The sequence below is a fragment of the Mangifera indica genome, chromosome 16, assembly GCF_011075055.1.
Source record: "Mangifera indica cultivar Alphonso chromosome 16, CATAS_Mindica_2.1, whole genome shotgun sequence".
Lineage (NCBI taxonomy): Eukaryota > Viridiplantae > Streptophyta > Magnoliopsida > Sapindales > Anacardiaceae > Mangifera > Mangifera indica.
In genome coordinates this window covers 11001596-11062543 of record NC_058152.1, presented here as the reverse complement: position 1 = coordinate 11062543, position 60948 = coordinate 11001596, and the positions used below count along the sequence as shown (strand labels likewise).

Here is a 60948-nt window from a genome sequence, read left to right as displayed (position 1 = left end):
ACGGTTGTGTATCTTGATTATTGTTTTCCGACAAAACACTTCCTTTTTTTTTGGATTACCATTAAATAAAATTTGTATATCAAAGTTAGTTAAATATTTAAAGAAGATTATCATTAAAAATGGTTGATGGCTACAACAAAAATCAAGTTCATCATGAATCTTTATGATCAAAAATTACATTAGACTATGATCTTTTTAGGGTGCATGTGTATTTATCCTTTGTGTTTAACTATGCTTTTAATAAATACTTCCTTTTATTTTGGATTATCAATCAATAAATTTTACCCATCAAAGTTAGTTCAATAAATAAATAATATTATCATTAAAAACGGTTTGATGGTTACAACAAAAATCAAGTTCATCATGAATATTTATGATTAAGAATTACACTGGACTATGATCTTTTAAGGGTGCATGTGTATTTGTCGTTTGTGTTTAAATAAGCTTTTAATAAACATTTCTTTTTATTTTGGATTATCAATAAATAAAATTTATCCATCAAAGTTAGTTAAATAAATAAAGAATATTATCTTTAAAAACGGTTGATGGTTACAACAACAATTAAGTTAATCATTACTCTTTATGATCAAATATTACATTGGACTAGGATCTTATGAGAATGCACGTGTAGGGTAAGCGAGCTCGAGCTCGGCTCGGTTCACATAAAGCTGGCTCGAGTTCGAGCTTGAGCTTGGCTAAGGCCGGCTCGGTTTGCGTTTGACCGAGCTGAGCTCGAGTTTGATTCGTTTTTTGTTATCAAAACGATATCGTTTTAACACATATTGATCAAAACGACGTTATTTTGTATTAAAAATTTTAATTAGAAAATCTAAAAAGTAGCTCGAGCTCGAGCTGGCTCAGTTCGAACCAACCCTATGCACGTGTATCACTTGTGTATAACTCTTCTTTGATAGATACTTTCTTTTATTTTGAATTGTCAATAAATTACGTTTATGGCTTAAAGTTGTTTCGAGCTATTTTCAATCGAGACTATTCATTGGTGACTAGTTTAATCTTATGGGAGGTCAATGAAATTTACCTAATTTTGGTAACAAAATAATATCATGAAAATGATAATATAAGTGTATAAGTTTATAGAATAGTGATAGGATTAGATTCAAATCGAATCAAACCCAAACATGGATTTGCTTAAGTTCGACTTAAATATATTATAGTCAACTTAAATCAAAGTTGAGTTCGCCTAAGATATAAGAAAAACAAGATAAATAGTATTATCGATAGAATATATAGTATTACCAATGAGATAAACAATATTATTGGAGAATTTGAGCCAAACTGTTAAAATTTTGAACTTAAATAAAGTTAAACACTAATTTAAATCTTCGGTTGAATCTAGCCTTAGAAAGTGATGGTTACAATGACAATCAAACCAATTTGAAATATTTAAGAACCATTTGAACTAGAGTCTTCTAGATTGCACATGTGTGTTGTCACTTGCATATAAATCTTTTGATGGTGAATATATTCTTTTACTTTGGATTATCATTAATTAAATTTTATGTATCAAAGTTAGTTAAATAAATTAAGAAGATTATCGTTAAAAACAATTTACGATTGTAAAATCAAACCAAGTTAATCATGAATCTTTATAAAAAAAAATTACTTTGGACTACTATCTTTTAAGGATGCACGTGTGTTTGTCATTTAACTGTAAATCTTCTTTAAATGAACATATTTATTTTGGATTATCTATAATTAACTTTTATGCATCAAATTTAGTTTAAAATATCTAGCCGTAACTCTTCTTTAAACAAATATCTCATTAATTTGAAATCTCATGAAACCGATACTATAAGTGAAAGAAGTTTATCATTGGCAAAGTGGAGATTACAGTAATGGTCAAGTCAATCAAAAATTTTAAGAATTATATTGGATTAGGATTTTCTAAGATACACGTGTTTGTCGTTTTTGTGTAAATCTTCTTTTGATGAACATTTCCTTTAATTTTTTATTGTCAAAAAATAAATTTTACACATCAAAATTAGTTAAATAAATAAATAAGATCACTGTTAAAAACAGGTGACAGTTACAACAAAAATCAAGTTCATCATGAATCTTTATGATCAGTAAGTACATTGGATTAGGGTTTTCTAAGGTGCACATGTGTTTGTTGCTTGTGCATAGATCTTCTTTTAATAAACCCTTTCTTTTATTTTAGATTATCAATAAATATATTCTATGCATCAAAGTTAGTTAATTAAATAGACAAGATTATTGTTACGTTGATCGTTACAATAACAATCAAGGTAAACAAGAACCTTTATGATCTAGAATTACATTGGACTATCAATCTTTTGAGAGTGCACGTGTGTTTGTTGTTTGTATACCGATCTTCTTTTTAATAAACACTTCCTTTTATTTTGGATTATCAATAAATAAATTTTACACGTCAAAGTTAGTTAAATAAACAATTGACGGTTATAACAAAAATCAAGTTAATTATGAACCTTTATAATCAAGAATTATAATGGACTAGTATCTTTAGAGGGTGCACGTGTGTTTGTCGCTTGTATATAAATCTTCTTTTTAAAGAATACTTATTTTTTATTTTGTTTTTAAATAAATAAGTAAATTTTACATATTGAAGTTAGTCAAATAAATAAAAAAGATTATCGTTAAAAGTGAATTACAACAAAAAACAAGTTAATCATAAATCTTTATGAATATTAATTATATTGGAGTATCATTTGACGGTGTATGTATATTTGTCGCTTATGTATAGATCTCTTTTTTTAATGATTATTTCCTTTTATCTTGGAGTATTAATAAATAGCGTTTATGCATTAAATTTAGTTAAGAATATTAATTATCGTAATTTATTTATAAATTGTTAATGTAAATTGTATGATATAAAAGGTTTCTATTTGCGATCGAGAACATTATTGGTGACTAGATTAATCATATTGGAGATCAATGAAATTTATCTAGTTTTGATAACAAAAAAACTCATGAAAATGATACCATAAGTGAAGATATTTATCATTAGGAGAGTGATAGGGTTAGATTCGAACTAAACACTAAACGTTGGTCTGCTTGGGTTCATCCCAAATTCATTATGGTTAACTCGAACCAAATTCAAGTTGAAGTCAAGTTGGCTTAAGATGAAAGAAATAAATAGAGTTATTGATAAGATAAATAATGTTACTGATAGATGAATAGTATTACCAATAAGATGAACAATATTCTCTAAAGAACATTCAAGTCAAACTATTAAACTAAAATTGCAACTTAAATTCTACTTGAATAAAGTCGAACACTAATTTGAATCAAACTAACTTGATTTGAGTCCACCCTTAGAGAGTGATGGTTACAATGACAATCAAGCCAATTGAAATCTTTAAGAATTATATTAAACTAAGGTTTTCTAAGGTGCATGTGTGTGTTGTCGCTTGTGTATAAATTTTCTGTTGGTGAACATATGTTTTTATTTTGGATTATCATTATATAAATTTTACATATCGAAATTAGTTAAAAAAATTATCCTTAAAAACCGATGATGGTTACATCACTAATTTAATTAATCACTAATCTTTATGATAAAAAATTATGATGGATAGCATCTTTTAAAGATGTATTACCTTTGTCGTTTACGTATATATATATTTTTAATGAATATATTTATTTTGGATTATTACTAAGTAACTTTTATGCATTAAAATTTGTTTAAAACCGATCAATAAACCTTCTTTACAAAAATATCTCATTAATTTTTTTTTTATTATTGTAAGTAAAAATTTAGCCATTTATGGATTACAATTAGTAAATATATCTATCAAAAGTACCTAAAAAATAATATATGATCTTCCATAACATCAATGATGGATAAATAAACCGATCTAGATAATATAAAAATGCATCAAGATTTGAATTGACCATGAAATCTAACACTCAAAATTATCATGATTAGGGGAGGAAATTTATAATTTAATAAATGAAATTGGGGGTGTAATTGATGAATTCTAATATCTTTTGGGTCTCTCAATAATTCTTTAAACCTTAGAAAAGGTCATAGATAATGAGCCCTGATTTGAAATGGATGAAATCTTGTTATTTAAAGGCTGAAAAAGAGAAGACCCATTTTTCAATCTTAGCCCAAGCCCAATAATTTTTTTTTATTTTTGATTTTTTCCCATTTACATCATAAAAGATTATTTCTAGATAATTTCTGATCTTCTAAACAATGCTATCTTAATTGAGTCTTGCCCTAATGAATGATTTGATCTAAGTGTTGAGGATATGATTGGTTGGGCAAACCGATAACATTAGAACGATATAAAAAAATTTTAAAATTTATTTTGATTATATTTATAATATCAACATTTAATCGAATTTAACTTAACGATTAAACCATCATCGGATACAATTATCTCAATCTAAAATTATGATATTCCAATTTTCTCTTTTCAAATGACATACTGCTCTATTTAAAGTTTGTCTTGAATGACTAGAAATCAAGTTTGAGTTCTAATTCAACGATTCAAATTTAGTTTGATTTGTTTGTCTCTTTGACGATGTTTTTTATTACATCAATAATACTATTAATTTTGCCAAAAACATTGTTCATCATTTCACAAATCTTTCTGTAACATTATACAGCGGTTCAAACGAACTCAACTTTGAGTATCTCGTTAAGAATGACAATACTCGGGTTTGGGCTATCTGCTAAGCCCACAATGAAAAATTATACTTAAAATGAAACTATCAACCTCTCAAGTCAAACAATTAGCACCATTGACATGGAGCCACCACAAACGTCCACCCCAGAGCCACTGCAAGAAACCCTAATCCCCGCTTTCCCAAACGATGTCGCATTGAACATCCTAGCTCGAGTCCCCCGCTGTGTCCACCCGATTCTCGCCTCCGTCTCCAAGCCCATACGTTCCCTCATATCTTGCCCTTTCCTCTACGCCACACGCGCCCTCCTAAACTCCTCCCAGCCCTCCCTCTACCTCACCCTCCGCGTCCCGTCCACGCGCTCCCTCCTCTTCTACACCCTCCACCATTCTCCCAACCGACACCGACCCCTCCTCGTCCCCATCCCCCCACTCCCCTCACCACCTCTGGTCGGATCCGCCGTTGCGGTAGTCGGCCACATTTTATACCTTATTGGGGGATCCGTCGATGACGTGCCCTCTTGCCACGTGTGGGCCTTCGACTGCCGTCTCCACACATGGGAAAGAGCCCCCAGTATGCGAGTGGCGCGCGAGTTCCCGGCGGCTGGAGTGGTGGACGGTAAAGTGTATGTAATCGGCGGATGTTTGGTGGACACATGGGCAAAAAATAAAAACTGGGCAGAAGTTTTCGATCCGGAAACAGACACGTGGCAGCCTGTGGTTCACACTGAGTGTGAAGTACGTGAAAAATGGATGCACGCAAGCGTTGTGATAGGGGGCAAAATTTATGCAATGGCCGATAGAGGTGGGGTGAAGTTTGATCCCAAAGAGATGAGTTGGAACATTGTGGAGACTGAATTAGATATCGGCTGGAGAGGGAGGGGGTGTGTGATTGATGGAGTGTTGTATTGCTATGATTATTTGGGGAATATTCGGGGTTTTGACGGTAACATGTGGAGGGACGTGAAGGGGTTGGTGGAAGGGGAGGGGGTGGAGAAGAAGGGTTTGTCATTGCCGAGGTTTTTGTGCGGAGCAACATTGGCGAATGTGGGAGGGAATTTGGTTGTGGTGTGGGAGGGGAAAGGAGCAGGTGAGGTTGAGATTTGGTGCGCGGAAATTGAGGTGGAGAAGGGTGAGGGTAGGGAGTTGTGGGGGAAGATTTTGTGGTCTAATTTGGTGCTTAAGGTTCCTAAGGGTTCGATGATTGTGAATTGTGCAGCGGTCACAGTGTGAATATTTGAGGAATTCGTTGGTTTGGGTATGTTTCTTTTGGTTGATGTTTTTGTTTGAGTATCTTTGCTTGCAATTTTGTGATTTAAGTTTGTGTTTTCATGTTGTTGGCTTGCTTACATGTATGTTTTTGCTTATAAGTTTGAAAATTGTTGAAATTTTCTGTTAAATAGAGAGACAAGAATAAACATTGGATTAGTTAGAAGTGTCCTGGTAAGGTTGCTTACCCATAACTCAAGACAAGACTTTGCGGTTTGCTCTAGCAAAGTCTAGAGTTTGATTCCTTAGGATTTAGGACAAATTACAGTTGTTGAACTAGGTAAGAATGCTTGAAAGATAGCAAATCATAAAATTTGTATTAAAACAAGTGACTATGTTATCGAGTGTCGAATTCATTTGTGTTTTCTTGTTAGAGGTTGCTAATGCAAAATTTGAGTATTTAATCAAAGGATCTGGTTTTTAGTTTGCTTCCATAAAATGTCTTGAATCCGTATACCCAATTTATACTTTTAAAGATTAAAAGTTTTTGTGTTCCATTTTGAATGCGAGTTTGCTGAGTAGGTTTAGGGACTTATTGGGTTGTGCAAGAAAAGTTTGGTAATGCAGATGATTGGGCTTACAGCTTTGTTTCCCTAGTATTTGGTAATGCAGAAATGCAGATGATGAGTTTGCAGTTTCTTTGCTCTAATTTCTGATAAGAAATTCTGCTGGAAGTAGCTGCTTGCCAAGTCTTTTACAGTTTTACCTCAAGCAGTGTTCTATTTTCCTGAGCAATGTTATATGTGCATATTTTTGAAGACACAATTGAGTACACAACTGATCTATCATCATGTAATTGAGTATTATTTTATCTTTAATTAAAAATTACTAGATCACACGATGACATATCATTATGTACTCAAAAGTATGTACACAGAGATTTATTGTATTTTCCTATGCAAATTATGAGTGCTCCAATGGGTGATGGATATGCTTTTCTGGTTTTCTTGCTTGTTCAAGTTCAATACTTTTGATTTAATTTTCCTTACCCAGAAGGCAAAAATGGAGCCGGGCAAGGCCCTCAATGTTCAGTTTCTGGTGCAAACCTTAAAGAAAGCTTTTCCAGTTTCAGGTTGATTGATTTGCACAAGCTCGATACAGTAATAAATTGAAATCAAGATGACTTCCTGAAAATGTATTTCATCTGTTTTGCTTGTGAAAGGTTGTTGTATGTGGTTCATGTAATGACTACTTTCCTGTCAAGTTCAGAACTTCCTATATAGATTCAAATCATTTATCACCACTTTGCTAGTTATGAAAGTAGATTTCAGAAATTAGCCACACTAATTTGTTAGTGTTTGTTTGATTTGTATTTTTTAATTTCAATAAAACTATGTATAATTAATTTCAAGTATGTTATTAAGTACTTATATTTAATTTTATAATCCAACATGCAATTTCATTTTGTTTTCGATTTTTCAATTTTCCCATCAAACTTGAAGAAGTTGGTGGGTTGTGTCAATTCTCCCCATGAAAATGAATGGCTTTGGTGGATGGAGTCGGTGAAGTTTTAAACAATACAGTGATTACAATGTAGGTAGAAGTGGTGGTAGGTTGTGATGGTGATACATTGAAATTTTAATATAATTATAAAGTTCATGGGTGGCTTGATTTATGATGCTAAACGGTACGTTTTGGTGGTTGTAATAGTGAGATATGCAAGTCCATAGCTCATTATTAACATAAATAAATCAAACAAAATACACATCAATGGTAAACTTCATAGATAAAACTAAATACAGCTTACATTATCAGAAGCGAAGGGAAGCAAAATCTTGTGCTCCGTGGAACTAGAACCTTGGTGCTCCGAGAAGCTTCAAACCAGGCATCACGTTTTCAATTTTATGATTCAATGCGATACACGAGAATGTTACGAGTAAAATTATGCCTATCGATATGTGCATTTGCATCTAAATTGACATTAGTTTTACCATGCATCGAACCCCATTAACATTAAGGAAATGCATGAGATGAACAACGTTCCGCTACTAAAATTAGGAACGTCACCCATGCTATGGCCAAAGAAGGAATTATGAAGCACCAGAATTTGGAGCTTTGTCAAAACTAAAATGGCATCTCGCCCTCGTCCTTAAGGAAACATTCAATTTGTTCAAGTACCTGGCAAGATATGATTCCTTGTTAGCTGAGTGATTTTCAGCCAACTAATTGACAAATCTATGCATTTGTTCTTTTGTGTGTGTGTGAGAGAGAGAGAGAGAGAGAGAGCGAGAAAGAAAGAGATACCTCCATTGCAATTACAGCCGGTGTGAGAGTGGATACATCTTTGTGACCAAGTTTGGCAGCAATATCTTCACAATGGCACAAATACAGACTCAGAATTTTCACAAGCAAAAGCCTCAGAAAAGGAAAATTCTGTTGGCCATGTCATTTGTGACACAAAAGAGAAGAAAATAGAACAAGAAAAAATTGATCTGTGCATATGAAAATACTTACGTTCCAAGCAAACCCTAGCATTGGCATTGTTATATGCTGTAGACCTCTCTTCCCAAAGAGTTGTTAAGCGCTTGAAAGCCTGCAAAGAAGTCAAAGAGTGTAAAAAACGATACAGCTTATTGTCCCAGCTAGAATTGATATACATAATATCACGTCTGAAGAATGCTATTGAAATGTTTACCCTTGTGTATGCATCGCCTGATTCATGATGCAAAAGGGGGCGAGAATTGGTTCCCACAGATGCAATTCTTCGTGCCAACGCTTCTAAAGGTACATCCAAAAAGACACTAACGCCCTTATGCATATATTCCCTGAAAAGAGCAAATGTTTTTGCTTCAATATTACTCTGACATAATCAGATATGGATTGGAAATTGCTAAGAAACTTTGTTGTCATTGTATTCATTCATACCAGTTGATGGTACGTGTAACTGCACCTCCACCGGTAGAAACAACAAGTCGATGCATTATAGATAGCTTCTGGAGTACCTCAGTCTAATGGGAAGAAGAATTAAAAAAAAAAAATTTAGAATCAAAGGGAAGAAAAAATGTATATAAATACATAACTAGTAGTAACATAAAAATAGAATGAAGCAAGAAATTCAAATGACAACATTTGTGCATGTTGGTTGGACTTTGACTTCATGGTAAGTGGAAAGAAAGTATAACAAATGCCTGGTTAACATAATGACCATCTCCATCTGAAGATCAAAGTTTTTATCTTGCACTTAGAGCATTAACTCACCACGACAGTGATAAACTGGATCATAAGATACCATGACGAATCTATATATGTAGAGAGAGAGAGAGAGAGAGATTATATTCCTCACCTCTTTATCTCTGAAAAAACCCTCTCCATAGAGTTTAAATATGTCAGCCACAGTAGTTCCACCCACAGCCTGCTCTATCAAGGAGTCACTGAAACAACCACAAGATTTGAATGATGCAGATTATATTTAGTTATAAACAAATGACCCTCATCTAGTCAACCATTTGCAAGGTAACACAAACACAGAGAAAAGTAGTCACTGTACAAACCTGTCAAAAAAAGAATAACCAAGCATTCCAGACAGAGCCTTGCCCACAGTGGTTTTTCCAGAGCCCATCATTCCTGCATTTCATATTTATAAAATTTTAACTACTCCAGTAATATGCCATTTGCCATTTCAATAAGAAAAGGACTTGGACAAAGAAACTAACCAACAAGATATATACAACGACCATCTAAATATGGCTCAATCTCTTGGGACTTATTCTGCAAATTTTATTAACATCTAGTAAGTATATGCACAGAGCTGTCTTATCTGAGCCTGATTCTGATCTCAGTTTAGTCCTTGAGGCTAACTCAAGTATTCAGTATTCAACAAAAATAGACACTAAATATGACACATGCTAAAAAAAAGGGAATCAAATCATCAGACTTCCCGAGTGAAATTTAAAGGCTCAAATGAATATTTTCTGTACCTTCAAAATTAAAGCTTCATCAAGAGGAGCATAAAAATCACCAGGTTCCAATATTGAAGCTGCAAAAAGGAACATTTTAAATGAATTTTAGTGCTCTTCTGGAAAAACTTAAAAGTTACCATCATAAACCAAAGACTGAATGTGAGAAACAACTGATGTACATCCTATCATACATCTAGTTTCAAGTCATCAAGGCGTGGATTATGATACGACATAAATTCAATCAATTCAGCCCAACCCAATTTGATTCCTGAATCCACCCATTTAAAGACAGGATTGAGGTGATCTAATGAGCCACACAACCATTCAACTTAATTGAAAGCATCTTGCTTATAATCCACCCAAGACTCCAAATCCCAACAAAAGTCTACAATAAAATGAAGCTCGACTTAAGGTTTAAGTGGCCACTCAATAGTCTGCATCAGTCACCAGGATCATAAGCTTCCTTTTCCGAAAAACAGAAAACTTAAGTCTGAATACTAATTGGAATAAAGACTCAAGGTCTGTACAGCACCATACTAATTCTTTACCATGCTTATTATAAAAATACATCTGACATTAAGATGCTAAATAACACCCCACTCAGTAGAATCCATCAGTCACTGGGATGATAATTATACTGGGTCTAACATCTTCTTCATTCACAAAACGTGAATACCCAAAAACTTACAATTTGATTTAACTTTCATCAGTCCAACTACTAAACCAAATTCATTCCTAATACATATAAACACACAAGCTGAGCTAATGAATTCACCAGATCTAGGGACTTCCACAACCCCGAAGCCAGCCACAACTTTGTTAGAAAAAAAACTGGGTACACATTACCAAGCCAATAAATCAGTAAGCATAAAACACTTCACAAATTACAAATACATCACTCCTGTATTACTAAAACCTGTCATATAAAGGCACTGCAACCACAATAGTTAACCTTATGAATTCAACAAAGCAAAAACAGATCCAAAGATGAATGCAGTGTCATCCATAAGTTAGTTGCTTCACAACACATTCTAAACTAGAAAAACCAAATAATCTAATACACAAGCATAGATATGATAAAATCCAATTAAACTACCTGGAAAGCTCTTGAAAGTACAGGGAACCTCTAAGGCAACAGATCTCTTCCAGTTTGAGGTTATACCGTGCTGCATATCAGCGGATATAAACACTTGAACCCACTTTGCTTCCCTCATTCTCCGAGAAAACTTCACAGAACCAGTAGGTTTTCTCTGAAACTTATCCAAATCAACCCGTGTGGGATACTGTAACTTTTGCAACACTTTAGCCTCCATTATCTATCTCACAGATAATTTAATCACTTCTTAAATTACTCCAAAGCTCAAATTATTCGCAACCCAATTTGACTGCAAACAAACACAGAGTTAGTCTCACACAAATCAATTTCAGATCCGATAAACTGATTGAAATTTTCAGGGGAACTGTTATACAGATTTAGAACTCTTTGTTCCTCAATTTTCCAGACAGAAAAAATGAAAATAATTGAATCTACTAAATTTTAAATTGAAAAAAAATAAAAAGATGTAGAACAAGTTTTCAGAAAAGAGATGACAGAGACAGCGAACCAGAATGAAAAGAAATTAATTAATAGATTAACTGAAATTCATGCATGAGTACCCAAAGAAATTAATTAAGCCATGAAAATTTAAAAAAAAAAAAAAAAGCCTCTTCTCGCCGCTAAGAAGATGTTTCATGTTCCCTGGTTTTTAAACGGCCAGACAGAAATTAATTAAAGTGTCAAACAAAAAGAGAAAGTGGAATGAGTAAACGAGATTCAAGTAAAAGGAAAATTCACCTAAAATTCGTTTACGAGAAATCATCAGCCACAAAACAAAAAAAAAAAATCTATTTGGATGCCGAGAAAAGATAGAAAACATTCGAACTTCATGTGCCTTGATTTTCTTACCAGCCAAGCAGAAAAAAAAAGTTAGCCTCTAGATCAACCAAATTCCAAAAACATATTGTATATAGAACAATTGGCCATGATTTACAAGTACCTTACACGCAACCTAAATTTATTTTAAAATCGCCGGATGCCAAGAAAATGCAGAAAAAATTTAGAAATTGTTACATTCCGATTTTTTTAACAGCCCAACAGATACACGAAGCATCTGAATCAAAGCTACCCTCTGAGCTACTTATCCAACAAATACTTCATCTGCCTTGATATCCTTACCAGCCAAACAGAAAAAAATTGAAGCTTCTAGATTAACGAATTTAAAATTTTAAAAAAAAAATTTGGCCTTGATCAATGAGAACTTGACACGCTACTTATATTTATATCCTTTTCAATCTCTGAATGCCAAGAAAATGCACCCAAAAAAAAAAAAGAAATTGTAACATGTCGATTTTCTGAACGGCCAAACAGACAAGTAATCAGATTCAACACTCAAGCACACGAAGCCTCAAAATCAAAACGACGTTATAATCTACTAATACAACAAAAAACGCTGCGTTTGAACGCCGAGAAAATGCAGAAAGATTCAAAACTCGTAGCCCCTCGGCTTCCTTCTAGAAACCAAGTGAGAAGGAAATCAGTCAGCAGTTTCCAGGATTCGACGCAAAAGCAAAAGCAGAAGCAGATTTGAAATGTACCTTGCAGAAATTAGAGCGAAAGAAACCAAAAAGGCGTTAAAGGCTACGTTGGAACGGAGGCTCTGATTGATGTTCTGTTTGGCTTTTGATGAAACGCCGAACGTCCTTATAAAGGGGCGGCAGCTGCTTGAGTTGAGGATTTTGGTAGTTTCGTATCTACGGAATGAGCGTTCTCATAAGGTGATTGCGTATTTATGGATTTTCAAAGGTACACCTTTTTAATATATAATTACTAAATAAATATATTATCCACTAATTAAATAATTTTAAATAAATTTATAAGTAATATTATTTTAATGATATCTTAAAATTAAAATTTTTATTAGACCTAAAATTTATTCTGTTTAATATAATTATTTTAACCTTAAAAATAACAATTCAATTTAAATAAAAATTTTTAATTAAAAAAATAATAATAATTATGTTATTTACATTTTAATGCATTTGTTAATGATAATTTGTTATTCATACGATGGGTTTTTCTTATAAGAAAGAACCGGTTCTACTAAAGAGGGTTTTATAATTTCTATTTAAGATTACCCAGAAGATTTGTTCTCATCCAAAGTATAGTGAAATATCAAAATCTTATCTTTCAACTTTCAAAAATTTAAACACTCATCTATGAATAAATTTCTGTTAAAAACTTCAGTTAAAACTAGAGGTAAAACTAAACTTTTATCATATTTTTCCTCTAAAATTTCTTTCAAAGTTTGAAATGGAGGTATTTCCCTCTAGGTTTTTTCTCCTTCATCGACTCACTCTTCTCGATTGTCGGTTGACCTTTCCTCTTTCTTCTCCCTTAGTCAGTCACCCTTTCTTGCTCTGATTTTGTCTTTGTCAGAGATAAAGACTATTGTCTCCATCTTAGATAAAAACTTTTAATATAAATTTATTCATAAGTGAGTGTTTAGATTTTTATAAGTTGAAAGATAAAACTTTGAGATTTCACTGTACCTTAAATGAAAACAAGTCTTTTAACCTTTAAGATTTGATCGACCATGCGTTCGTCATGACATTTGCATTACTACCATACCATTAAGAGGAATAGCTACCAAAAAGATCTCTATTGTAGATCTCTCTATTGTAGATCTCTTAGTCTCAATATCAACTATGCTCCAATCTCAGATTATCGGTGAGGAACATTATCAAATTGCGCAAAGAATTAAGCAAACTTTACCCTTCATCTTTTAGTAACTGAACTAGGGGACAAAAATGAATAAAATCTCTATAATTTTCATCAATCCCTTAATTTTATTATTTCTATTTAATCCCTTATATTTTATTTAATTATCTTGATTTTTATATTTTTATTTTTATTTCACCCTAACCTTGTGGGGTGTATTTTTGGATTCCCCTCTGTCATCCTTGGAATTAGTATTCACAATTAGGAAAATACTGTATTTAAAGTCTGACTTCAACATATTGACTCCTTAAAACAAAAAAACTAACTTATATTTCAAAATTCATGTAGGGGGTATATTAATTAATTAAACACAGAATATTATATCAATTAAAATAAGATTTTTAGAAAATAAAAAAAGACTAAGTATTAATTATTTTTGTGTCAACAACCGATGAAGACTGCACAGATGGTATGAATCACCTACCATCTCAACAAATTCTATGCATGAGGTTTGACCTCAATTATTTACACTGTATCAAAAAATTGATACATGATTTGATAATTTTAAATTAAAAATAAAAAATATTTAATAATATAATAATATATTATCTGAATACCCAGTTATATTTCCAAAACTATATAGACTTAACATAACTTTTACATATAAGATAACATTTGGTGTTATTTTTATTAGTGTAAATTACTTTTCCCACCCAATATTTAATTTAAAAACATTTTTCTACACATTGGTGGTACAAACAACACTTACAAGTCAAAATTAAACTCAAGAAATCTAACACAATGTAAGGATATTAAATTACTATTTTATCTATATTATTTCATTTTTCTAAATTACTATATAACCTCAATTTAACAAAAATTCAAAAAAACAAACTTTCAAATGTCAAATTTCGTTACAACCTTATAATTCTTTTTTCTTTTTATTTTCATCCTCTTTTTCGTTTTCACTTATAACCCTACTTTTGACAACATCTTCGATACTGATTTGACCTTCAAACTCACTCCTGGCATTGGTATCTTAATTTTCAGCCTCTTCCTGCAACAATAATGTTGTTTCTCACCAATGACTTTGATTATTCAACTTGAAGATGACATCATTTTGTGATTTCCCCTTATGATATGGCTCAATCTCTCTCCATTCTCATTTGCACCTCTCTATCTATCACAGATCCTTATTGTTATCAACTATTTTCGAGTTGTGGTTTGATTTATGACAATGTGGAGTATGAGATTCAATGACAACTAGGATTTCAAAAGTATAAATACAAGTTATCAAACTTGTCAAATGGGTTAAATTGTCATTATTAAAAACATCTGGATTTGATAGTAAAAGTGTTTTTATTCTAAATTTATATTTGATAAAATTACTAATTTACCCTACACTATTAGTTTTTTATAAATAGAGTTTAATTTTGAGTAAAAAAATGTCATCATAGGATGAAAAATGTTTTTTTAAGCCAACCATTAGGTGGAAAAAATGTAATTTACCCGTTTTAATTATATTATTATCAATGGTATTTTCCAAAAAATTAAATCACTTATCTAAATGCACTATAAATTATTTATCTAATAATATTAAATCATAGGACATTTCTAGGCCAAAAGACTTATTCCCACCCAAAGATTAGTGTTTTTACAAGTTTTTACTATTAATTTTAAAAAATTCAAACACTCACCCATTTGTTAATTTTTACGGTTAGTATTCAGGGTAAAATCTTTATTTAGCAAAAATATTTTAAAAAACTAAAAATTTAATCACATTTCTCTCATAGTTTTAAAAACTAATAATTCCCCCCTCTACCCAGGGTTTGAAAAATCACTGATCTAATAATTCGATCAACTGCTAAAATATATTTACTTTAAACATATAATCTATTATAGTTTTGTTCATAGTTTTACAACCTAAAACATTTGACAATTTAACTAAAATCATCTTAATATTTTTAAACGATATGAGATATCTATAAGCAAATTTAACATCTCTTCTATAATTTATTGATGTGGAATTTACTTAAGAGTGTTTTACTTTTTTTCTTTTGCAAAAGATTTCTTTCCAAAATATATGTATATATATATATATATATGTCGGAAAATTGACTGCTAAAGTTATACTTTTACAAAATCATGAGTTAAAATATAAATTATATAAAAATATAGACAATAACTTATTACATCAATAGTTATTGGATTTGATACCAGAGTTCCAGGGAAAATGAAATGAGGGGTCATTCTAATAATAATGTCCGTTACCAAAACTCCAAAACAAAAACTTTAAGCCTGGCACGACAACGGCAGCGTCCAAAGAGCCGTACGAGGAGAGGTCCACTGCAACTAAACTGAGAATGAAAGGGTCGAGCAACATGAGCCACATACCCGAATGGGGCCGGCCAGCGTGGCCCGGAACAGATCTGTACAAGCCAGACCCAGCCAGTCCTTTGAGGTTGGTGATGAGCTAGAGTTGCGCTGTACTGGTGGTGGCTCCGCGTCAGCGCCACGTAGCTTTCTACTCCAACACCTATCCCAATTCCACAACCTTAAATATATACACCCTTTCTATAAAACAAGAGGACCCTAACCAACGATGACATCGGCCCCTATTTTTAAGATATTATTTTAAGAATAATATAATATAATTTTATTTTTAATTTAAAATAATTTTATTATATAATTTTATTTTTAATTTAAAATAATTTTATTATATAATAATAAATTTTATGAAGGATAAATGCTATTATTTTAAATATGTACACCATTTTTAATAAATGCTTAAAATTGGTTACAAATGATTTTATTATTATTGGTACTATTAAAGATAACAAAAGTTGAAATTGTCGAATCAAACATTTTTTTTTTTAGGATACTAAATTTTTAAATTTTTTTATTGAAAAAGCTAAACTTTTAAAATATTTTTTATTGATATAACTAAACTAACTCTTATTATATTTGTTTCGTATTTTTAATAGGATATAATATAAGTTTAATCTTTTTAATAGGATTTATTTTTACGTGATTATATATTATTTTATTTTTAATTTTAAATCATTTTATTATATATTAACATATCATCTGTATATCTAAATTATATATAAAATATATATAATTTAATTTTTATATTATATAAATAACAGGTAAAATCACACATGATTTCATAATTCAACCGTGATTAAGGTGACACTTCACTGCACCCATTACATCCACCAACGAATCAAAACAAGATATGAGCAATGCTTTATGTACATACTTTAAGTATATATATGATGTGACATCATATAATTACGTATTATTTTATCTTTAATTCAAAATCACTTAATCATATGATGATATATTATTTGTGTACATATTTTTATATACTCAAAGTGTGTAAATATAGTTTTATTGGTAAAACATATAATATTTGGGTAATACTATGCGTGCCTATTGAGTATACAAATGGATACATACTTATATGTGTCGTAATGTGATTAAGTGTTACTTTATCCTTAATTCAAAATTACTCAATCACATGATAACACACTTATGTGTTTACCCATTTATATACTTAAGGTTGATATCCATAGTTTTATTGTAGTATCTTTGTGGAAATAACTTATACATACCCTATAATTAGGGTTGGATTTGATCCAAACTGATTGAGATCAAATTTGAACTTACATTGAATGAGCCAAGTTCAAGACAATAATTAGACTTGTTTTTATAAAATAAGTCAAGTTTGAGCCACTCCGAACATTTAAGATGAGCATATTGAAGGCTTTCTTTACATAGATTTTATGCATCTAATATGGGATGATATAAGATAAATTGAAGAGTCAATATGAACAATTAAATGAATGAAATGAGAATAAATCAAAAGAATAGTAATATGTCAACTTATCACTAACATCCTATAAAAAACAATCAAATAACCCTCATCTTAGGGTGTTTTTGATAGTTTGTAAATATACAGGGTATCAAAAGAATTATATAAGAAAATGACCGTTGATTATAAATTTAAAATAAAATCATGTATAAATAAATTATTACAAAAATTCATGGTTGTTGATCCATGAATATTGGAATATATATTAATAATTGAACTTAAAAATTAAAAAATATATATATATAAGAAGGGGAAAATCATAGCTAACACTTGGCTTCACCTACCTCATTCAAATTCCACCTAATTCTTCCCCTTTGCGTACAATCAAATTAATTTAAAAGTTTAATAAATTGCTTATATCATACCTATAAATCTCTGCATATGTATTTAAATCAAACTGAGACTAAACAAAGAAATGAATCGAAGTTAATTCAAAATTTTAATAACCAACTTAAGTTGGTATATAGTATTATCAAATGAACTATCGGTGAAATAAACAATACTATCATCAAGATAAATAATATCACTAGATGATAAACACTGTCATTAAAGAGACAAATAATTTAAATTTGAATCGAATGTATTGATTGACGCAACCACAAATTTTGGGCATGCTCTGCAAATTATGCGTCGTGCTAAGGTTCAAGAATGAAGTAGGTTGGTTCAAAGTCTCACAAGAAAATGTACATGCTAACATAACATGAACCACAAAAATTAAAAATTAATAAAAATCTAAAAAATATAAATTTTTGGCGGGTTTACCCATAAAAAATCATGTGGCTGTGTTCATCTTGGTACAACATGACTCGTGACATGGTGGATCACATCAATTTTAGCATAATTAGACCTGATATGACCTATTGTTATTTTAAGTTGAATAGTAATTTCAACTTGAATTTAACTTGTTTAAGTGAAATATAAATTCAAATAAAAGCTAATTCAGATCGAAGTAGGTTGGTTTAGAGCCTCAAAAGAAAATTTATACGCTAACATAACATGAACCACAAAAATTAAAAATTAATAAAAATTTAAAAATTTGAATCGAATGTATTGATTGACGCAACCACAAATTTTGGGCATGCTCTGCAAATTATGCATCGTGCTAAGGTTCAAGAATGAAGTAGGTTGGTTCAAAGTTTCACAAGAAAATGTACATGCTAACATAACATGAACCACAAAAATTAAAAATTAATAAAAATCTAAAAAATACAAATTTTTGGCGGGTTACCCATAAAAAATCATGTGGTTGTCTTCATCTTGGTACAACATGACTCGTGACATGGTGGATTACATCAATTTTGGCACAGTTAGACCTGACATGACCTATTGTTATTTTAAGTTGAATAGTAATTTCAACTTGAATTTAACTTGTTTAAGTGAAATATAAATTCAAATAAAAGCTAATTCAGATCGAAGTAGGTTGGTTTAAAGTCTCACAAGAAAATTTATACGCTAACATAACATGAACCACAAAAATTAAAAATTAATAAAAATTTAAAAAATACAAATTTTTGGTGGGTCTACCCATAAAAGATCATGTAGGTATCTTGGGTTTGGTACAACATAACTCATGACATGATGGATCACATCAGTTTTGACACAATTAGTCTTGACATGACCTATTATTATTTTAAGTTGAATAGTAATTTCAATTTGAATTTAACTTATTTAAGCCAAATATAAATTCAAGTAAGAGCTAATTCAGATCGAATCCATTTCTAAATTTGAACCCATTCAAAATTCAATCCAAATCAAAGTCTAACCCTAAATTAAAGTCTCACCAAATGACTTTCTTCACCAAGATCCACCGTCATTCATTGTGACTTTGCCCACTTGAAAAAAATAAAATACTCTTTGAGAAAATTTTTCTTTTAAAAATTTCAATTATTGTTGACCAATTATTGATGTATACTTTTTCTCCTTTTAAAAAGAAAAAAAAATCCTTGATTTAGTCTTCTTTGAACTCTTTCCTAGGACTTTTGGGATTATTTGAAATCTTGTGACAAGAAAAATAGGGAAAGCTTTTAAGATATGGCTTTGTTTCTTTCTTGCACCAACCAAGTAGGCCATTAATTTAGCGAATGGTTGGCCGGATTATTATACCAATAAAACTATAAGTATATACTTTTTTATATACAATTTGAATATATAGATAATATATCATTGTATAATTAGAAGATTATAAATTAAAAATAAAATAATAATCAATCATACAATGACATATCATCTGTGTATTCAAATTTACTTTCAGAGATTAAATAGTTACAAAGACTCTTGACCTCATTAGGTTTAACGAAATAACAAAATAGTTTTAATTGTGACATCTCTGAAAGTTTTATCAATTAACAAAATTTTCGTTGAGAGTGTAAATTAATATAAATCCCTTTTCAAATGGTGAATAACTCTTAAAAGTCACATCAACACATAATTGACTTAATGTGTAAATAGAAGTTGAATAAAATATCATATCGTATATTAAAAACTTAATTTTTTATTGTATATAATTTCTTTTCTTGTTTACATTTATCCTACTTAACTACCTTTGGATTCTCATTTAAGAATTAACTATGGTTAAATCATTAACTAATGGTGGGTTAGGGTTTCAATCAAGCTCACCTTCAATTTCAAAGTTAAATGCCAGTGGATTGGATTTTTCATGAAGAAGGCAATAAGATACTTCTGAAATTTGAAGAAAATAATTAATGGCCCAACGCTAGTCTCATTAGTAGGTTGTTGTTCTAGGGGGACATAATTGTAGTTGAGCCTCTCACCCAGCCATTAACATGATACAACCAAAATCATCTCTTGGATAGGATTCCAGTTAACTCTAGCTTGAATATAAATGGCTTGAGTTCAATTCAAACTCGTTTGAATTAATTAAAGATCTTATTGGGAGTTAGCTTGAGCTCGTTCGAATAATTGAAGGTATTGGCTTTTCATAAGCCAATTCAAGCTCAATTTGAATTTAGAAAGTTCAATTTAAATTGGTGATAAGTTTATTAAAAAAATTGACCAAAAAAAAAAATAAGAATTATCAAAGAAGAAAAAAAGTCATTAGAGAAACTGAAAAGTCATCATAAAAGCTAACCCTGTTCATAACTTGTTTGATTTGAACTCAAATTGGGGTTATATTAAACAATTGACTTTGTCCAAACTTTGATAACATTGTTTTTATCTTTTTGGGTATAAGTTGATAAGAGTAATATTATGTATATATATTTGTGATACACAATGAATAATATATCATCATGTGATTAGATAATATTTTATCTTTAATTTAAAATAATTTAATCATATGATGATACATCATCTGTGCATTCAAATTGTGTACACATATGATTGAGTGGTTTTAAATTAAAGATAAAGTAATACCCAATCATATGATGACATATTATCTATATATATATAAATTATGTATCAAAAGTATATACAAATAGTATTGCTCTTATTAAAAGAATAAAACTATACGTACACATTTTTAATACATAATTTAGATATATAGATGATATGACATCATATAATTGAATGATTTTGAATTAAAGATAAAATAATACTCAATCATTTATTGGCATATATAAGTGTGTATTCATTTATATATTTAAAATAGATCACATAATATTATTCTTATCATTTGGTTATGATATAAACCTTTAAGAGAATGATTAAGGAAGAGTTAATTGAAACTATTGAGAAGCACATGTTGTGCTTGGTTCATAGACATTAGGCTCATCCAATTATCTAATAGATTGCGACATAATGTTTTGTTTTATATAAGAGGTTGCCCAGATCTTTTTTGCATGTTTACATTGTATATTAGGTCAAGGTTCAAAGAACCTCCCATATCGACAAGTGATATAGATACTGATAGAAAATTTAAGATTTTAAAGGTTTATTTAGAATCAAAAGTTTCAAGAAAGGAATATCAATGAACGATACAATGAATTTAACTTTAATTTTTGTCATAAACTTTTGTTATGACAAACCATGATTGAGGGTGACAAAGGATAAGTTTTTTCCGTAAATTTTGAATAATATTAAAAATACAAGTAAAACCTTCACTACTCCCATTGCAACCACCAACAAATCAAAGGAAGATATAAAATATGTTCGTGCAAACATTTTACACAAACCTTATTATTTAGGGTGTATTTAATTCAAACTAATCAAAATCAAATTTAAGTTTAGTTAGAAAAAATCAAATTCAAGATAATAATTGAACTTATTTCGAGTTAGAAAAAATAGATCGCATAATATTATTCTTGTCATTTGGTTATGATATATACCTTTAAGAGAATGATTAAGGAAAAGTCAATTGAAACTATTGAGGAGCACATGTTGTGCATGTTTACAATGTATATTAGGTCAAGGTTCAAAGAACCTCCCATATTGACAAGTGATGTAGATACTGATAGGAAATTCAAGATTTTAAAGGTTTATTTAGAATCAAAAGTTTCAAGAAAGGAACATCAATAAACGATACAATGAATTTCGCTTTAATTTTTATCATAAACTTTTGCTCTTACAAACTATGATTGAGGGTGACAAAGGATAAGTTTTTTCCGTAAATTTTGAATAATACTAGAAATACAAGTAAAACCTTCACTAGTCCCATTGCAACCACGAACAAATCAAAGCAAGACATAAAATATGTTCGTGCAAACATTTTACACAAACCTTATTATTTAGGGTATATTTAATTCAAACTAATCAAGATCAAATTTAAGTTTAGTTAGAAAAAATCAAGTTCGAGACAATAATTGAACTTATTTCCATAAAATGAGTCAAGTTTAAATAAATGTGAATATTTAAATTCGAAGTGACTCAAATTAAATCCATAATAAATTTTTTTTTTTTGGTGGAGTTTAAATTTCAGGCCATTAATTTCAATCTAGATTGAATAGAACCCTATTTATAATTAGTGGATCCCACAAAAGATAAGCATATTGACGACATTCTTTACCTAGATTTTGTGCATCTAGTATGGGAGGATAGAAAATATATTGAAGGGTGAATATATACAATTAAATTAATAAAATGGAGATAAATCAAAGGAATAATAATATATCAACTAGTCACAAACATCCCATTAAAAAAAAAAATCAAATAACTCATTTTAGGGCCTTTTTGATAGTTTTTGAATATATGGGGTATCAAAATAATTTCATAAAAATTTGACCACTAATAATTAGTTTAGGACAAAGTCTATTTATAAATGTCCATAAAATTACTCTAATCATATAAATAGATTTGTGGTTCATTATTTTATTTTTTTAAATATTCTTATATAAACCTAGATTAACAAAGTGGAGTTAAAGTATTTTGAAAGAATTGAGACTTTTAACTTAAATTTACAACTTAAATTGTTGACACAAATTCATGGTCGTTAATCTATGACTGTTTTTTTTTTAGTATAAGAGAAATCCATTTAAACTGAATTATCATATTGAGATTGAACTAACTACATCGAGTAAAATAAACCCTAGATTTAATGATTAATTCATGATGATTATTGTAATATACATTAATGATAAAATTATAAAAATGAAAAATGAATATTCATAACTAACACTCAGTATCACCCACCTCATTCACATTCCACCTAATTTTTTTCCTTTGTGTACAACTAATTAATTCAAAAGGTCAATAAATTGCTTATATCATACCATTGAATCTATTGTTGAATTTGTATTGAATCGAATATGAAAAAGGACTAGATTGAGATCAATTTCAATCTTTAATATCTAATTCAAGTTGGTATATAATGTCATCAAAGGGATTGTCAATAAGATGACAACATCATCAGTGGGGTAAACAGTATCACTAAACAATGAACAATACCACTAAAGAGACAAATGAATTAAATTCAACCAAATTAGAGGTGCTTGTGGGGTAGCACAACTCAAGCTTGACACAACACTCAAATTGTGTGTCATGATCATGCCAAAGCCTGCAAATGAAGTGAGCTATGTCGGTGCCTCATGATAAGGCTTGCAGATTTTTAGAATATGACTTGCCAAAAAGAGAAAATAACTAAAATTTTAAAAACTATATTTTTTGGATCAACCCACCAAAAAGTCAACATAATGGGTCGTGTCTTGGGCCTTAGCATGCATGACTTATAGCATGACGGGCTATGCCAATTTTCGCACGATTATATTCAACACAATTCGTCACTACTTTAAGCTAAATTAAAATTTTAACTTAAATTTTATTCATTCAAGATAAAAATGGATTTAAACTTGAGCTAGATAGGCTCAAATTCACAACAAAATTTTAACCCATTTATATATAATCATAATCAAAGTCATTCTAACTTGGTGTCTCACTAAGTGGCTTTTTTGACCAAGACCCATTACCCACTCATTGTAACTTTGTCCTCTTGGAATAAAAAATAAAACAAAACAAAGCAGAACAAAAATTGAAAAATCTCTAGAAAATTGTTCTTTTAAATGTTTTAATCATTGATGACCAATTATTCATTTATAATTTTTCTCATTTTTACCCATTAAAAAATTTTTTTTTATTGAATGAGTCTTCTTTGAACCTTTTCCATAGACTTTTGGGATTATTTGTTAATTTGTGACAATAATTTAAGGGAAGCTTCCAAGATATATCTTTGTTTCTTCCTTGCACCAACCAAGTAGGCCATCGATTTTGTGTATGGTTGGTGAAATTCTAATATACACTTTTGGAGATTAAAAATATAGTTAAAAAAATACTTGACCCCCTAAGGTTTAATGGACTAAAATATAGATTTTAATTTCGACCCCCCGAAAGTTTTATCAATTACCAAAATTATTTTTTAGATTGCTAAATGAATATAAATCCCTTTTTCAAATGGTAAATAAATTTTTAAAAATCCCATCAACACATAATTTACTTGCTTAATATGTCAATAAAAGTCGAATCAAGTATTAAATCGTATATTGAAAATTTAATATTTTGTAATATACAATTTTTTATTTAAGAATTAATTATAATTAAATCATGAACTAATGATGGGTTATGGTTTAACCAGAATTAACAAGTTTGTGAGTACTATATTCTTTTCAATCCAGATCACCTTCAATTTCAAGTTAAATGTGAGCAGATTGGGTTATTCATTAAGAAGGCAAGAAGATACTCTTCTCAAATTTGAAGTTAATGTTCCAACACAAATCTTATTGATATGTTGTTAGAATGGGCATAATTGTAGATGTAGCCTCTCACCTAACCATTAACACAATACAAACGCACTCATTTCTAGGACTGGATTCAAGCAAATCAAGCTTGGACATGGGTGGTTCGAGCTCAATTTAAATCCTAAATAGTCAGTTCAAGTTTGTTTAAACTAATCGGAGGGGTTAACTTGAGTTTGTTTAAACTAATTAGAGATGTTGACTTTTTATAGGGCGACTCAAGCTTAATTTAAATCTAAACATCTAGTTTAAATTGATAATGAGTTTGTCAAAAAAACTGATTAGAGAAAAAAATTATCAAAGAAAAAGAAAGATCACTAGAGAAACTCAAAAGTCATAAAAGAAAATAAATTTATTATTAACTTTTTGATGACTCACTCAACCCAAAGTGGAGTTAGGGTTATATTAAGCACTTGACTTTGTCCAAACTTTAGGAACATGAGTATGAAACAAAATTTGCCCGTTCAAGTTAAAAAAATTTTAGTTTAAAGTTGGTTTGTTTCAAACTCTCTTGCCTCTTTGGTATCACTGCACCTAAACCCGTTTTGTCAACAACTCTTGTTTTTCTTCTCCAGTAATCTTTTTTCTTTTCTGACAATATTTATTTTTCTCCGATAATTCTTTAAATTTTGACAATTCTTATTCTTTTAAAGATCCTCTTTTTATGTTTAACAATTCAAACAATCCAATCTTGATCTTGAGCTAATTACTGTTTGGGTTCGATTTAGCTCAATTCAAATTCACCCTTAGCTTAGATATTAACCTTGGTTTACACATAAATATATTAAAAATGAACTTTTTAACACTAACATACAAATTTTATGATTTTTCACGATGTAATTAAGTAGGATTAAATTATGAATCGTCTTCAAACTTACCTAGTTTTTTAGATACATTTTGATTATGAGTTTATATAATCAATAAAACTATGTGCATTCAGTTTTAAGTATTTATTTGAGTATTTAAATAATATATCATTATGTGATTAATACTTAATTATATAATGATACATAATTTAAGTATCAATTGAATACTTAAAACTGTGTACAAATAGATTGCTCTTAAGTAATGTGTTTCCATATAAAACTTGAGTCCTAAAAAATGATAGCCCAAATTACAGTTTGCTTAGATATCTTAACCCAAAAACAGCGACCCAACTTTTAATCTTGGGCGGGACCTAATTTCTCACAGCTTCTTTACAACATCCATGGCTGCGACGCAGTAAACGGCCGTTAAAATTCGCGCCAACATTTGAAAGCGAAGAAGAGATGCGTCACTTAACTCAGCATCTAAAACAACGCTGTAATGCAATTACATTCAAACAATCCTTCAGCTTTTCCAACTTGGCCGAGCAAAACCAACCATCTCTTCTATACCTTAGAAAGCGGCGCGATTTGGCTCACCTCTTACAGCTCCCCTTAACAGAGAATTGTAACCGCAATTTGTGCTGTGAACAGGTTCACGCTCAAGTTTTCGTTAATGGGTTACACTCTGATACGTTTCTTGGGAATCTTATGTTGCATAACTATTCAAAGCGGAAAAAATTGAGTTATGTTTGTAATTTGTTTGATAAAATGTGTGAGAGGAATTTGGTTTCTTGGTCTTCCATGGTTTCTATGTATACCCAGTCAGGGTATCATGAAAAAGCTTTGATGGTATTCATTGGTTTCTTAAAGAATTTTGATGGGCGGCCGAATGAGTATATTTTGGCGAGTGTTGTGCGTGCCTGCACACAGCTGGGTGGAGGCAGAGATTTGGGTGAGCAAATTCATGGTTTTGTTATTAAGAGTGGTTTTGATCAAGATGTTTACGTGGGTACTTCTTTGGTTGATTTTTATGCAAAGAGTGGGTGTATAGATGATGCGAAAATGGTTTTTGATGGTTTAGTGGTGAAAAGTAGTGTTAGTTGGACTACAATCATAAGTGGGTATGTGAAAAGTGGGGGGAGTGACGTGTCATTGAAGTTGTTTAGTGAAATGAGACAGACTGATGTTGTTCCTGATAAATATGTATTGTCGAGTGTGATAAGTGCTTGCTCAATGCTTGAGTTTGTATCGGGTGGGAAGCAAATTCATGCTTATGTGTTGAGGAGAGGAACAGAAATGGATGTTTCAGTGGTTAATGTGCTGATAGATTTTTACACAAAGTGCGGGAGGGTGAAAATTGCTAGGAGGCTTTTTGATGAGATGGTAGTTAAGAATGTTATTTCATGGACCACAATGATTGCCGGGTACATGCAGAATTCATTTGATATGGAAGCCATGAAACTGTTTTCAGAAATGACAAGATCAGGCTGGAAGCCTGATAACTTTGCTTGCACAAGTGTTCTTACATCATGTGGTTCCCTTGTCGCATTAGAGCAGGGAAGACAAGTGCATGCTTACTCCATCAAGACCAATCTTGAGTTTGACAATTTTGTTAAAAATGGTTTGATTGATATGTATGCAAAATGTGATTCCTTGAGTGATGCAAGAGGAGTTTTCAATCTTATGGATGATCACAATGTGGTCTCTTACAATGCAATGATTGAAGGATACTCAAAACAAGAGAAGCTGTCTGAAGCATTGGATCTTTTCCATGAGATGAGGCTTAGTGTTGTGCCCCCTAGCCTTTTGACATTTGTTAGTATCCTTGGTTTATCAGCTGCATTGTCTACCTTGGCATTGAGCAGGCAAATTCATGGTCTCATCATTAAGTATGGAGTCTCTTTCGACCTTTTTACTGGAAGTTCTCTAATAGATGTTTATTCCAAGTGCTCTTGTATTAAAGAGGCAAGAATGATATTTGAGGAGATGAATGAGAAAGATATTGTTGTGTGGAATGCAATGCTTTTTGGTTACACCCAACAGTCAGAAAATGAAGAGGCTCTCAAACTCTACTTAGAACTACAATTATCGAGACAAAGACGTAATGAATTTACTTTTGCTGCTCTAATAACAGCAGCTAGTAACCTAGCAAGTCTCCAACATGGTCAACAGTTCCATAGCCACCTGATTAAGCTGGGTTTGGAGTTTGATCCATTCGTTACAAATGCACTTATTGATATGTATGCTAAGTGTGGAAGCTTTGCAGAGGCTCATAAAACTTTTAGTTCCACAATTTGGAAAGATGTTGCTTGTTGGAATTCCATGATCTCAACATATGCACATCATGGAGAAGCCAAAGAAGCCCTTCTGTTGTTTGAAGAAATGATGAAGTATGGACTAAAACCCAACTATGTTACATTTGTAGGTGTGCTCTCAGCATGTAGCCATGCTGGACTTGTAGACGAAGGACTCTGTCATTTTGAATCAATGGCCGGATTTGGAATTGTACCTGGGACAGAACATTATGCTTGTGTTGTTTCTCTATTGGGCCGTGCTGGTAAACTAAATCAGGCTGTAGAATTTATTGAGAAAATGCCCATAGAACCAGCAGCAGCTGTATGGAGAAGTTTGCTCAGTGCATGTAGAACTTCTGGTAATGTTGAACTGGGAAAATATGCAGCAGGGATGGCAATTTCCATTGATCCAACAGATAGTGGTTCTTATACTTTACTTTCAAATATATTTGCAGATAAAGGTATGTGGGCAGATGCCAAGAGGGTGAGAGAGAGAATGGACTCTGATGGGGTAATGAAAGAACCTGGTCGTAGTTGGATAGGATTGAATAATGAGGTGCATGCATTTATTGCAAGAGACAAAACTCATTGCGAGGCTGATCAAATGTATTCAGTTTTGGACAATTTGATTTTGCAAATTAAGGGAATTGGTTATGTTCCAGATACTACTACACTTCTGTTGAATGACTGAGGACACAATAGCATAAGAAAGCCAAAATTAGCTCGACTTATTCTCTGACAGATATGTGCATGGAACAGCTTTTCTATGTGGTCTTTAGGTTGAATACGTCCACTTTTCTGCACATTCTACTTATTATTCGGTGTAGATTGTGGAAATGATTGCTGGCAAATGAAATTGGTTGATATGTGAAGGTAGTGCATTACCGTAAACAGTTTTTCTGTCATTAGATGTATAATCTTTGGACATGAATCCTTGAACTGGAGACATCATGGAAGGCTTATGCACTAAATTTTTGAGAACCTTTATGCATCTCTTCATTCATGGGGAACACGGACAGAAAATGAAAGTTCAAGTTGGAGAAAACATGAGGGAAGGGAAGAATCTTTGGAAAACACTGTAACCATAGATTATTTATTTTTCTAAGACTAAAAACCTGATTTAATGAAAAATTAATGCGAGGATAGGCAGTAACTAATACTGTCTCACATCTCCGAATATTCGCCAATTTCAATTGGAAGTATCATTTCTTTTGAGCTCTGATCCGATACCTTTAATTTAATTACTCACACCTCTCGCTTCCGATGTTGGTTGAGCAAGCTGAACTTCAGGAATTTACCAAATTCCTTCACCTGGGACCAAGGTTAGCCTCTATGATTCAAAATAAAGGTGTCTTATCTTTCTATGGAATTATTTCCTTCAAATGTTCACATTTCTGTAAATATGTTTCTGCTTAATTTGATAAATTTGCTGATCAAAAGATACATATTTTCATGCGCAGGTGATCCAAGCTTCTGTAGCATGTAAACAATATCCTTTCTTTTCTTCAACACAATTTCTTCAAGGTTTCCTCTTTGATACCTGCCTGCATTACTTCCTGTTTAAATGTTTGTTATAGTTTGCTCAAGAGTTCTAGTAAAATTATACTAACAGAAGCCAAAGCTGAATGCATTTTTACATTTGCAGTTGCATATGCCATGCCTTACAACAAGAAAGCAAGAAGAGGAAAGCATGATTTCAAGGCGGAGGAGCCAGCATCAAATATGGCCTCATGGTTGTGGCTGCAGTTGCATCAGGGTGCTAGATCAAAGCAACCTTCAACATTTCATGGCATAGCAATTGCTTGAGGAGATTCAATATTTTGTATCTTCACCCCTATTGTTTATACAGTTGTATTATGTGATGTTCAAAGGATTACAAGGAAAATGACACTTTCCCCTCTGAGATTTGGCCCAAAGGCAGTTGAGTCCTATAAGAAAACTTTTAATAAGTTTATCTCCCTTTTTATTATAGGTGGATTCAATCCAAATTACTCAATTTTGGGTTATTGTTTAATTAAAATGAATTAAATTTGAGTTAAAAATAATTTCAATATGAATTCAGCTCTACCCAAACTCCATTGCCTTGTTGAGGCCACTGCACTTTGTCCATTTTCTTATTTTTATGATGATTATGATATTTTTCAAATTAAATTGATTTTAAAGTAGAAAAAAAGAAACGATTTTATTTTTTTATTTTTATCTTTGTTTTTATACTCGTTGACCAGTTCATATGGTAACATAAACATAACATAATTAAAATTTAAAATTCATTTTATTAAAATATTTATTGAATAATATTAAACAATAAATATTTATAACCCAATGCCCTCCTTATATTAGTTCATATTTCTAAGATTGTGAGAATAATAATCAAGAGATCTAAATGTATTGCACTTTTAATTTTAAATTTAAAAATAATAATTGAGAAATTTAAATGCATAATTTTACTTTTAAATTTACAAGATTGAAAAAATATATATATGAAGACAAGTTATAATTGTAAAACATAAATTCCATCTCTATTGAATGAAGTAATGTTATAAGCATAATTTTTATATATAATTTTGTACATAAATAACAATATATTATCATATAATTAAATAATTAAAAATTAAAAATAAAATAGCACCCAATCATATAATGACATATCGTTATTTATGTATAAAATTATATACGTAATTTTATTGTTTAGATAATAATATTATAATTCAAATTGTATTATTATTTTTTAAATTAAACCTTAAAAGCTTATTCAACATAAGAGATTTGGATTTTGCCTTTGTGAATGAAGGGGGTGAAATGCAAAGTTGGTTTCATACGGAGTTTGAACAAATTTGACTTTGTTAATAAAGGGGATGAAATATAAAAGTTAATTCAAACCAAGTCTAAACAAAAACCAATTTGAACTTGATTCGAATATAATATCATGAACTTGAATTTGAGTTTAAATTTACTCAAAAGTGTATAATGACATAAAAAAGGACGACAACTCATTAGAGAAGTAGGCACATCACAAGAAAAGAAGCATCATTAAAGAAAAAAAGATTAAGTGAAAAATCGTTGACAAGCCTTTAAACTCAAACCGAGTCAGAAGTTCAATTTGAGTTTAGCTTGTTCAATTCAAATATGGATTCTCCAATAAGTTTGACTCAAATCTATCCCTAATAAAAGAGTTAAATTCCATCTAATTATAATTGGAATTTCAAAATCCAACCAATAACTTGAGACTTACAAAAGAAGCAACGATTAGTCACACAAAGGAGTGAAGAATAGGAAGAAGAGAGTGAACCAAAAAAAAAAAAAAGAACCAAACAAAAATATTCAAAAAATCAAGAGGAGTGGACTGGTTCAACTCTTCATTGCATACTTTAATCAACTCATTACACAAACTTGACAAAACCATCTAAAAAAGGGCATTGCTTTGCTTTCTTTAGGCTTTCACACAACAGTTGAAATAGCTCAGAATGCTCTTCCTTGTCTGTCAAAATACAAAATCAAAATTATAATCACAAATATATAAAAACAATAAAACTATGTGTGCCCACTTTGGGTACACAAATGTGTACACATTTATATGTGTCATCATGTGATTAGATGATTTTGAATTAAGAATAAAATAATAACCAATTATATGATGACACATATGAGTGTGTATACATTTGTGTACCCAAAGTGGGTATATATAGTATTGCTCATATAAAAATAATTATTCTATACAAGATCATTATCTCAAGTTCCAAGTCAAACTGGGCATTACAGACTTGATTCGGCATCGACCCAGCCCCAGACTTGACTCGAATCCACCTTTACTTTTTAGGGGGAATAAAATATGACATCTGCATTGCAAATTTTCATGTATATGCATACAGGATAATATCTCCTTTGGAGATGAAGGACCACATCAATTAAAGAAATTTCATTCATGTGGGCTGAGATTCTCTACAATCTCTTGGCAAATATGCATCAAAGTGAACCTCACCAACTACTTAGAATAATTCAAGAGCTTCATTTCTTTCATTTTCACTCTTCGAATAGTCAAAGATACAAATATCTTCTTATAGACAAGACTATGCAAACAATCGACGTGCATAATATTCGGCTAAGAATAGCTAGGGCATATGCACCATTTGAACTTGTGGTTTGAAAATTCATTGTCAACATCATGTTGTAGGTCTCAAAAATGAATACTTCCAACTTCCCTTTTCCCCTTGGAACACATTTCTATCATAACAAGTGAATGACCGATCTCCTACCTAAATGAAAATGGTTAGTTGACTCTACTCCATATTCTTAAAAACCTACATGCAATGATTTGAAGATTAAATTATATATCAATATGGTGAAAGGGTTAGTCTAAATCAAACAATAAGCGGACCGGTTGATTAATGGTTAGAATAGTGAATTATTTTAATAAATATTACAAATAATATTTAAAATAATTTTACATGATTAATTATTAAAGATATAATCCAAAATATTTTAACACTTAAAAAACTTGGATTGATGGCACAAATATACTATATTGATACATGAGGTTCTTTCCACTTTATGCCTTGAGAGTTGAGTCTGAGCATTGGTAAAAAAATTCAATTTTTTTGTGCTAACGTCAATTCACTCTGATCCAATAACCAGTCCCGGTTTTGGGGCAAGCCTAGACTGAGGCTTGCAATGGCTGACCTAGAACTTTGATTGAGGGGAGGCCTTCCTATTTTGTTATTATTTGTCAATTAATTAGAAAAAAATCTCAAAAAGCCACCAAATCTTAAAAAAATAATACAATATCAATAAATTGAAAGTAAAAAAAACAGCTCTTCACATGAAGAGAGCAACAAAGAAAATCTACCTAAATCCATTATAATAAAATAATATTTACAATAATGCCAATCCACAAAAAATATTTAGAGTTGCATTATCAAAAAAATAGGTAAACATTAAGTTGTATAATTATAAATCTAACTGTAAAAATCAAAACTCAATTATCCAGACTAAAGATCAACACATTCTCGGCATATTGATTAAAATATCAAGTTAGAATGTTATGTCTAAAAATTTAAATATCTGAATACTGATCATTTAAAGATGAAAGTAATTTATAATGATATACTTGAAGTTCTTTAGTATAACACGATTTTGAATTTGATATATTCCGAAAGTGTCTAATGATATTTTTATTGTGACTTGTGTGAAAACTTAGGTAATTTAGTGAAGACTAAAAACCTGATTTAATGAAAAATTAATGCGAGGATAGGCAGTAACTAATATTGTCTCACATCTCCGAATACTCGTCAATTTCAATTGGAAGTATCATTTCTTTTGAGCTCTGATCCGATACCTTTAATTTATTTACTCACCTCTCTCGCTTCTGATGTTGGTCGAGCAAGCTGAACTTAAGGAATTTACCAAACTCCTTCACCTGGGACCAAGGTTAGCCTGTATGATTCAAAATAAAGGTGTCTTATCTTTCTATGGAATTATTTCCTTCAAATGTTCACATTTCTGTAAATATGTTTCTGCATAATCTGACAAATTTGCTGATCAAAAGATACATATTTTCATGCGCAGGTGATCCAAGCTTCTGTAGCATGTAAACAATATCCTTTCTTTTCATCAACACAATCTCTTCAAGGTTTCCTCTTTGACACTTCCCTGCATTACTTCCTGTTTAAATGTTTGTTATAGTTTGCTCAAGAGTTCTAGTAAAATTATACTAACAGAAGCCAAAGCTGAATGCATTTTTACATTTGCAGTTGCATATGCCATGCCTTACGTACAACAAGAACGCGAGAAGAGGAAAGCATGATTTCAAGGCGGAGGAGCCAGCATCAAATATGGCCTCATGGTTGTGGCTGCAGTTGCACCAGGGTGCTAGATCAAAGCAACCTTCGACATTTCATGGCATAGCAATTGCTTGAGGAGATTCAATATTTGTATGTTCACCCCTATTGTTTATACAGTTGTATTATGTGATGTTCAAAGGATTACAAGGAAAATGACAATTTCCTCAATGAGATTTGTCCCAATTGCCGGTGAGTCCTATAAGAAAACTTTTAATAAGTTTATCTCCCTTTTTATTATAGGTGGATTCAATCCAAATTACTCAATTTTGGGTTATTGTTTAATTAAAATGAATTGAATTTGAGTTAAAAATAATTTCAATATGAATTCAGCTCTACCCAAACTCTATTGCCTTGTTGAGGCCACTGCACTCTGTCCATTTTCTTATTTTTATGATGATTATGATATTTTTCAAATTAAATTGATTTTAAAGAAGTACAGAGAAAAAGAAACGATTTTTATTTTTATTTTCACCTTTGTTTTAACATAATTAAAATTTAAAATTCATTTTATTAAAATATTTTATTGAATAATATTAAACAATAAATATTTTTAACCCAATGCCCTCCTTACATTAATTCATACTTCTAAGATTGTGAGAATAATAATCAAGAGATCTAAATGTCTTGTACTTTTAATTTTAAATTTAAAAATAATAATTGAGAAATTTAAATGCATAATCTTACTTTTAAATTGAGGAAATTAAATATATATATATATATATATATATATATATATATATATATATATATGAAGACAAGTTATAATTGTAAAACATAAATTCCATCCCTATTGAAAGAAGTAATGTTTTATGCACAATTTCAGTATACAATTTTATGCGTAAATAATAACGTATCATCGTATAATTAGATAGTTAAAAATTAAAAATAAAACAATACTCAATCATATAATGACACATCGTTTTTTATATATAAAATTATACACATGATTTTATTGTTTAGATAATAACATTATAATTCAAATAGTATTAATTTTTTTTAATTGAACCTTCAAAGCTTATTGAATATAAGGAATTTGGAATTTGACTTTGTGAATGAAGCGGGTGAAATGCAAAGTTGGTTTTAAACATTTGACTTTGTTAATGAAGAAGATGAAAAGTAGGAGTTAATTCAAATCGAGTGTAAACAAAAACCGATTTAAACTTGATTCAAATCTGATATCATGAACTTGAATTTGAGTTTGAATCAACTCAAATAGTGTATAATGACGTAAAAAAAGATGACAACTCATTAGAGAAGCAGGCATATCGTCGAGAAAGAAGCATCATTGAAAAAAAAAAGATTTAGTGAAAGATCATTGATGAACCCTTGAACTCAAGTCATGATAGAAGTACAATTTGAGTTTAGCTTGTTCAATTCAAATATGGATTCGGGCTTGAGCAGATTTGACTCAAATTCATCTCTAGTGAAAGGGTTAAATTCCATCTAATTATAATTGGAATTTCATTAAAAAGAAATCCAACCAACAACTTGAGACTTACAACAAGAAGCAACAATTAGTAACACAAAGAAGGGAAGAAAAGGAAGAAGAGAGTGCTTAAAAAAAAAAAAACCAAACGAAAATATTTAAAAAAAAAAAAAGAGTGGACTGGTTCAACTCTTCATTACATACTTTAATCAACTCATTACACAAACTTGACAAAACCATCAAAAAAACGACATTGCTTTGCTTTCTTTAAGCTTTCACGCAACAGTTGAAATAGCTCAAAATGCTCCTCCTTGTCTGCCAAAATACAAAATCAAAATTATAATCACAAATATATAAAAATAATTATTCTATACAAGATCATCATCTCAAGTTCCAAGTCAAACTGGGTATGATGGACTTGATTCGACATCAAGCCAGCCCCAGACTTCGCTCGAATCCACCTTTACTTTTTAGGGGGAATAAAATATGACATCCACATTGCAAATTTTCATGTATATGCATATAGGATAATATCTCCTTTGGAGATGAAGGACCACATCAATTAAAGAAATTTCATTCATGTGGGCTGAGATTCTCTACAATCTCTTGGCTAATATGCATCAAAGTGAACATCACCAACCACTTAGAATAATTCAAGAGCTTCATTTCTTTCATTTTCGCCATTTGGGTTTGTTTGAATAGTCAAAGATACAAATATCTTCTAATAGACAAGACTATGCAAACAATCCACGTGCATAATATTCAGCTAAGAATAGCTGGGGCATATGCACCATTTGAACTTGTGGCCTGAAAATTCATTGTCAACATGATGTTGTAGGTCTCAAAAATGAATGCTTCCAACTTCCCTTTGCCCCTTGGAACACATCTCTATCATGACAAGTGAATGACAAATCTCCTACCTAAACGAAAATGGTTAGTTGGCTCTACTCCATATTCTTAGAAACCCACATGCAATGATTTCAAGGCTAGATCAGACATCAATCTAGTGAAGGGGTTAGTCTAGGTTAAACAATAGTCGGACCGGTTGATCAATGGTCAAAATAGTAAATTGTTTTAATAAATATTAAAAATAATACTCAAAATAATTTTACATGATTAATTATTAAATATATAATCCAAAATATTTTAACACTAAAAAAACCTGGATTGATGGCTTAAATATACCATATTGATAGATGAGGTTCTTTCCACTTTATGACTTGAGGGTTAGAGTCTCAGCCTAGGCAGAAAAAATTGAATTTTTTGTGCTAACTTCAATTCACTCTGGTCTGATAACTAGTCCTGGTTTTGGGGCAAGCCTAGACCGGGCTTGCAGTGGCAAACCTAGAACTTTCATTAAGGGAAGGCCTTCCTATTTTGTTATTGTTCGTCAATTAATTAGAAAAATTTTTTAAAAAGCCACCAAATCTTAAGAAAATAATACAATATCAATAAATTGAAAGTAAAAAATACAATAAAACATAATACTTTTTTACATCGAAAACCTCTTCACATGAAGAGAGCAAAAAAGAAAATCTACTTAAATCCATTATAATCAAAAGTCTTTACAATAATCACAATCCACAAAAAATATTTAGAGTTGCATTATCAAAAAAATGGGTAAACGTTAAGCTATATACATGTAAATCTAACTTTAAAAATCAAAACTCAATTATCCGGATTAAAGATCAACACTTTCTTGGCAAACTGATTAAAATATCAAGTTAGAATGTGATGTCTGAAAATATAAATATCTGAATACAGATTATTTAAAGATGAAAACAATTTATAATGATATACTTTAAGTTTTTCAATATAACATGATTTTTTTAATTTGATATATTCTAAAAGTGTCCCATGATATATATATATATATATATATATATATATATATATATATATTTGTGAATTGTGTGAAAACTTAGGTAATTTAGTGTATTCAAAATCTTATTTCTTATTTTGAATATAACTTGGGTACTTTGAAGGGACCAAAAAAAATAATCAACTATAAAACACAACTGTAAACAACAACGATAAATTTGACAATTAATATATATAAATATGCATAACATTCAATAAAAAATAATAATTAAGACATTAAACAATATGCATAAATCACTCACTAATTTAAGATTTTGTTGCACAAATTTTATGATGAAAATAATATTTGTGAAATAAAACAATAAAGCAACATGAGTCTTAACGGTTTCCACCTTGAAAATAGGTTTTAAGAAGCAAGATTTTAAATTTGGAGAGGACAAGTGATTTAAGTATTAGAGGGAATAAGGATTTTGGGAAATGTTTGGATTATAACAATAATTTAAGAAAAGTTGAGGGTGGACCTGTGTATCCTTTTTTTTAATAATATTGAAGGTGGGCCCTAATACTACAGGTCTGCCCCTGCGGGCTTGCCTCCAAGTCCCACTCAAACCGCCCTATCGGGACAGTCTGATCTAGGTTTTTAATCCATGACCCACATGTCCAATCAGAAACTCAGGAAGTTGCAAATTGTTAGATAAAGGTACAACTACCGGTAAAACACCTTTCACTTAACTAGGTAGAACAGTTATTTAACTAACTTTCTAAAGGAGAACTTCTCTAGGTAAGTTTTTAAACCAGTACTGTTTAAATTCTGAGTTTTACTGAACAATTTATAACTCTTTACTTTTTCTAAGAAGTTTCCGAAAACGATGTTGTACCTAAACTGATAATATCCTATTCTAAAATGGCTAGTTGGTTCTGCATCAGATACTTAGAACCCCACATGTTTATTCAGAAATTAGACCTCCACAATCACATGGGAACATTTCCTTCTTCTGAACAATCTAATTGATAAATAATTTCCAAGATATCCAACTACTGCCCAACTTATGGCAAGCTTACTAATTTATATTACACAAGGAAAAAAAAAAAACAACTCAATATATACAAGTTCTCAAATCCTTCTAGTTGCTATTCGACAACTGATTATATAATAAACGAATTCATGTCAAATAATTTATAGAATGAGTGGACAATAATATTCTTAATCCTCAGAATCTACTGTGTAACAAGCTATAAGTTAACTGTCTATAAAGTTAATTGTTATCTACTAACAAGCTGAAATCAACCCATAGAATTTAGTATGAAACAACTAAGCAATTACCCAACCACCATCACAGCTCATGAATGCCTGTATCTACTGTCTTTTGGGCGTTTTTTTCATATCTAAACTTACCTACTACAGTTAGTATAGTTGTTCCTACTGACTACACATCTTTTGCCATCCATAAATTAAAGGAAGATGTGCTATAGAGTTGTAACCTAGAACATCAGACTTCTGGCAGGTTAGTAAGTAATTAGAGGTATTTACCCTCATGAGAACATGCCTTTAACCCTAATTGTTGCACGCACATAGCGATGTAAAGTTGGGATTAAGGCACCGGCAACAAGAAAATTTGAATTGTCACATAGAGCATATACTAGAAACAGGATAATGAAGGGCTAGTATAATTGAACCATGGATGCTGCAAGCACTTAAGCAACATAAATGTTGCAATAAGACACCCACAACAAGCAAATTTGAATTTTAATATAACACATCAAACTTATGATATGTATGTCACATCCTAGACAAATCTCACATTGATAAAACATAAGAAAGATTTCAGGTATATTGGGCATCCCACCTCACTTGAGAAGAATCAGATAATGCTGATTAAATAGCTTATAATTTCCTAAACTATTAAGATGTTGTATGTCCAAAACGAAAAATATTTTGACAGTGGATCGAGTTATTGAACATGGATGTTGCAAGGTAACGTCCTATGCAGAACACACATTTTACCTATATTGCAATAAGACATGCATACAAGAAGTAAATTACATATTATGCAACGGAGCAACAGTTCAAATTTTCACCATAAAAACTCAACATTGAACAAGAGTAGGCAGGCTAAAGAATCTTACAGTGGGAGTGTGGTGGTGGCCCTGGTGATAATGATGGTGCTGAGGCTGATCATGGTGGCCGTTTTGGGTGTTGTTAGTGGTGGTGGCAGTCGGGTTAATGAAGTCTTCTTCATTTCCAAGACTTGCTCTTGACACATCCCTCTTGTTTTGCTTTCTCATTTCTCTGATTTTGGAGAAGTCCAAGGAGTAATCAGGCAGCTCCCCCTTCTGATCCCAGTCCCCAAACTGTGGCACTGATAGCCATGGAGCAGTTTTCTATATATTACATAAAAAGAATCAACATCCAAATGAATCCACATGTGCTTCTTTTTTTTTTTTAAGCCAAAAGCTAAAAGTTACAATACTCCTCTGGATTATGATCTCTAGAACTACTCAACCTCCATTAATACACATTCAAACCCGGGAGAAAGGCTCAAAAAACCAATACCCATCTTTAATTTAATCAAAAAACATGAAAATATAAGAACACAGACTTGTGACAGAGGAAAAAAATTCCTTCAAATTCAAAGATTTAATGACAAAAATACCAAGACTGCAACAGAAAATTAGAGCTTAAAATTTAATTTTTAATTCAAATATCCAAAAAAGGTAGGAGCTTTGACCGAGTGAGATGATTGCTTCTTTGAATTTTTCAATAAAGGCGAAAAGCAAATTGACTTTATAGACAAAAAAATAAAAGGTAAATAAAAGTAGAACAGGTGAAAGTTGAGATTCATGAGCTTTTAAAGGTGAAAATTTTAATCATGTCAGGCTTGAAACCAGAAGGAAAATTTTGATCCCATCTCTGTTGGTTGCTGCAATTTTGTTTTTTAGAGAAAGGTAGGAAGAAAATTAAACTCGTAAGTACTTCCATTAGGAAGCACTTTAGCAGCTCGTTAAATCCAAAAAGTGCTTAAAAACACGTGTTTGGATCACTGTCTTGAGCTTTTCCCCAGCAAACAAACACCCCAGAACAGGAAAAGGAAGGAGAAACAGTTAACACAGAGAGAGTATCAATTACCTCCTTACGATCCTCCATTAAGAGCTGAAAAGAGATAAGCAAAAGGTGATTGCAAGCTTAAAATTTGATGGAGAAAGAGAGGAAGAAGCTGGTTTTTTGAGAAAAGTACAGCACGAGACAAGATAGAAAAAGAGATAGAGATGAAGATGAAGAGGTAGAGAAATTGAGAGACGTGCTTTTGGGTTCTCGGGGGAAAAGAGCTTCTGAGGTAGAAGCGCTTTTAAAGTAGAAACCGCAAAGCTCGAACTGTAGGAAAGTAACAGCACGATGACAGCCGGATACACATTCGCGTCAGACCTTTCATGCAAAGTTGCAAACCGAGGCAAGAAAAAGGCTTTGGAAAAATTCGTTAGGTTCTTAACCTTTAGATTAATAACCATAAAGTCCTATTATTTTGAATAATTATATAAAACCCTATAGGTATTGTTAGATTAGAGGAAAATAACTAGGGCTGGACTCGAGCTGAGCCAGCTCGAGCTCTAGCTCAGCTTGGCTCGGTTCAAGCCCGAGCTGACTCGGATTGGCTCGATATATTTTTTTAAAGTTTTTTTATACAAAATGACGTCGTTTTGATCCATATATATACACAAAACGGTGTTGTTTAAACGAGCCGAGTCAAGCCAAATTCGGCTCGAGTCGAGCTCGAGCCGAACTCGAGCCGGTCATTAAAAAACCGAGCTGAGCCCGAGCTCAGCTCGGCTCGAATCCAACCCTAAAAATAACAAGGGCCCAAGGACTTTTTACCACCCAAGTTTTAATACAAAGACAAGTATGTACCAACAAAGTTTTAAAACATAAATACTTACTTATAAGTCAACTTTTATTAAAAGTGAAGGTAAAATCATTATTTTACTATTAAATTTTAAAACTTTAAAAATTTGTATTATTTTTCTCTTTAGTTTAGAAAACTAATAAATTTCTCCTATGATTAAGTTTGAAAAATTCACTTTTTCCTTCTAAATCAGAAACCCTTGGGTTTCAAAATCTGGAATTCATTGTAGCAATGAAAGCAGATCTAGATATCAATGAAAACACTTAGGTGACAACAAAAGTAAGCGAGAGAACAAAGACAACGAAAGCACCCACATGTTTGGAATCTAATAGACGAATCGTTTCATTTTGAGTTGTCAAGACATCGTCTTGAATTGTCCTTTGCCAATGGAGAGAGAGGAGAATGATTTATCTCTCTCTATTGGTAGACAACAAAATGAAGACTTCATCTTTGTCTGTTCGTTAATGTCTCTTTGTCTCCTAACGACAATAGAGAGTCGACAAAAGGTTTCCATGGAAAAAGCAGATTGTCAGAGACAAAGCGATGACCAAAGAAAAAAAAACCTAGGTGTAAAGGGGAAATAATCACTTTTCAAAATTTAAAAAGTTTAGACAAAGATAAATGTATTAGTTTTCAAAATATGAAAAGAAAATGAGATAAAATTAAATATTTTTTTAATAATATTATTGAAATAACTATTTTATCTTTATATATAATATAAATTTTTAACAGAGTCTATATAATAGGTGAGTATTTGAGTTTTTAAAATTCAACAGACATAAATTTGGGAATGGACTAAAACTTGAGTGGGAATAAGTCCTTTGGCCAACGAAAAATAAGACCATAATGTAGGTGGGTTATGAGTAAGAGCACATCTTAACATTTATTTAGTTTATAGCCAAATTTTAATATATGAAAAGATTAATTACTTCTAAAAATATCTATTAACTTTATTTAGTTTAACACGCTTGATTATAAAATTATTGAATAAATTGAATACAATAATAGAAGAAGATAATTGTTTTGTATTTGTTAGATACGTTTGATAGTATATAATGATTTTTATGGATATTTTTTCAGAAAAATAAAGGATAAAATTAAAAAGAAGACTTCACCCATGATTTAATTAATCAAACAGATCAATATAATCCGATTTTAAAAACATTAAAGTTTTATAAAAGAATAATTGAGTACATGCGGTAAAAAGGGCAAATTGACTTTTTCCTACTACTGAGGGGTTTTATGATATTTTTCAAAACTGTAAGAACGGTTCGGTACGAAACTAAAGCTTAGGGAAATAATAGACAGTCAAAAGTTTGCTATGTTAAATTACTAATATGGGCTTGTCTTTTCTTAATTACGAGATTGCCCTCAGCACGCTTTCGGCCTGTTCTTTTCTTCCTGTGGAATGCAAAGACCTTTTCCCTTGAAGATTCCGTGGCTCTATCTCCTTTTGCTAGCTGTCCACCTCACCTTTATGCTAACATAATTGATTTAAAAAAATAGAAAACAAATTTCGATAATAAAATATTTTTAATTTTATAATTATTTATAGAAAGACGGGGATTGTAGTATATTTCTGCATTATAATTTTGATGAACAAATCAATACGCTGGTCCAGTTTTTCGATTAATGAATTTGAGTCGGATTAATTCAGCTTAAAATTTATATCTAACTTAAATAAATCAAACTCAAATTAAAGTTTTATTATAAATTAATATTATTATTATTTTATATATATATATACACACAAGTTTCTCAGTTCGTGGAGATAAGTTCACTCAATTTGTGAAGAGATGAATTTGAGTTAAACTAATTTAATCTTAAATTTATATTTAGTTTGAATATATAAAACTTAGGTTAAAATTTTAATTCGACTCAATTTAAGGGTTATCAATATCATTATATTAGAGTTTTTTTTTTTAACGATTCCTCTACCCTAATGAGTAATACTTTAAAAATTGGATCAAGTTAGTTAATTTGATCGATTTGACTAACACTAAGAGTCAATTCTATTATGTATGTTTAATTGATTTGTCTTTGAATCTGGTTAATCAACAGTTGAATTGGCCCAAACTTGCCACCCATTCACAGTTTAACCAATAAGGTACCCCAATACAGAGGCATCATTATTAAAATGTTTTTTTTTTTTTTTTGGTTGGGCAAAGATTGGGATTAATTGATTTATTTATTTATCCAGGTTTAAGATAAACTCTTGTTCACCATTTAAATTGAGTTCAAGCTAGTTTTTATTAATGGTTTAAACAAAATGAACTCAAATTGAAACTCTAACTCAAATCAAATTTAAGGGCTATTGATGTCATTGCATTAAAACATTTTTTCTTTGATAATTCATTTTCTCTAATAAATAATATTTTAAAAGTCGGACTAGATCATCAACATAAAAAATGTATTTCTTATTTTTCAATAAAAGTTGGGACTTAGACCTAAATCCAAGCCTTTATATACTCATATATGTGTCATTATATCAAATTCATTTTCTATATAACTGTAATGCGAACTTTTATTTATTAATTGAATGATTAAATATATAAAATTGTTTATAATATATATATATATATATATATATGAAATCAATGTCTAGTTAATTGAATCGAATTAACTCTTTCATATGTCTAAAATAATTATCAATGGACTCTTGTTTATTATTCAAATTGAATTCAAACTTATTATTATTCGGCTTACGGTCGAATCCACTTCTGATTTTTTGATTCATCAAATTTGAAAGAGACTTGATATTTGATTTATCAAGAGATACTAAATTTAATTTAATAATATTATACGTACATATTTTATATACATAAATAAATATATAATTATATATATTATCATATAATTAAATATTACTTTACCTACCAATCAAAATCATAAACACAATAATTTTACTGAACTTAATTATAGCTTTTGTTTTTTACTTATTAGCTTATAATATGAGAACAGGAGATATTAATTAAAATAGACAAAATTTTTTTCGCTTAAATCTTTTTAGGCAAACGCACAGTAATTTTACTTTTATAAGTAAATTTTTTGTAAATCCAAAAATACCCTCCCAGCCCTGCAAGTGTAGGCGCTGGAAGGAAGGTGTGGTGCGTGCGGAGTGCGCGTGGTGCGCGCAGTGCGTGTGTAGTGCACGCGGTATATATGCAGTGCGTACAGAATGCGCGCACGCTCATATAATATATATATATAAACAACTGCGCGCACCCTTTCTTATATGTATAAAAGAGAAAGGGTGCGCGTTCTCTTTTATATATATATATAATATTTAAAAAATATAATAAATAAATAAATATATATATATTTATTATATTATAATATTATATATATAATATATATATATTTATTATATTATTTAATATATATATATATATATATATATACATATATGAGGGTGTGCGCACTCTGTACGCACCGTGCGCATCGCACGCACCGCGCGCACCACACATTCCTTCCAGCGTCTACATCTACAGGGCTGGGAGGGTATTTTTGGAGTTACAAAAATATTTACTTATAAAAGTAAAACTACTGTACATTTGCCTAAAAGAATTTACGCGAAAAAGTTTTTACCTATTTTAAAGAACAGAGTCCTATAATAAAGTATTGTCATCAACTATTATTAGTCAATTAAAGGGCAAAGTGTGATGAATGATGGTGAGAGATAAATCATAATTCATTGCATAGTGAATATTATTGTACTCTTATAGAATATGGGATGAGATAGCTGAGAGATGAATTTAAATTGAGCTAGGGTAAACTTGTTTTAGCATTTAGTTCAAAAAAAATTTAAACTTGAGTTGGAGATAGATCTAATCCGAACAATTTGAGTTTGACTTGAAATTTACTTTCTTTGAATAGTCAAAAATTTACTTTTTAATAACTTTTTCTCACATATGATGACAAATTCTTTTTTTTATTTTTTCTCATAAGTTTCATGTTCTTTGTCGTCTCTAATGATATGATTTCGAAGAATTGAAGATAAGCGATTTTTTTAAAGTAGATGAATCCAACAAAAATATTTTATTACAAAATTGGGTGAGATGAGTTGTTTGATGATAATATTAAAAGGGATTATAGAGTTAATTATGCTTCATCAATTATAGAACCATGATTAGAGAATAATTTCAATTGGCTTCATTACAAATGTAATTGAATTGGATAATTAATTTGTACTTAATACCAATATTTTTAGGCTAGGGCAGGCCTTGATCTGGTTAAAAAATTGTTTCACATATTTTAAATTATATATACAGAGTAATATTATACATAATTATTTTATGTATATATTTATATATATTATTGTCTGATTGAATATTATTTTATTTTTAATTTAAAACCATTTAATTACATGATAACACATATAAAATATATATATATATATATATATATATATATATATATATATATATATATATATATACACACACTTAAAATATACACGTATGATTTTATTGATAGAGAGAGAACAATAGATTAATTTAAATATTCTTTTTTTTTAATTAATAACATTCTAATTCAATGCTGAAATTCCATTTTGAAAAAGAAAAAAAATCAAAACTATGATTTAACCAAGGCTTTTTTCTATTTAATATCCAGTGAAGAATTTAGTTTATATTACGGTTTTAAAAATTGGGTCAAATTAATTAGTTTAATTGGTTGAACCATTAATTATTAATTAAACTGATTAGATTATGTATAAAAGTGGGTTTGATTCGATCAAGATAAAAAAGTCATTATGAAAACTTGAACCTAGACTTTATTTATAATATTTGAATATATATACCATCACACAAAACTTATTTCAATATTAAATAAATCAAATTATATATTTAATCATAAAATATATAAAAAAAAAATTAATATTATTTTTAAATAGTTAACTAGTTTGACCATCGATCAACCAATCCAAATATCGGTTGAACCAAATCGCCCTTTCCACTGGATTGATATCTAATTCGAACCTAAAAACATTGATGTGTATTATTTTTAATAACATTGACCATTATGAAAAGTAATGTTATGTTATACTTATAATATATATTAATTTATATACTAATGATTATATGTCGTAATGTGATTAAATATTATTTTATTTTTAATTCAAAATTATTCAATTATATAAAGATATATTATCATTAGTACTCAAATAATATTCATTATAAATACGAATAGTTTTATTCAAAACGTTTTTCTTTTTATTTTAGATGTTTATTTATTTTTAATTATTCCATTATTTTGTTTTACAATGGTCTTATTTTTATTTAAAAAGAATATTTAAATTTTTTTTAGGCCAAAAGACACTTCCGACCTAAGGTATAGTGAAATTTCAAAGTTATACATTTCAATTTTCTAAAACCTAAATACCCACTCGTAAGATAATTTTCATTAAAAATCTTAATTAAAGTTATAGATAAAACTGTTTTTTATTAAAAAAAATTTTAAAAATTAAAATTTTATCACATTTTTCTCCCCTAGGTTTAAAAACTTGTAATTTTCCCCCAATCAAAGTTTGAAAAATAACAATTTTTCTCTTAAGGTTTTTTCCTCTTTTTTCTGAAAAAGATCTATCTTCTCTAACGAGGATCTATCTTCTCTAACCATCAATTGTCATTTTTTCTGCTTTATCTCTCTCTTTTGGCCTCTATCCGATCATCGATTGTTGAAAATCGTCTAGAAATTCAGACGATTTTTGTTTGGACATATCATCGTCATCCAAACGATTCGTCTGGACGTCGTTGTCCAAACAAAAGTCTTTTGGAAGATTTTCATATGACTTTTATCTAGATTTTCAAAAAATTTTCATCCATCGGTGATCGGAGAGAGGTCATGAGGGAGAGATAAGACGTGAGAGAGGATGATCGATGGCCAGAGATAACAGATTCTTGTCGGAGAGAAAAGAAAAAAAATCTTAGGAAAAAATTATTATTTATCAAACTTTGAAAGAAAATTTGGGGGTGGGGGTGGGGGTGGAGGTGGAGGGAGAATGTGAGATTTATTGAGCCCTAACCGATTATTTATTTATTTTTACTTGTTTGCACATAATTTTAACTTAGATTAATCAATAATTGATCAATGTTAAGTCTCAATCCAAGACAAGACAATTTTAAGAAGACAAAAGAAAAAAAGTGTTCAGTGATGGAAACTCCTTAAATTTTGGTTAATTGTTATCAAAAGATTCAATTTATTTGGAGGCCAAGGGTTGTCTTTATTGATACTATTGATTTAGAAGGTCAATTTGGTCATTTTGTAGTATGTGACTTTTGCCTACCATGTATTATTTAATTTGTCACGCTCTATCAACTTCATAACATATAAATTTACACATCATATCTTATATTATATATAACAAATATTTATCAAATTAATTAGAGAACATGATGGGAATGAGAATATCAAAGCATATATCATAATGGAGATTTTTTTATAAACATTGTCATATAATGTCATGGTAGTAAAATCGTGTATCGAAATCCTAATTTTATATATTATGTATCGAGTATCGTATCGTATCATATGATACAACTATAAAAAAATAAAATAACAAAATATTAATAAAATAATTAAAAAATATAATTAACATGTCATTATTTTGAAAAATATCATAAATACATTTGAAACTTTAAAATTTCTCATATGTACCCTTATTACATTATCATTTTCTCTAAAAAGTATATCGATTCGTACCATATTATACGATATGTTTACTGTATCGTATTAATTACAATACTTTTTGTGATATATATCGTTTTTTATTTGTATCATATCGTAAGATATTAATAACTATAATAACGATGATTCATCTTTGTCTGGCAAAAATGGTTGTCGAAGCTCGAAGATTGACGAGAGAAAAAGATGGTGGGAAGACTAGCCAACGATAGGAACAAAGATGGTTGTCAGAGATAGAGAAAAAAATGCAATATTTTTAGATAAATTTCATATGATAAAGCAGAAAAGAGATATTGGGTCTGTCTATACATACCACATCACTTAGGATGAGAATATTAGACTTGTTAAATAGTCTGTGAGCTTTTTAAGCTATCATGACGTGTTTTGGGTTATAAAACCTATAAGCAAAACTATGATAGATTGTGTGTCTAAAGCAGATAATATCTTAACAATGAATCAAACTATTAGACCAATTATATGAAAAACCTAGAATTTTGGTTGGAAGAAATTTTTTAGTTTTTTAAACTGAGGGAAGAGGAGGGGGGGATGAGATAACATTTTTTTTAATATTTTTTATTAAATAAAGATTTTACCCTTAACCTAAATAAAAAATTTAATAAAATGTTAGGTCTTTAGATTTTTAAAATTTAGTAAATAAAAGTTTGAAAATAACCAAAACCCTGAGTGGGAAGTGAGAATAAGTTTTTTAGCTTTTTCTTTTTTTAATAACTATGAACTATTATTGAAAATTCGAGAAGATTATACACTAATTTGTATACTATCAATAATGTGTTATTATATTATCAGATATTATAGTATTTCTAATTCAAAATCGTTACATCATATAAGGATACGTCATTATTAATATGCAAATAAATATTTATTACTAATATACAATTGTAAAATAAAATAGTTAAGCTTGTGAAAAATATATATTGTGATAAAAATTGAACAAATAACTTCAATAATTAGAAATTAGAGATTGTGAGGTGAAGAAATTCAACATAAGTGGTGGCATCTTGGTTTCGCAACGCAAGGTGCTAATTGAGCACATTCGAGGTTTAATGTTGAGAGTGTAATTTGTGTCATCATAGATTTTTCAAAACTTAACTTTCTCTCATAAAATCTAGACTTCGATTCTCATCATAGACACTATACGGTAAAAAAAGTTAAAAAAACTATTACTTCCATTATTTTTTACCGTCATAAGTCTAAAGTTTCAATGTAATTAAAAAATTAATAAAATTTTATACATTGATAATGAGTAATGAGTACTGATTTTTATACTAATAATAACATATTAAAATATAATTAAATAAATTTAAATTAAAAATATAATAATATTCGAAAAGATGATAATATATAATTATTAATACATAAAGTAATATTCTTTACTGAGCCCAAAGAGTGGGGAAAACCCCTCTACTTTGTTATGTTGGGCTGGGCTCTGTATATCCAAAGGGCCCATCACCCGGCTAATTTTTAAATGTGAATTATTATAAAAAATGATTTTTATATTTTCCAGAAAATTGAAAAGATTGGCAAAATCAGTCATGCGTTAGGTTACACGTGGCAGTAAATAACAATAGAGTCTCCCTCGCTAAATTTAAGCCAACAAAATCTACACCACAAAAACCTGTTAATTCATTATCTCCAATTCTCCAACTTTATTTTGTATTCATTCTTTCTCTGTCCATCTCTCTTCCTTGGCCACAAAATTTATTTATTATAAATAAATAAATAAATACCTTTTTAATATTTTTTAATTTAATATTACATATAAATTAATTATTTATATGATATTTCTTATAACATAATTATCCCTATTAATGAATACAAATTATATATATTTAATTAAATAATTACATACTTTTTTTTAAGTGTAATTAAATATTTAAAATTAAGTTAATATATTATTATTATTTATTTAGGGTAAAAATTGTTAATTGAGACAGTAATATTTATTTTACATTGATTTAGAATGTATGTGGGATGGATGAATTATATTTTATACTAACTCTTGTTATCGTTAATATTAATAACAAGTGCTTCGAGTTTTAAAATGAATTGAATTCAAGTTAAAAATTAAATTAGTTTTTATAAATAAGTCAAATTATAGTTAATTTGAATATTTAAATTTTAATTATCTCGAATTTAAGTCAAAGTCAAATTAATTAAATTAAAACTTTGACTCATTGATTTCAATTAATTTCGAACTAGTTATTTTAATTTTAAAATGATCTTAAGTTAGACCTTTTTAACCTTAGTCTAAATCGAATCTAAACCTAACTAGCTATTTATGAAGAGGGTTGGAAAACCTAAATTTAAAAGTTTGAGTTACAATTTTCTTGATTAATTTTATTATTTGTAATTATGAGTATATTCGAGTAAACCTGAGCTTGAACTTGAGTTTAGGACAATAAGAGATTAACTTGGCTTGAGGAAGTCAAACGTAAGTTTGACTGTAATCTTGAGTTAAGCTCGATTTGGTGTTATAGTTAATTTAAAATTAACTAAAACGATATTGTTTTAATTAATTTAAATTGAACTTCTTCAAGCTCGCAAGTGTGTTGAGTTGAACGCCCTTAAACTTTAGCTTAACAATATAAAACTCTTAGATTTGAGCTTTTTTTGAAACTTGTCTAAATCAAACTTGTTTCAAACTCTTTTAATCCTAATTAATAATCGAATTCGAATAAATTCTACTTGAATCCACCCTTATTTGTAATGAATATCTTTTGAAATTATTTTTTGCAAAATTATTTTAATTAAAAAAATTATTTGGCAAAATCGATTGCCATATCTGTCAAAACATGCTTAAAAATCTTCAAAAAATTTCAATAAGAAAATATTTTTTCTATTTAAATTATTTTTTAAAAATTATTTATTTTATTATATATTTTTATTTTTGTTCCTTCCAAAACATTATTGATATCTTCTCAAAACTTTTCACGACCTGAAGACTGTTGAGACTCAAAGAAGGGAAGAGAGTGAGTGTTTCTCTTCTTCTTTATTTTAGAGAATCTCACACTGCACACAAGTTTTCCACACTTTCGCACGTTTTTCTCTCTATCCAAACATGGATATAACAAACAATCTCCACCGCCTGGACCTCCGATCCTCCTTCCTAACCACCTTCCAGCCCCGTCTCCGCTCATTTTCCGCCGCGAAACCCTTCACCCCAATGAATTTCCGTAAGAAACAACTACAAAAGCTCAAAATCACCGGCCAAGTATCCACAACCACGCTCGAGAAATCGCCGCCCAAGACCGCCCAAAACGACATCGAGTCGTTGTTCTCAAAGGACTCCGATGACGACAGCAATGACTACAAGAAGCGTGGGAATGGCAAACAATCAAACGGCGCGTCGAGCGTGTCGTCCGGTGTCAAGTTGGAGAACATAAGCAAGAGTTATAAGGGCGTGACCGTGTTGAAAAACGTAACTTGGGAGGTTAAAAAAGGGGAAAAAGTCGGGTTGGTGGGTGTAAATGGGGCGGGGAAGACCACCCAGATGAGGATAATTGCGGGTCAAGAAGAACCCGATTCGGGGAATGTGGTGAGGGCGAAAAGTAATATGAAAATTGCGTTTTTAAGCCAAGAATTCGAGGTTTCAATGACGAGAACGGTGAGGGAGGAGTTTATGAGTGCGTTTAAGGAGGAGATGGAGATTGCCGGTCGGTTGGAGAGGGTACAGAAGGCGATGGAGGGGGCAGTGGAGGATATGGAACTGATGGGGAGGCTGTTGGATGAGTTTGACTTGTTGCAAAGAAGGGCTGGGGACGTGGACTTGAGTGTGTTGGATGCAAAAGTGAGTAAGTTGATGCCGGAGTTGGGGTTTGCGCTGGAGGATGGAGATAGGTTGGTTGCTTCGTTTAGTAGTGGGTGGCAAATGAGAATGTCGCTCGGGAAGATTTTGCTGCAGGTATATTTTGATGAAAATTTGTGTTTTTCATTTCTGAATGATTACTCTTTTTATGTGTGTGGTTTACATGATGATAATGATTAGTTGGTTGCATAAAGTTTGAATAGATTAAGGATGAGAGTGTAGTTGAGCAACGATTAGTTTATTGAATAAAGGTTGATTAGATTAACTGTGATAGTGTAGTTGAGTTCTCTGAAGAGTGTGTTTGAGTTATAGTTTGCTAAGCAAGCTTGACCGGGGAATTGCCAGTTTCAGGAGAATGCTTTTTCCTTCCTAAATGTTGGCTTATGGTTGATTTACCTACGAAGCTGTGAGGATTTCTTATGCTGAGATATCTCAAATGGAAGTTTTAATTCCATTGGATTATTGTTACTACTGTACGGTTGCATCTGATGTTATGAATAATGCTCAAATGGAAGTTCTAATTCCATTGGATTATTGTTACTACTGTACGGTTGCATCTGATGTTATGAATAATATTTATAGTTTATTCTATTATGCAGTCATTGTTGATTAACAGATAACAGTATGTGTAGATGACATATATTATAATGCCTGGTATGATGGTTCATTGTTGATGTATGTCCCTGTCTGCAGGATCCAGATTTGTTGCTTTTGGATGAGCCTACAAATCACCTTGACCTTGACACAATAGAGTGGCTTGAAGGTTACCTCAGCAAGCAAGATGTGCCAATGGTTATCATATCTCATGACAGAGCTTTCCTTGATCAGCTTTGTACGAAAATTGTAGAAACTGAAAGGGGTGTGGCCAGGACGTATGAGGGAAATTATTCTCAGTACGTCATAGGAAAGGCAGCATGGATTGAAGCTCAGTATGCTGCATGGGAGAAGCAGCAGAAAGAGATTGAACAGACAAAAGACTTGATAAGCAGGCTAGGTGCAGGGGCGAATTCTGGACGCGCTTCTTCTGCTGAAAAGGTACACTGAGATATACTGGTCATAATTAATAGATTTCGAGAACATTATGAACTGTTCTTATGTTGGTCATTGTTTAAGCTAATTGATATTTTCAGGCTCACTGCATTTTGTAGTTAATGTAAGTCAGTGACATTGTTGCGAAGCAATATTTTCATCCTGAATAGTAGAGTTCATACACCTAGCACCAATTTCTTCTGGAGATGATGAATTTATGTGTTCCGTGAAATGTGTTTATTGCATAATATTATAATACTTATGATTGGAAGTCTGAATTTGCCCATCATCTTTTAGGTGATCAGAGACAAATCCATTCCAGTCAATTGGTTGGTTAATGAATTTTCATTTTCCTCTTTGATGCAACAGTCATTGGATATGATTTTGTTTTGATAATTGTACTGTAAGTCATTTGATTCAACAAAGATCAAAATTGTTTCTCAGTGAATGAAACTTAATTTTGCCTAGTTTTTCTAGTTTATTTTCCTTTGGTCTTTGTTTCTTTTTTATGGAATTCTTTTGACCTCATAAATAGGTGCTTTTTCAAGTGTTAGGAAATTACTAGGTAGACTTTTTTTTTTTTTTTATCTGTAATTACTCAGTGTACTTGCTTACTGCTCATACTGATACTCAAATTTCTATGAGATGGCATCTGTATTATTCGTTTATGGATACTGGATTCTTGAACTTAACAAAATAATGTCTGAATTTCCTTTTTGGGTGAGAGCAGAAGCTGGAGAGGCTTCAAGAAGAGGACCAAATTGAGAAGCCATTCCAACGGAAGCAAATGAAAATTAGGTTCCCAGAGCGAGGAAGAAGTGGAAGATCTGTTATCACAATTAAGAATCTGGAATTTGGCTATGGGGATAAAGTGAGTTGACATATCAGATAGGTTACACTAGAGATTGGCTGCTGGGTTTTTCCCCTTGACTTTTACCAATACAGTTTAGTTCTGACATTAATTAGCTTTGTGTGCCAGATGTTGTTTAACAGGGCAAATCTTACAATTGAAAGGGGAGAGAAAATTGCCATTATCGGCCCAAATGGTTGTGGTAAGAGTACTTTGCTGAAAATGATAATGGATTTAGAGAAGCCATGTGGAGGTCAAATTATTCTTGGAGAACATAATGTCCTACTGAACTATTTTGAGCAGAATCAGGTGTGTTACTTTTATCATTGGTGTTTGATCTGATTATAGTACATGACATTCATGTTACTAGCTAATTGCTGTTGTATATTGCAATTGCTGATTGGTTAAATGGCATATTTTAGGCTGAGGCACTTGATTTGGATAAAACAGTGATTGAGACAGTAGCAGAAGTTGCAGAGGACTGGAGAATTGATGATATAAGGGGACTTCTTGGCCGTTGTAATTTCAAAGCTGATATGCTTGACAGAAAGGTTTCCCTTTTGAGTGGTGGTGAGAAGGTAAATCAACATGGTGTGCCTCTTTTTAATGAGTATTTGATATTTTCTGTGAACAATTACACAATCATGGGCTTTACTGAAAATGCTGCGCTTTAAGTCTTATTGAAAACTGCTTTTATGGTTTTAGTAGACTACAATCACATTCTTTACCACCCGTCCTCCATTATTGCATGTGGTTGTACTGATTTGTGGTAGAATTTCTTCTAAATATGGCTTGAATTTTGATTGTTGTCCTTGTCTTTCATTTAGGCACGCCTCGCCTTTTGCAAATTCATGGTAAAACCGTCAACTCTTCTTGTTTTGGATGAACCAACTAATCACTTGGATATACCTTCAAAAGAGATGCTCGAGGTTTGATTTTCTCTTTTAAATTATTTTCCTACATTTGGTAATTTACTCTGTTATTAGTGATGCAGCATATGACCACTAAATTTATTCTACGAACTTATTTGTTCTACCAGGAGGCTATAATGGAGTACAATGGCACAGTCATCACAGTTTCTCATGATCGATACTTTATAAAGCAAATAGTTAATAGAGTAGTGGAAGTTAAAGACTGCAATTTACAGGATTATGCTGGTGACTACAACGTAAATGCCTTTAATTTTATTTTTCTTATCCCTTTCTTCTAGCTTCGATATGTTTTCTAGCTCTCCTCAAAATCAAATAAATCTAGTGTTGATCTGTATATTAGTTGATTTCTTTTTTTTTGTAATTTATGGTCTAATCTACGTTTCTGACTCTGAAATTCATAATTTACAGTATTATTTAGAGAAGAACCTTGATGCCAGGGCAAGGGAGCTTGAACGTGAGGCAGAGCTCGAGGACAAGGCTCCTAAAGTCAAGGCAAAATCAAAGATGTCAAAGGTAAGTTTGTCTTCATAGCCACACACAGTCAACTTATATTAGAGGATGGTGGTGGAGATATAGTAATTTTGTTCATCCTTAACAAACAGGCTGAGAAGGAAGCAAGGAAGAAACAGAAAATGCAGGCCTTTCAGGCGGCAAAACAAAAATCGAAAGGCCAGAAGAATGCCAAGAGATGGAAATGAATGCTTTCTTTTTTTTTTTTTCCCCATCTTATGCATTTACCAAAAAGAGCATCATCCATTTTAAAGCTGATTCGGCTGTGCATAACAATAATCTTAGGGGACAAATGCATACAATTACGATGAAAGAGCTATTCTTGTGTATATAGTAAAAAATTAAAGGTTGAAATGGAATTGTTGTGACCAAAAATTTATGCCTCGAGAAGATGTATCCGGTGGCATAAACATGAGTTCTCAAGTTGCAGTGATGTTTAAGAATTCATGTATTCATGTTCTGTTCAAGTAACCACTTTTAACCCTTCCCCGGATCTTCCTTTCCCTTGAATTGAAATGAAATGTTTGAAGTGATCAGCCAAATTGTTGGATTAAAAATAGATCTATTTTTGGCATATAATCCCATAGGCTTTGAAGTATGTTATTGCATATCTTTTAGCCTGGACATGAGCTGCCACCTTATACCAAAAACTTTTCATTCGGGTTATTTTCGTAGGTTATAGCACAGACTCTGAGGGAGGTTGAATGATTATTGGTTTTTAGGTCAAAATTTGCACCATGAATCTCTCACGATTTAAGATAGATGATCTCACTTACCGTCTCCAAAACATGTGCCTAAAACTCTCCTAAATTAGCATTTTTCGAAAAACCTCATGTTTTCCTGGGCTATAACGCACAACCTCTGAAGGTACGGAAACGACCTATGGTTTTTTAATTCAAATTCGCATTTTCCACTTTTCACATACCAAAGTAGATGATCTCAATGACGGTTTTTGAAACCTATTCTGTAAACCCCTTGAATTTGTGTATGTCCAAAACCCCTCCAATTTTGGATTTTTTTGTAGGCTATATTGCACATGACCCTTGTAAGTGAGGGAATGATAGGTGGTTTTTAGACCCAAATTTGCATCGTTCACCCTTTATCCATAAAAGTAGTAGATCTTGTTAATGCTCTTCGAAATATGTGCCCAAAACGTCTTCAAATCCGTGTTTTTTAGAAAGCCACATTTTTTCATGTGCTATAACTCTCGAGGATGGGAGAACGATAGATAGTTTTTTGGCCTAAATAAACACCATCATCTTCTCATGCCTCGAGGTAGATGACCTCTTTAATGGTCCTCCAAACTAGTGCCCATAGCCCTTGAATCCATCTTTTTTCAAACCTCATATTTTGACTATTTTCATGGGCTACAACATACAAATCTTGACGGTGGGGAAACAACTGATAGTTTTTGGGTCCAAATTCACATTATCCACCCCTCACACCAAGGTAGATGACCTCACTAATGGTCCCTAAAACTTGTGTACAAAACCTTTTTGAATCTACATTTTTTCTAAAAGTCTTCTGTTTTGTGAGTTATAATACACAACCGTTGAGGATGGGGGAATGATTGAGGTTTTCGAGCCCAACTTAGCTCCATCATCTCTTACACATCAAGATAACTGACTTTATTAATAGTCTCAAAAACCTGTGCCCAAACACTCTTGAATTTGTGCTTTTTCAAATCCCTCGTTTTCCTGGATTGGCCCCCGGGGGGGGGGGGGGGGGTGTGGGAACAATTGGTAGTTTTTGGGCTTAAATCTCTCACGCGTAAAGATAGATAATCTAGTTAGTGGTCCCAAAACCCATGCGTAAAACCCCTCGAATATGCATTTTCCTAAAAAGCTTTAATTTTGACTATCTTTGTGGCCTATATCACACCACCTCATAGGGTGGGGCAATGATCAATGGTTTTTTTTTTTTTTTCAAATTCGCACAAATTATTCCATTGAAGGACACAAAAATTCCTTGAATCATCAGTTTAATCTTGGACCATGGTACGAAGGTTGTAAAAAATTAGATTGTCATCACCCATAAACAGTTAAAAATATTTAAGGGTTGTCTTTGATATAAATATAACATCATCGAACCTATCCATGATGTTGAAATCATTCTTTGGAGTTTAGAGAACAGGAATTGGATGACACTGGTGGGCCTTTATAGACATATATATATAAATACCTTCAAGGTCATTCTATATGGCATTGCCTAACTCTTAATTTTACTTCAGAGCTGTCCCAACTCGGTTGATACAGAAAAGTCTAATAATGGTGTCTAGATAGTGACAGAGGAGGCTGTTGTAGTACAATTTGAGATATCCTTAACCGTTACCATTTTCAGCTTACTTGATTGAAGTCAAGAAATCAGAGCTATTAAGCTCTACTGGGTTTTAAATAAATGGATATGAGTTCCAAGAAACAAATGAATGAAGTCATGAGTTTCATGCAGCATGCCACATACATTACCAGCAATGAATGCTCAAAATAGCGTCTCTAAACAACTTGGAATATTTTGACAATTTTTGATCTCTTTCACAATCAACCGTTGACAAAGAATGAATTAAAGACTTGGGATTTCATTATAATGTAGTAAGAAATACAGATTCATAATTGGGATTAAGGATCACTCCATGAGGTGAAGAACAAGTACAAGAAAACTATAACAATGTTCAAATATTATGATACAACAAGCTGTTGTCTAAAATTACAGCAATAATAACTCAGCAAAGGCCTCAAATGTCTCGTCTTGCATTGTCTATACTGACAGAGCGGAAGAACACTACTCAAATTTCTTGATTAGCGACAGGTCATTCAGCATTTTCTCAATTGCCTCGTCGTCATGAGTCCGCCCCTTGGTCTGGAAATATAAGCGACTTTTAGGTAGAGTAACACATGCATTTTTGCACCTCATAAAAACCTCCATAAAGACTAATTGTCCGATACATTGGACTGTCAAGGCTAACATTTGGACTACACGGTATATTGCTTGAAGAGGGAGTAAGAGAGCAGGATCGTAGAAATTCTTTCACATCATTTATATATAAGCATTGAGACATGGAAGTCTCAGCCTACTGTCTATTTTATTTATAAATAATCTAATTTCATTTCTGAAATAAATAATGGAGAAAAAGATGAAGTATACCTTGATGGAAGGTACCATAGCAATAGCTTCCTCCACAGTCTCAGGACAAAGGTTGCCAAGCACACAGAGCTGTAAAAAGAAGTGCATATGGCAACTTTAGATATTAATAATATGAGACAAGCATCAAATCATAGTCTACATTTTAAGGGTGCTTTACCTCAAATTCAGCCAACTGGTATCTACTCAGAATTCTGAAAACCAGTTAAGATCAACATCATTGAATGGAAGATGCAAAATAATTTGAGAAAAAAGATAACCAAAATCTGTCATTACTTAAATGACAGAATCTCCATAAAAGAACAGCCATGCTACTTTAGTCAGCACTCTAGAAAAACTAAATTAGATCTTAAGAGTATGATAAGTTGAACAATTCATTAATCATAAAACCCGATGAGCGTTTCAAATTTAATATTCATGGTGAAATTAAGATAACAAATTAAAAAAAGAAAAGGGAAGCTAAGAATGCAGTAAACTATCTCAGCCATTTACTGCAATTGCAGTAGTTAACTCTAGAATTGCTTTTGCACGTTGATAAAATCAGATCAGCAATGTTAAAATTGAAAATGGTGGAAGAAGCCATCTTTCAGCAAGAAGTCTGGACCACTAAAGTTGGAAGACATCTACCATACACATGAACTGGAAAACAAATTGTGAAAAGACTTTGTTTCGTAAAAACCCCAATTGTGAGTAAATATAATCTCATGCTAAGCAATTTCAGCAAAAAGCATTCCATATCAAAGCAAGGGCTAAAACCATGAATATCATCATGTATCCATCTCAGATATGGGAAAGAACCCAGTGAATTGTGTCACCAAGCTCAAACTAAATAATATTCTTGATATATCAAGTTTGTGCTTAAATATACTCAGAAATCAAAGGTTATTTAAGAAGAAAAAGAGTTGGTTAGTGCATGTGTATACGCAAGCATGTCAGCATGAGTGTATGAGAACCATATAGCAAATGAAACACATATCATCCATAAACGTGAAGGATACTCTCTAACTTGTCTAACAGCGTCAGGATTCTTATAGCGACTGAAGCGCTTCACATACTGCAGTGATTTCTCAAACACCCTGAAAAAAAATTACAAACAATATCTTGTTAAAAGAATTATTTAAGAACACCAATCACCAAATTTGATGACAAAAGACACAAGTCACACAAACTTTAACGATTCCCAGAGGCATTATCTAAGGCGAACCTGAGAACCTCTCAGATTTCAAAAAGAACCTCAGAACCTTAAACACAAATAAATTCCTCAAGATACTTGCCATTGGCACCCTAGCAGAAGCCTCAATCTATACATTCATTCATAGAACTTTTAATAACCTAGAAATTTTGAGACTGCTGATAATACTTTAGTATCAAAACTACCTTCACTTGAAACCTAATTAAACTGTCTTTTTACATGAAATTATCTAAGTTAACTTTCGATAAGTATCCCGATAATCGAATGACATTAAAAAACACCATCAATCCTTCAATCATCAGCATAAAATTTATTCTATTAACATACCCTGTTACCCATCTAACCGAAAATAAAAATCATATTTTGACACCCAATTTCTAAAAAAAATTGAAGCTTTAAATACACCAATAGCCGATTTAATTCACAAATAAAAGGACTATAAATAAAATTAACTAAGCGATTCGAGACTAACTGGGAGACTTGATTCATGGGATCATCAGACGTCTGCTGAAGCTGCTCATACTTGTGTTCAAGAATCAAAGCAACTTCACAATTCATCAAACACTTGGCCTTCAAAAATTCTGATTACAAAATAATAAAGAAATAAGCATCGTTACAAAATTTTCAAAATTTCTTGCAGAGATATAGATAGAGGTAAAAATATTTACCTTCTCCGATTTTAAGCTCGGCCGCATTCTCTTCTTCTTCTCCAGACATCTTTGGAATCCGGGTCTGGCTAGCTAGGGTTTTCTTTTTTACAAGTTCAGAGAAAGAAGGTAGTGATGGGAATTTATTTGATTTCCGTTGCGTTTTCAGTTAGTATAATTATTTTTCCTTCCCTTAGCTTGTAGTATTGTAAGGAACCCTTAAGTTTTGAAATCTTAATGGGGTTTTTAGGGCTGGACTCGAGCCCGAAACGAGCCGGGCTCTGCTCGGCTCGATCGAGCTCGAGCCGAGCTCGAATTGGCTCGGATTGGTTCGGTAGATTTTTTTTAAAATTTTTTATACAAAACGACGTCGTTTTGATATATATATATATACAAAACGATATCGTTTTGATATAAAAAACGAGCCGAACCGAGCCATAAACGAGCCGAGCCGAACTCGAGCCAGCCATAAATAAACTGAGCCGAGCCCGAGCTAGCTGTGAGTTGAGCTCAGCTCGGCTCGAATCCAGCCCTAGGGGTTTTGAAATTTAAAAAAGGCCAAAAGACTTATTCCCACCTGAGGTTTGGTCTAAAGTAAAACGCCCATCCGTTAAATTTTAAAAATTTAAATACTAATCATTTTATTAAAATTATTTATTAGGGTTAAAATAAAACTATCAGTTAATATATAAAGAAATTAAAATTTTATTTTGTTTTTTTCCCTCTCGCTTAGTTTAAAAAATTAATAAATAAAGTTTTAAAAATTCATATTTTTCCCATAGGATTTATGTTTTCCTTTCTTTTTCTTCGGTACCCTTTACAATTGACAATCGACGTTATTTCTTTGTTATGAACAATGACTTCTTTCTTCAGTGTCACTCCCAATGATACATTCAATGTTTGTGAACTCTTCGTCTTTTTCTTCTTTGTTCTTCGTCGGAGAACTCTTCACTTTCTTCTTCCTCATTCTTTTGAAAATTGATAGATGAAGAATGAAGGAGAAGAAGGTGAAAAGTTCGTAGATAAAGAATGAAGAAGAAGAAGAAGGCCAAGACTGAGTTCGATTTCGTCATCATGTGTCATTAGGAGTAACGAGAGTGCTGGAGAAAGAAGGTTAGTGGTAGTGGCAAAGAAAGAACCCATACTATTGATTGAAAAGGACATTAAAGAAAACGGAAGAGAAATATAAACCTTAAGGGGAAAAAAAAATGATTTTTAAAATTGTGGGTGTGGGGAAATTGTCAAAGCAATATCACAAAGAATATACATAATAATAAATAAATAAGTAGGTGATTTTGGTGGCCATTGAAAATGATGGTGCATTGTTTCATTTGCCACAAAATGTTAGAAGCCATATTACATTAATTAATTAAATTAATTAATTAATAGATTAATTTGAGGACACTAATATAATTAATTGACAAATGTCATTTTAGTACCTAT

General features: G+C 31.2%; 6 protein-coding genes across 16 annotated transcripts; 3 read left to right on the top strand and 3 right to left on the bottom strand.

The window, feature by feature from the left end:
* Positions 1-4672: 4672 nt before the first annotated feature.
* On the top strand, positions 4673-7254 carry LOC123199067 (F-box/kelch-repeat protein SKIP6). 4 transcript variants are annotated; one of them, XM_044613891.1, is made up of 2 exons: positions 4673-5892; positions 6501-6848. In XM_044613891.1, exon 1 carries the CDS (start codon positions 4758-4760, stop codon positions 5865-5867), a length of 1110 nt encoding a protein of 369 aa, XP_044469826.1. In that variant the 5' UTR covers positions 4673-4757; the 3' UTR covers positions 5868-5892; positions 6501-6848. The 4 variants fall into 4 exon arrangements, with proteins under 4 accessions (XP_044469826.1, XP_044469824.1, XP_044469825.1 ...); XM_044613889.1 differs by having other exon boundaries at positions 6471-6848; XM_044613890.1 differs by having other exon boundaries at positions 6426-6848.
* Positions 7255-7604: 350 nt separating this feature from the next.
* Positions 7605-12615, bottom strand: LOC123199068 (shikimate kinase, chloroplastic). 3 transcript variants are annotated; one of them, XM_044613893.1, is made up of 12 exons: positions 12437-12615; positions 11839-12352; positions 10899-11187; positions 9821-9879; positions 9557-9611; positions 9395-9467; positions 9187-9274; positions 8769-8851; positions 8539-8668; positions 8358-8436; positions 8148-8212; positions 7605-8021 (listed from the first exon to the last, which is right to left on the bottom strand). In XM_044613893.1, exons 3-12 carry the CDS (start codon positions 11113-11115, stop codon positions 7968-7970), a joined length of 903 nt encoding a protein of 300 aa, XP_044469828.1. In that variant the 5' UTR covers positions 11116-11187; positions 11839-12352; positions 12437-12615; the 3' UTR covers positions 7605-7967. The 3 variants fall into 3 exon arrangements, with proteins under 3 accessions (XP_044469828.1, XP_044469827.1, XP_044469829.1); XM_044613892.1 differs by lacking the exon at positions 11839-12352 and having other exon boundaries at positions 12437-12614; XM_044613894.1 differs by lacking the exons at positions 9557-9611; positions 9821-9879; positions 11839-12352 and having other exon boundaries at positions 12437-12613.
* Positions 12616-25731: 13116 nt separating this feature from the next.
* Positions 25732-29663, top strand: LOC123199345 (pentatricopeptide repeat-containing protein At4g39530-like). Of its 4 annotated transcripts, XM_044614302.1 has the most exons (3): positions 25732-29036; positions 29175-29238; positions 29360-29663. In XM_044614302.1, the coding sequence occupies exon 1, from the start codon at positions 25883-25885 to the stop codon at positions 28403-28405; it is 2523 nt and encodes an 840-aa protein (XP_044470237.1). In that variant the 5' UTR covers positions 25732-25882; the 3' UTR covers positions 28406-29036; positions 29175-29238; positions 29360-29663. The 4 variants fall into 4 exon arrangements, with proteins under 4 accessions (XP_044470237.1, XP_044470236.1, XP_044470239.1 ...); XM_044614301.1 differs by lacking the exon at positions 29175-29238; XM_044614304.1 differs by having other exon boundaries at positions 29175-29663.
* Positions 29664-31061: 1398 nt separating this feature from the next.
* On the bottom strand, positions 31062-40140 carry LOC123199346. Of its 3 annotated transcripts, none has more exons than XM_044614306.1 (3): positions 39926-40138; positions 38926-39180; positions 31062-31192 (listed from the first exon to the last, which is right to left on the bottom strand). In XM_044614306.1, exons 1-3 carry the CDS (start codon positions 39941-39943, stop codon positions 31145-31147), a joined length of 321 nt encoding a protein of 106 aa, XP_044470241.1. In that variant the 5' UTR covers positions 39944-40138; the 3' UTR covers positions 31062-31144. The 3 variants fall into 3 exon arrangements, with proteins under 3 accessions (XP_044470241.1, XP_044470240.1, XP_044470242.1); XM_044614305.1 differs by lacking the exon at positions 31062-31192 and adding an exon at positions 34989-35292 and having other exon boundaries at positions 39926-40135; XM_044614307.1 differs by lacking the exon at positions 31062-31192 and adding an exon at positions 38467-38746 and having other exon boundaries at positions 38850-39180; positions 39926-40140.
* Positions 40141-50318: 10178 nt separating this feature from the next.
* Positions 50319-54995, top strand: LOC123198476 (ABC transporter F family member 5-like). Its single transcript, XM_044613157.1, has 9 exons — positions 50319-51303; positions 51901-52242; positions 52967-53107; positions 53216-53395; positions 53509-53664; positions 53914-54015; positions 54126-54254; positions 54427-54531; positions 54621-54995. Exons 1-9 carry the CDS (start codon positions 50461-50463, stop codon positions 54714-54716), a joined length of 2094 nt encoding a protein of 697 aa, XP_044469092.1. The 5' UTR covers positions 50319-50460; the 3' UTR covers positions 54717-54995.
* A 2088-nt stretch (positions 54996-57083) lies between these two features.
* Positions 57084-59686, bottom strand: LOC123198475 (DNA-directed RNA polymerase II subunit 4). Its single transcript, XM_044613156.1, has 6 exons — positions 59527-59686; positions 59331-59439; positions 58665-58742; positions 57827-57860; positions 57670-57738; positions 57084-57384 (listed from the first exon to the last, which is right to left on the bottom strand). Exons 1-6 carry the CDS (start codon positions 59573-59575, stop codon positions 57307-57309), a joined length of 417 nt encoding a protein of 138 aa, XP_044469091.1. The 5' UTR covers positions 59576-59686; the 3' UTR covers positions 57084-57306.
* Positions 59687-60948: the final 1262 nt, after the last annotated feature.

Excerpts from the sequence above, each read along its gene's own strand:
- LOC123199346 (XM_044614306.1), bottom strand. Across the intron at positions 31,193-38,925 it reads GCCACCACCACACTCCCACT|ACAAGGAAGAGCATTCTGAG; the intron begins GTAAGATTCTTT and ends GTATTTTGACAG.
- LOC123199345 (XM_044614301.1), top strand. The coding sequence starts at position 25,883 with ATGCGTCACTTAACTCAGCATCTAAAACAACGCTGTAATGCAATTACA.
- LOC123199068 (XM_044613893.1), bottom strand. The coding sequence starts at position 11,115 with ATGGAGGCTAAAGTGTTGCAAAAGTTACAGTATCCCACACGGGTTGAT. Across the intron at positions 9,275-9,394 it reads GGTTATTCTTTTTTTGACAG|TGACTCCTTGATAGAGCAGG; the intron begins GTTTGTACAGTG and ends TGGTTGTTTCAG. Across the intron at positions 8,213-8,357 it reads TGCTAGGGTTTGCTTGGAAC|ATATTGCTGCCAAACTTGGT; the intron begins GTAAGTATTTTC and ends GCCATTGTGAAG.
- LOC123199067 (XM_044613888.1), top strand. The coding sequence starts at position 4,758 with ATGGAGCCACCACAAACGTCCACCCCAGAGCCACTGCAAGAAACCCTA.
- LOC123198475 (XM_044613156.1), bottom strand. The coding sequence starts at position 59,575 with ATGTCTGGAGAAGAAGAAGAGAATGCGGCCGAGCTTAAAATCGGAGAA. Across the intron at positions 57,861-58,664 it reads GCTGTTAGACAAGTTAGAGA|AATTCTGAGTAGATACCAGT; the intron begins GTATCCTTCACG and ends ACTGGTTTTCAG. Across the intron at positions 57,385-57,669 it reads CTATGGTACCTTCCATCAAG|ACCAAGGGGCGGACTCATGA; the intron begins GTATACTTCATC and ends TTATATTTCCAG.
- LOC123198476 (XM_044613157.1), top strand. The coding sequence starts at position 50,461 with ATGGATATAACAAACAATCTCCACCGCCTGGACCTCCGATCCTCCTTC. Across the intron at positions 53,665-53,913 it reads TTTTGAGTGGTGGTGAGAAG|GCACGCCTCGCCTTTTGCAA; the intron begins GTAAATCAACAT and ends TCTTTCATTTAG. Across the intron at positions 54,016-54,125 it reads CTTCAAAAGAGATGCTCGAG|GAGGCTATAATGGAGTACAA; the intron begins GTTTGATTTTCT and ends TTGTTCTACCAG.